Genomic DNA, 72,089 nt, shown 5'->3' with positions numbered 1-72,089 from the left:
CTTCACAATAGTCACAAATAATATAAAATACCTTGGTGTGACTCTAATTAAGGAAATGAAAGATCTGTATGAGAAGAACTTCAAGTCTCTGAAGAAAGAAATTGAAGATCTCAGAAGATGGAAAGATCTCCCATGCTCATGGATTGACAGCATTAATATAGTAAAAATGACTATCCTGCCGAAAGCAATCTACAGATTCAATGCAATCCCCATCAAAATTCCAACTCAATTCTTCACTGAGTTAAGAAGGAAAATTTACAAATTCACCTGGAAAAATAAAAAACCTAGGATAGCAAAAACTATTCTCAACGATAAAAGAACCTCTGGTGGAATAACAGTGCCTGACCTCAAGCTGTACTACAGAGCAATTGTGATAAAAACTGCATGGTATTGGTACAGTGACAGACAGGTAGATCAATGAAATTGAATTGAAAACCCAGAAATGAATCCACAAACCTATGGTCACTTGATCTTTGACAAGGGACCTAAAACCACCCAGTGGGGAAAAGACAGCATTTTCAACAAATGGTGCTGGCACAACTGGCAGTTATCATGTAGAAGATCGTGAATTGACACATTCTTATCTACTTGTACAAAGCTCAAGTCTAAGTGGATCGAAGACCTCCACATAAAACCAGAGACACTGAAATTAATAGAGGAGAAAGTAGAGAAAAGCCTAGAAGATATGGGCACGGGGGAAAAATTCCTAAACAAAAAAGCAATTGCTTGTGCTATAAGATCAAGAATTGACAAATGGGACCTCATAAAATTGCAAAGCTTCTGTAAGACAAAAGACACTATCAATAAGACAAAAAGGCCACCAACAGATTGGGAAAGGATTTTTACCAATCCTAAATCTGATAGGGGACTAATATCCAATATATACAAAAAGCTCAAGAAGCTGGACTCCAGAAATTCAAATAACCCCATTAAAAATGGGGTTCAGTAGAAATCCGGCCTGAGTAGGGCCACAAGCCTCTTCCGGTCAGACCAGCACCCAGGTAGCTAGGGCGCAGGGTCTGCTGACACTCCCCAGCTACCCACAACACCCGCCACAGGATCTTAAGACTTCTGGTGAGTGGAACACAGCTTCTGCTCCAATCCAATTGCGCGCGGGACCTGAGACTGCATTAGTTAGGGAAGCAGAAAACTGGCCTGAGTAGGGCCACAAGCCTCTTCGGATCTGACCAGCACCTGGGTAGCTAGAGCGCAGGGTCGGCTGACACCCGCCAGCTACCCACGACACCCGCCACAGGATTTTGAGACTTCTGGTGAGTGGAACACAGAGTCTGCTCCAATCTTTAAACAGTGACAACAATAACAACTAATCCCAGAGATTACCAGATGGTGAAAGGTAAACCTAAGAATCTTACTAACAGAAACCAAGACCACTCACCATCATCAGAACCCAGCACTCCAACTTCACCCAGTCCAGGGCACCCCAACACACCGGAAAAGCTAGACTCGATTCTAAAAGCATATCTCATGATGATGGTAGAGGACATCAAGAAGGACTTTAATAACACACTTAAAGAAATACAAAAGAACACACTGGTAAACAGGTAGAAGACATTAAAGAGGAAGCACAAAAATCCCTTAAAGAATTGCAGGAGAAAAATCAAGGACCAGATGGGTTTAGTGCAGAGTTCTATCAGACCTTCAAAGAAGATCTAATCCCAGTTCTTCACAAACTATTCCACAAAATAGAAACAGAAGGTACTCTACCCAACTCATTCTATGAAGCCACAATTACTCTGATACCTAAACCACAAAAAGACCCAACAAAGATAGAAAACTTCAGACCAATATCCCTTATGAATATTGATGCAAAAATCCTCAATAAAGTTCTTGCTAACCGAATCCAAGAACACATCAAAACAATCATCCATCCTGACCAAGTAGGTTTCATACCAGGGATGCAGGGATGGTTCAATATACGTAAATCCATCAACGTAATCCAGTATATAAACAAACTCAAAGACAAAAACCACATGGTCATCTCGTTAGATGCGGAAAAAGCATTTGACAAGATCCAACACCCATTCATGATAAAAGTCTTGGAAAGATCAGGAATTCAAGGCCCATACCTAAACATGATAAAAGCAATCTACAGCAAACCAGTAGCCAACATCAAAGTAAATGGTGAGAAGCTTGAAGCAATCCCTCTAAAATCAGGGACTAGACAAGGCTGTCCACTTTCTCCATACCTATTCAACATTGTACTTGAAGTCCTAGCCAGAGCAATTCGACAACAAAAGGAGATCAAAGGGATACAAATTGGAAAAGATGAAGTCAAAATATCACTTTTTGCAGATGATATGATAGTATATATAAGTGACCCTAAAAATTCCACCAGAGAACTCCTAAGCCTGATAAACAGCTTCGGTGAAGTAGCTGGATATAAAATTAACTCAAACAAATCAATGGCCTTTCTCTACACAAAGAATAAACAGGCTGAGAAAGAAATTAGGGAAACAACACCCTTCTCAATAGTCACAAATAATATAAAATATCTTGGCGTGACTCTAACTAAGGAAGTGAAATATCTGTATAATAAAAACTTCAAATCTCTGAAGAAAGAAATTCTAGAAGATCTCAGAAGATGGAAAGATCTCCCATGCTCATGGATTGGCAGGATCAACATTGTAAAAATGGCTATTTTGCCAAAAGCAATCTACAGATTCAATGCAATCCCCATCAAAATTCCAAATCAATTCTTCAACGAATTAGAAAGTGCAATCTGCAAATTCATCTGGAATAACAAAAAACCTAGGATAGCAAAAACTCTTCTCAAGGATAAAAGAACCTCTGGTGGAATCACCATGCCGGACCTAAAGCTCTACTACAGCGCAATTGTGATAAAAACTGCATGGTACTGGTATAGTGACAGACAAATAGACCAATGGAATAGAATTGAAGACCCAGAAATGAACCCACACACCTATGGTCACTTGATCTTCGACAAGGGAGCTAAAAACATCCAGTGGAAGAAAGACAGCATTTTCAACAAATGGTGCTGGCACAACTGGTTGTTATCATGTAGAAGAATGCGAATCGATCCATTCCTATCTCCTTGTACTAAGGTCAAGTCTAAGTGGATCAAGGAACTTCACATAAAACCAGAGACACTGAAACTTATAGAGGAGAAAGTGGGGAAAAGCCTTGAAGATATGGGCACAGGGGAAAAATTCCTGAATAGAACAGTAATGGCTTGTGCTGTAAGATCGAGAATTGACAAGTGGGACCTCATGAAACTACAAAGCTTCTGCAAGGCTAAAGACACCATCAATAAGACAAAAAAACCACCAACAGATTGGGAAAGGATCTTCACCTATCCTAAATCAGATAAGGGACTAATATCCAATATATATAAAGAACTCAAGAAGGTGGACTCCAGAAAGTCAAATAACCCCATTAAAAAATGGGGCTCAGAACTGAACAAAGAATTCTCACCTGAGGAATACCGAATGGCAGAGAAGCACCTGAAAAAATGTTCAACATCCTTAATCATCAGGGAAATGCAAATCAAAACAACCCTGAGATTCCACCTCACACCAGTCAGAATGGCTAAGATCAAAAATTCAGGTGACAGCAGATGCTGGCGAGGATGTGGAGAAAGTGGAACACTCCTCCATTGTTGGTGGGATTGCAAGCTTGTACAACCACTCTGGAAATCAGTCTGGCGGTTCCTCAGAAAATTGGACATAGTACTACCAGAGGATCCAGCAATACCTCTCCTGGGCATATATCCAGAAGATGTCCCAACCGGTAAAAAGGACACATGCTCCACTATGTTCATAGCAGCCCTATTTATAATAGCCAGAAGCTGGAAAGAACCCAGATGTCCCTCAACAGAGGAATGGATACAGAAATTATGGTACATTTACACAATGGAGTACTACTCAGCTATTAAAAAGAATGAATTTATGAAATTCCTAGCCAAATGGATGGACCTGGAGGGCATCATCTTGAGTGAAGTAACACAATCACAAAAGAACTCACACAATATGTATTCATTGATAAGTGGATATTAGCCCAAAACTTAGGAAACCCAAGATATAAGATACAATTTGATAAACGCATGAAACTCAAGAAGAATGAAGACCAAAGTGTGGACACTGTGCACCTTCTTAGAATTGGGAACAAAACACCCAGGGAAGGAGTTACAGAGACAAAGTTTGTAGCTGTGATGAAAGGATGGACCATTTAGAGACTGCTGTATCCAGGGATCCGTCCCATAATCAGCTTCTAAACGCTGACACCATTGCATACACTAGCAAGATTTTGCTGAAAGGACCCAAATATAGCTGTCTCTTGTGAGACGATGCCGGGGCCTAGCAAACACAGGAGTGGATGTTCACAGTCAGCTATTGGATGTATCACAGGGCTCCCAATGGAGAAGCTAGAGAAAGTACCCAAGGAGCTAAAGGGATCTGCAACCCTATTGTTGGAACAACATGATGTACTAACCAGAACCCGGGAGCTCTTGTCTCTAGCTGCATATGTATCGAAAGATGGCCTAGTTGGCCATCAATGGAAAGAGAGGCCCATTGGACTTGCAAACTTTATATGCCCCAATATAGGGGAATGCCAGGGCCAAAAGAATGGGAATGGGTGGGTAGGGAAGTGGGGGGCGCTATGGGGGACTTTTGGGATAGTATTGGAAATGTAATTGAGGAAAATATGTAATAAAAATATTTTTAAAAAAAAAAGAATTGCAGGAGAACACTGCTAAACAGGTAGAAGACATTAAAGAGGAAGTACAAAAATCCCTGAAAGAATTGTGGGGGAACATTGCTAAACAGGTAGAAGACATTAAAGAGGAAGCACATAAATCCCTTAAAGAATTGCAGGAGAACACTGCTAAACAGGTAGAAGACATTAAAGAGGAAGCACAAAAATCCATTAAAGAATTGCAGGAAAACCAGACCAAACAGGTGATGGAATTGAATAAAACCATCCAAGACCTAAAAAGGGAAGTAGAAACAATGGAGAAAACCCAAATCGAGGCAACACTGGAGATAGAAACACTAGGAAAGAAATCTGGAACCATAGATACGAGCATCAGCAACAGAATACAACAGATGGAAGAGAGAATCTCAGGTGCAGAAGACTCCATAGAGAACATCTGCACGACAATCAAAGAAAATACAAAATCCAAAAAGATCCTAACTCAAAATATCCAGGAAATACAGGAAAAAATGAGAAGACCAAACCTACTGATAATAGGAGTAGATGAGAATGAAGATTTTCAACTCAAAGGACCAGCAAATATATTCAACAAAATTATAGAAGAAAACTTCCCAAACCTAAAGAAAGAGATGCCCATGAACATACAAGAAGCTTACAGAACTCCAAATAGACTGGACCAGAAAAGAAATTCCTTCCGACACATAATAATCAGAACAACAAATGCACTAAATAAAGATAGAATACTAAAAGCAGTAAGGGAAAAAGGTCAAGTAACATATAAAGGCAAACCTATCAGAATTACACCGGATTTTTCACCAGAGACTATGAAAGCCAGAAGGGCCTGGACAGATGTTATACAGAAACTAAGAGAACACAATTTCCAGCCCAGGCTACTATAACCAGGCAAACTCTCAATTAACATAGATGGAGAAACCAAAGTATTCCACGATAAAACCAAATTCACATATTATCTTTCCACGAATCCAGCACTTCAAAGGATAATAACAGAAAAAAACCAATACAAGGAAGGAAACTACATCCTAGAAAAAGCAAGAAGGTAATCCCTCAACAAACCTAAAAGAAGACAGCCACAAAAACAGAACACCAACTCTAACAACAAAAATAAAAGGAAGCAACAATTACTTCTCCCTAATATCTCTTAATATCAATGGACTCAACTTCCCAATAAAAAGACACAGACTAACAGGCTGGCTACAGAAACAGGACCCAACATTTTGCTGCTTACAGGAAACTCATCTCAGAGAAAAAGATAGACACTACCTCAGAATGAAAGGCTGGAAAACAATTTTCCAAGCAAATGGTAGGAAGAAACAAGCTGGAGTAGCCATTCTAATATCTGATAAGATTGACTTCCAACCCAAAGTCATCAAAAAAGACAAGGAAGGGCACTTCATTCTCATCAAAGGTAAAATCCTCCAAGAGGAACTATCAATTCTGAATATCTATGCGCCAAATACAAGGGCAGCCTCATTCATTAAAGATACGTTAGTAAATCTCAAAGCACACATTGCACCTCACACAATAATAGTGGGAGACTTCAACACACCACTTTCACCAATGGACAGATCATGGAAACAGAAACTAAACAGGGACACAGTGAAACTAACAGAGGTTATGAAACAAATGGATCTGACAGATATCTACAGAACATTTTATCCTAAAACGAAAGGATATACCTTCTTCTCAGCACCTCACGGTACCTTCTCCAAAATTGACCACATAATTGGTCACAAAACAAGCCTCAATATATACAAAAATATTGAAATTGTCCCATGCACCCTATCAGATCACCATGGACTAAGACTGATCTTCAATAACAAAATAAATAATAGAAAGCCAACACACACGTGGAAACTAAACAACACTCTTCTCAATGATACCTTGGTCAAGGAAGGAATAAAGAAAGAAATTAAGGACTTTCTGGAGTTTAATGAAAATGAAGCCACAACATACCCAAACTTATGGGACACACTGAAAGCATTTCTAAGAGGAAAACTCATAGCTCTGAGTGCCACCAAAAAGAAACTAGAGAGAGCACACATTAGCAGCTTGACAACACACCTAAAAGCTCTAAAACGAAAGGAAGCAAATTCACCCAAGAGGAGTAGACGGCAAGAAATAATCAAACTCAGGGGTGAAACCAACCAAGTGGAAACAAGAAGAACAATTCAAAGAATCAACCAATCGAGGAGCTGGTTCTTTGAGAAAATCAACAAGATAGATAAACCCTTAGCCAGACTCACTAGAGGGCATAGGGAAAGTACTCTAATTAACAAAATCAGAAATGAAAAGGGAGACATAACAACAGACCCTGAAGAAATCCAAAACACCATCAGATCATTCTACAATAGGCAATACTCAACAAAACCGGAGATCCTGAGTGAAATGGACAAGTTTCTAGACAGATACCAGGTACCAAAGTTAAATCAAGATCAGGTTAATGATCTAAACAGTCCCATATCCCCTAAAGAAATAGAAGCAGTCATTAATAGTCTCCCAACCAAAAAAAGCCCAGGACCAGATGGGTTTAGTGCAGAGTTCTATCAAACTTTCAAAGAAGAACTAATCCCAGTTCTTCACAAACTATTCCACAAAATAGAATCAGAAGGTACTTCCAATGGGTGGATGCCTCCGTGGGTTCGAACCCCACTCCCAGTACCAAATTCTGTATACGTCAGGGTTCTCTAGAGTCACAGAACTTATGGATAGTCTCTATATAGTAACAGAATTTATTGATGACTTACAGTCTGCAGCCCAATTCCCAACAATGGTTCAGTCGCAGCTGTGAATGGAAGTTCAAGGATCTAGCAGTTACTCAGTCTCACACAGCAAGCAGGCGAAGGAGCAAGAGCTAGACCCCCTTCTTCCAATGTCCTTATATTGTCTCCAGCAGAAGGGGTAGCCCAGATTAAAGGTGTGTTCCACCACACCTTTAATCCCAGATAAAAGGTGTAGCCCAGATTAAATCTTCTTAAACTCGGAGATTTAATCTTCTGGAATCCATAGCCACTATGGCTCAAGATCTCCATACCAAGATCCAGATAAGGATCTCCAAGCCTCCAGATAAGGGTCACTGGTGAGCCTTCCAATTCTGGATTGTAGTTCATTCCAAATAAGTCAAGTTGACAACCAGGAATAGCCACTACAGTACTCTACCGAACTCATTCTATGAAGCCACAATTACTCTGATACCTAAACCACATAAAGACCCAACAAAAATAGAGAACTTCAGACCAATTTCCCTTATGAATATTGATGCAAAAATCCTCAATAAAGTTCTCGCTAACCGAATTCAAGAACACATCAAAACAATCATCCATCCTGACCAAGTAGGATTCATCCCAGGGATGCAAGGATGGTTCAATATACGAAAATCCATCAATGTAATCCATTATATAAACAAACTCAAAGACAAAAACCACATGATCATCTTGTTAGATGCTGAAAAAGCATTTGACAAAATCCAACACCCATTCATGATAAAAGTCTTGGAAAGATCAGGAATTCAAGGCCCATACCTAACCATGATAAAAGCAATATACAGCAAACCAGTAGCCAACATCAAAGCTGGAAGAAATGCCACTAAAATCAGGGACTAGACAAGGCTGCCTACTCTCTCCCTACCTATTCAACATGGTACTTGAAGTCCTAGCCAGAGCAATTAGACAACAAAAGGAGATCAAGGGGATACAAATCGGAAAAGAAGAAGTCAAAATATCGCTTTTTGCAGATGATATGATAGTATACATAAGTGACCCTAAAAATTCCACCAGAGAACTCCTAAGCTTGATAAATAACTTCGGTGAAGTAGCTGGATATAAAATTAACTCAAGCAAGTCAATGGCCTTTCTGTACACAAAGGATAAACAAGCAGAGAAGGAAATTATGGAAAGAACACCCTTCTCCATAGTCACAAACAATATAAAACACCTTGGCATGACTCTAACTAAGGAAGTGAAAGATCTGTATGACAAGAACGTCAAGTTCCTGAAGAAAGAAATTAAAGAAGATCTCAGAAGATGGAAAGATCTCCCATGCTCATGGATTGGCAGGATCAACATTGTAAAACTGGCTATCTTGCTGAAAGCAATCTACAGATTTAATGCAATCCCCATCAAAATTCCAACTCAATTCTTCAATGAATTAGAAAGAGCAATCTGCAAATTCATCTGGAATAACAAAAAAACCTAGTATAGCAAAAACTCTTCTCAAGAATAAAAGAACCTCTGGTGGAATCACCATGCCTGACCTAAAGCTGTACTACAGAGCAATTGTGATAAAAACTGCATGGTACTGGTATAACGACAGACAAGTAGACCAATGGAACAGAATTGAAGACCCTGAGATCAACCCACATACCTATGGTCACTTGATCTTTGACAAGGGAGCAAAAACCATCCAGTGGAAAAAAGACAGCATTTTCAACAAATGGTGCTGGCACAACTGGTGGTTATCATGTAGAAGAATGCGAATTGATCCATTCCTATCTCCTTGTACCAAGGTCAAATCTAAGTGGATTAAGGAACTCCACATAAAACCAGAGACACTGAAACTTATAGAGGAGAAAGTAGGGAAAAGCCTGGAAGATAAGGGTACAGGGGAAAAATTCCTGAATAGAACAGCAAAGGCTTGCTCTGTAAGATCGAGAAACGATAAATGGGACCTCATAAAGTTGCAAAGCTTCTGCAAGGCAAAAGACACCATCAACAGGACAAAAAGACCACCAACAGATTGGGAAAGGATCTTTACCTATCCTAAATCAGATAGGGGACTAATATCCAATATATATAAGGAACTCAAGAAGGTGGACTCCAGAAAATCAAATAACCCCGTTAAAAAATGGGGCTCAGAGCTGAACAAAGAATTCTCACCTGAGGAATACCGAATGGCAGAGAAGCACCTGAAAAAATGTTTAACATCCTTAATCATCAGGGAAATGCAAATCAAAACAACCCTGAGATTCCACCTCACACCAGTCAGAATGGCTAAGATCAAAAATTCAGGTGACAGCAGATGCTGGCAAGGATGTGGAGAAAGAGGAACACTCCTTCATTGTTGGTGGGATTGCAAGCTGGTACAACCACTCTGGAAATCAGTTTGGCGGTTCCTCAGAAAATTGGACATAATACTACCAGAGGATCCAGCAATACCTCTCCTGGGCATATATCCTGAAGATGTTCCAACCGGTAAGATGGACACATGCTCCACTATGTTCATAGCAGTCTTATTTATAATAGCCAGAAGCTGGAAAGAACCCAGATGCCCCTCAACAGAGGAATGGATACAGAAAATGTGGTACATTTACACAATGGAGTACTACTCAGCTATTAAAAGGAATGAATTTATGAAATTCCTAGGCAAATGGATGGATCTGGAGGGCATCATTCTGAGTGAGGTAACATATTCACAAAGGAACTCACACAATATGTACTCACTGATAAGTGGATATTAGCCCAAAAACTTAGGATACCCAAGATATAAGATACAATTTGTTAAACGCATGAAACTCAAGAAGAACGAAGACCAAAGTGTGGACACTGGGCCCCTTCTTGGAATTGGGAACAAAACACCCATGGAAAGAGTTACAGAGATAAAGTTTTTAGCTGTGAAGAAAGGATGGACCATCTAAAGACTGCCATATCCAGGGATCCATCCCATAATCAGCTTCCAAACACTGACACCATTGCATACACTAGCAAGATTTTGCTGAAAGGACCCAGATATAGCTGTCTCTTGTGAGACAATGCCGGGGCCTAGCAAACACAGAAGTGGATACTCACAGTCAGCTATTGGATGTATCACAGGGCCCCCAATGGAGGAGCTAGAGAAGTACCCAAGGAGCTAAAGGGAACTGCAACCCCATAGATGGATCATTATTATGAACTAACCAGTACCCCAGAGCTCTTGTCTCTAGCTGCATTTGTATCAAAAGATGGCCTAGTAGGCCATCACTGGAAAGAGAGGCCCATTGGACTTGCCAACTTTATATGCCCCAGTACAGGGGAATGCCAGGGCCAAGGGGTGGGGGGTGGGTGGGTGGTGGACTGGGGGTGGAGTGTATTGGGGACTTTTTGAATAGCATTGGAAATGTAATTGAGGAAATTACCTAATTGAAAAAAAATGTTGTTCAGATCTAAACAAAGAATTCTCAACTGAGGAATACCGAAGGGCTGAGAAATACCTGAAAAATGTTCAAAATCCTTAACCATTGGAGAAATGCAAATGAAAACATCCCTGAGATTCCACCTCACACCACTCAGAATGGCTAAGATCAAAAATTCAGGTGACAGCAGATGCTGGCGAGGATGTGGAGAAGGAGGAACACTCCTCCACTGCTGGTGGAATTGCAGGCTTGTACAACCACTCTGGAATTCAGTCTGGAGGTTCCTCAGAAAATTGGACATAATATTATTGGATGATCCAGCAATACCTCTCCTGGGCATATACCCAGAAGAAGTTCCAACTGGTAATAAGAACACATGCTCCACTATGTTCATAGCAGCCTTATTTATAATAGCCAGAAGCTGGAAAGAACCCAGATGTCCCTCAACAGAGGAATGGATACAGAAAACGTGGTACATTTACACAATGGAGTACTACTCAGCTATTAAAAACAAAGTATTTATGAAATTTCTTGGACAAATGAATGCATCTGGAACATATCATCCTTAGTGAGGTAATCCAATCCCAAAAGAAGTCATTAGATATGCACTCACTGATAAGTTGATATTAGCCCAGAAACATAGTCAATTTGCAAAACACAAGAAAAATCAAGAAGAGGATAGACCAATGGATGAATACTTCATTTCTCCTTAGAATAGGGAACAAAATACCTATGAAAGGATTTATAGGGACAAATTTTGTAGCTAAGAAGAAATGTTGGACTATTCAGAGACTACCCCACCCAGGGATCCATCCCATATACAACCACCAAACCCAGACACTATTGCATTGCCAGCAAGATTTTGCTGAAGGGACCCTGGTATAGCTGTCTCATATGAGGCTATGCCAGTGCCTGGCAAATACAGAAGTGGATGCTCACAGTCATATATAAGATGGAACACAGGGCCCCCAATGGAGAAGATAGAGAAAGTAACCAAGGAGCTGAAGGTGTCTGCAACCATATAGGTGGAACAACAATATTAACTAATCAGTACCCCCCAGAGCTCATATCTCTAGCTGCATTTGTAGCAGAAGATTGACTAGTTGGCCATCACAGGGAAGAGAGGCCCCTTGGTACTGCAAACTTTATATGTCCCAGTACAGGGGAATGCCAGGGCCAAGAAGCGGGAGTGGGTGGGTAGGGGAGCAGGGTGGACGGAGGGTATAGGGAACTTTCGGGATAGCATTTGAAATGTATATAAAGAAAATATCTAATAATAAATAAATATGTATTTTCTTTAATTCACAGAAAGAAATAAAGGAAAACACAGTTAAACAGTTGAAGGAATTGAATAAAGGGATCCAAGACCTTAAAGTAGAAGCAGAAACAATAAAGAAAATACAAATGGAAGAAAGCCTGGATATGGAAAACTTAGAAAAGAGGTAAGGAATTACATATGTAAGTATTACCAACAGAATTCAAGAATAGAAAAAAGAATCTCAGGTATAGAAGATATAGTAGAAAAGATTGGAACAACTGTCAAAGAAAATTCAAAACATAAAAAAACCCAAAACCAAAGCATCCAGGAATTTCAGGACTCAAGGAAAAGATCAAATTTCAGAATAATTGGAATAGAAGAGGATGAAGATTTCCAGCTCAAAAGACCTGAAATTTTCTTCAATAAAATAAAAGAAAACTTCCCCAACCTAAAGAGATGGCAAAAAAATGTACAAGAAACCTATAGAACACCAAATAAATAGGATCAGAAAAGAAAAGCTTCTTGTCACACAATTATCAAAACACAAAATGCACAGAGCAAAGAAAGAATAGTAAAAGCTGCAAGGGAAAAGGGCCAAGTAACATACAAAAGTAGACCTATCAGAATTACACCAAACTTCTCAACAGAGACTCTGAAAGTGAGAAGAGCCTAGTCAGAGGTAATGCAGACTCTCAGAGAATACAAATGCCAGCCTAGCCTACTAAACCCAGAAAAACTCTCAATCAACATAGATAGAGAAAACAAAATATTACAGGACATAACCAAATTCAAACAGTATCTATCTACCAAGCCAGTTCTACAGATGATCCTGGAAGTAAAATGACAATACAAGGAAGAAACCTTCACCAAAGAAAGGACAAGATATTAAGCATCTCACAACAAAGTCAAAAGCAGAGAGCCACAAACACATAAAGCCACCTACAAAAACAAACATATCAGGAACCAATAGATACCTCTCTTTAATATCTCTCAATATTAATGGACTCAACACACCAATAAAAAGACATAAGCTAAGACAGACTAAATACAAAAACAAGATTCAGCATTTGCTGCATACAAAAAACACACTTCAATAACAAAGACAAGCACTATTTCGGAGTAAAAGGATGGAAAAAGGCCTTCCAGGCAAATGATTCCTGCAAACAGGCAGGAGTTGACATCTTAATATCCAATAAAATAGACTTCCAAACAAAAGTTATCAAGCATGATGAAGAAAGACACTACATATTCATCAAGCAGAAAATACACCAAGAGAAAGTCTCAATGCTGAATATCTATGCCACAAATACAAGAGCAACCAAATTTATAAAAGAAACTTTACTAAATCTCAAAACACACACTGAACTGCACACAATAACAGTGTGAGATTTAAACACCCCACTCTCAACAAAGGACAGGTCATTGAAACAGAAAACAAACAGAGACACAGTGAAACTAAGAGAGGTTATGAACCAACTGGATTTAACAGATATCTACAGAACATTTCATCCTAAAACAAAAGAATACACCTTCTTCTCAGCACCTCATGGTACGTTCTCCAAAATAGACCATATAACTTGTCACAAATCAACTCTCAACAGATACAAGAAGATTGAAATAATACCATGCATCCTATCAGATCACTGTGGTCTAAGGCTGATCTTCAATAACAGCAAAAACTACAGAAAGCCCACATACACGTGAAAACTGAACAATTCTCTACTCAATGACAACTTGATTAAGGAAGGGAGGGAGAGAGGGAGGGAGGGAGGGAGGGAGGGAGGGAGAGAGAGAGAGAGAGAGAGAGAGAAAGAAAAAGAAAGAAAGAAAGAAAGAAAGAAAGAAAGAAAGAAAGAAAGAAAGAAAGAAAGAAAGAAAGAAAGAAAGAAAGAAAGAAAGAAAGAAATTAAGTACTTCCTGGAATTTGATGTAAATATTGACACATCATACCCAAATTTATGGGAAACAACAAAAGCAGTTCTAAGAGGAAAATTTATAGCACTAAGTGCCCTGGTAAAGAAACTGGACAGATCGTACACTAGCAACTTAACAGCACACCTGAGAGTTCTAGAACAAAAAGAAGCAAAATCAACCAAAAGGAGTCGAAGGCAGGAAATAGTTAAACTCAGGGCTGAAATCAAACAAATAGAAATAAAGAAAACAATACAAAGAATTACCAAACCCAAAAGAAGAGTCTTTGAGAGAATCAACAAGATAGATAAACTCATAGCCAAACTAACTAAAAGGCCAAGAGGCAGTACCTAAATTAATACAATGAAAAGGGAAACATAACAACAGAAACAGAAAATTCAAAATACCATCAGATCTTACTATAAAAGTCTATACTCAACAAAACTGGAAAATTTAGGTGAAATGGATGGTTTTATTGAAAGATGCCACATACCAAAATAAAATCAAGAGCAGGTAACATATCTAAATAGGTCAATACCTCACAAGGAAATAGAAGAATTCATTAAAAATTTCTTAACCAAAAAAAGCCCAGGAACAGATGGATTTAGTGCAGAATTATACTAGGCCTTCAAAGAAGACCTGAAACAAATATTCAGGTTTTAGAAATTTGTCAGCTGTCATCCCGTGGTCTCTCTAATTTGGTAATGGGAGAAATAGGTCCAATATTGTACAATCCATGTACACTTTCTGCTTGTTTGTACATGACAGGGTCTTTCTGTGTGCCACATAATGGTCTGGAAATCATGTTTCTTCTATCTTTATTAGTATGATTGTTTATTTGATTTTTTTCACTGTACTATGGTTTTCAGAACAGCTTGCATACTTCAAAATTATTTATACAGCCAAAAGAAATGTAGAGAATTAATTTGGGAGGTGGCTTGTAAGAGAACAGCAAAGAGTGAGACTGAAGGTTTTGCTTGATATCTATAATTATTGTATCAATTTTGAAGAAGATGACTTTATAAGTTACTTTTATTCTGAGATGAATGCTTTTCAAAATCATTGTAGCCAATGATCTTAACCTCATCTAACGTCTGTGCCACCCTCCAAGCAGAACCATTGTTCATTGAAACAGTTGTTGAATGGCTTCATGGATAGACCACACACCATTTCTTCAATGAATGTAACCTGTTCCCTGTGGGCTGAGAGTGATGACAATCACTCAATTCAAATAGCTTTGACCATAGCAGGAAATCTGTATCCAAAAATCATGCCTAGATTCCTTGGTCCAGAATTGTCAACTCATAGCTTATCTACTATGGATGTAGAATCCTTTGGTGATGTGAGGGACATTCAAGTACAGCCTTATTACAATGAACTCCAATCTCCAAAAACTGTTCTTATTTTGTGTTTGTACCACAGTAAGAGCTAAGATTTTAAGGTCAACTAAAAACAAAACAAACGAACAAAAAGACTTTAGCAATTTATGTTCATTTTAAAAATATATATATTAAAAAACTGAAATGGCAAAGTCAAAGGGTATGTAAATACACTGCTATATAACCTGACCCTTTTAACCTATTAATATATTATAAAAGTGTAAAAAATAATACAACACCTCTTAATAATGTTAAAGTTATTGGAGAGATCAGGAATTCAAGGCTCATACCTAAACATAATAAAAGAATTTTCCTGCAAACCAACAGCCAATATCAAATTAAATGTAGATATACCTGAAGCAATTCCACTGAAATCGAGGACAAGACAACGATGCCCTCTCTCCCCATATCTATTCAATGTAGTAATCGAAGTGCTAGCTAGAACAAAAAGAGATCAAAGGGATACAAAGTGGTAAAAAATAAAGGTATCACTATTTGCATATGATATGATAGTATACATAAGGGACCCAAAATTTCTACCAAAGAACCTCTCCAGCTGATAAACAACTTCAGCAAAGTGGCCAGATGTAAAATTAACTCCAATAAATCAGTAGCCGTCCTTTATACAAAGGATAAACAGGCTGAGAAAGACATTAGGGAAACAACTCCCTTTACAATAGCCACAAATTATATAAAATATCTTGGGTAACTCTAACCAAACAAGTGAAATACCTGTATGACAATAACTTCAAGTGTCTCAAGAAAGAAATCATAGAAGATATCAGGAAATAGAGAGTTCTTTTATGCTCATAGATTGGAAGAATCAACATAGTAAAAATGGCCATCCTACCAAAGGTAATCTATAGATTCAATGCAATCCCCATCAAAATCCTAACACAATTCTTCAAATACATGGGGAAAGCAATTTTCAAATTCATCTGGAAAGATAAAAAAAAAAATAGCAAAAAACAATTCTTAACAATGAAAGAACAGCTTGGGGAATCACCATTCCTGACCTCAAGCTCTACTACAGAACAATAGTAATCAAAACTCCAGGATACTGGTACAGAGACAAATAGGTTGATCAATGGAATACAATTGAAGACACAGAAATAAAACCGCACACTTATGGTCACTTGATCTTTGACAAAGACACCAAAATATGCAATGGAAAAAAGAAAGCATCTTCAATAAATGGTGCTGATCTTACTGGCAGTCTGTATGTAGAAGAATGAAAATAGACCCATATTTGTCACCTTGCACAAAGCTCAAGTCCAAGCGGATCAAGGACCTCAACATAAAATCAGATACACTGAATCTAATAGAAGAGAAAGTGGGAAAGAGCCTTGAACTCATTGGCACAGGTGAAATTTTCTAAACAGAACCCCACTGGCTCACACTTTAAGATCAAGAATTGATGAATGGGAACTCAGGAAACAGAAAAGCTTCTGTAAGCCAAAGGACATAATCAATAACACAAATTGGCAACCTACAGATTGAGAAGAAATCTTCAATAACCCACAAAATATATTTTAAAACTCAAGAAGCTAACCACCAAAACAAACAAACAAACAAACAAACACCCAACCAAAAAAAGGGGTATAGAACTAAACTGAGAATTCACAGCAAAGGTATATCAAATAACTGAGAAGCACCTAAAGAAATGTTCGAAGTCCTTAGTGATCGGAAAAATTCACATCAAAACAACCCTGAGATTCCACCTTACACCAATCAGAATGACTAAGATCAAAACCTCAGGTAACAGCACATGTTGGAAAGGATGTGTAGAAAAAGGAACTCCTCCATAGCTGGTGGAATTGCAAGCTGCTACAACCACTTGGAATCAGTTTGGAGATTCCTCAGAAAATTGAAAATAGATCTACCTGAAGATCCAGCTACACTACTTTTGGAAATATACCCAAAAAGATGCCCCACCATGCCATAAGGGAACATGTTCCACTACATTCACAGTGTCCTTATTTGTGACAGCCAAAAACTGGAAACAACCCAGATGTCCCATAACAGAAGAATGGATACAGAAAATATGGTTCCTTTATACCATGGAATACTACTCAACTACTGAGAACGAAGACATCCTGAGTTTTTCAGGCAGATGGATGGAACTAGAAAATATCATCCTGAGTGAGGTAACTCAGACCCAAAAGGACATCCATGGTGTGTACTCACTAGTAAGTTGATATTAGCCAAAAAAAAAATGGGGGGTTCAGGAAACAGGCCACAGAACTCAAAAAGGTCAACAAACAAAGGGCCCAAGTGAGGATGCCTCAGCCCTACTTGGGAGGAAGCAATCACAATCACAAGGGGGGATGAAGGGAGGGACCTGGGAGTTAAAGTGAATGGGGAGCAAGAAGGAAGAGGGGGACATGGTCTGGTATTGGGTGGAGGAGGAGTGAAGCCCTGAGGGCCAACAAAAAGAATGGAAACGGGCAATCTTGGGATGTAGGAGGTTGGAGTGACCCTCTAGAATATACCAGAGACACTCAGGACTCAAAGGGAGGGACCTTAGATGAAATGCCCTAGAGTGTGGAGAGGGAACTTATAGAGCCCACCTCCAGCAGAAAGACAGGGCATCAAGTGAGTGAATGGGACCTATCATGACTGCCCTCTGAAAGACCCAACAAGCAGCTGAATGAGTTAGATGCAGATATTTGCAACCAACCAATGGACAGAAGCTGCTGACCCCTATGGATGAATTATGGAAAAGCTGGAAGAAGCTGAGAGTTGGGTAACCCTGTAGGAGAACCAGCAGTCTCAATTAACCTGGATCCCTGAGATCTCTCAAACACTGGACCACCAACCAGGCAGCATACATCTGCTGATATTAGTCCTCCAACACATATACAGCATAGGACTGCAGGGTCTGTGTTCAGTCAGAGAATATGCACCTAACCCTCAAGAAGCTGGAGGCCCCAGGGAGTTTAGAGATCTGGTGGGGTGGAGGGAGGGAAGATAGGGACATCCTTGTGTAGACAGAGGCAGGGGAGAGGTATGGGATGTGGAACAGTCAGAGGCAAGACCTGGAGAGGGATACAATCTGGAATGTAATTAATTAGGTAATTAATTAATGATTAAATTTTTTAAAAGAATAAAAACCTCAAAGTTGAAAAAAGGCCATATCCCCGATGAACATACATTTTTTAAATCTTTAATGAAATATTTGCAAACAAAATATAGACATATGTCAAAAAGATTATCCACTATGACCAAATTGGTTTTATCTCTGAAATTACAGGGATGGTACAACATATACAAATGAGTAAAAGTAATAGAGAACACAGGTGTATTTAAGAAAAACATCACATGACTATCTCAATAGATACAGAAAAGGCCTTTGACAAAATCCAATGCCAACATCATTATGATAAAAATCCTAGAGAATGTAAGGCTAGCAGAAATATATTTCAGCATAATAAAAGCTACCCACAAATTACATTACTCTAAATGGAGGAAAGCTTAAAGCAATCTCACTGAAGTTAGGAACAACAGAGAAAGATCCACTATTTCCCTTCCGTTTCAATATTGTGCTCAAAGCACTAGGTGGGGCAATAGAGCAAGAGAAAAAAAGAGAGACAGGGAAAGAAATCAAAACATCTCTATTTGCAGATGATATGTATACATTAAAAATCCCAAAAAGTCTACCAGAAAACTTCAAGAAATGATAAACAAATTCAACAGTGTGGCAGGATACAGAATCAACTTGAACAAATCAATAGCTTTTCTATATACCAAGATCAAACATACAGAAACAGATTGTAGACTCGCTCCTATCCACCATTGCCTCAGTGAATATGAAATATCTACAGAGCTCTTGACTCTAGCTGCATATGTATCAAATGATGGCCTAGTCGGCCATCACTGGAAAGAGAGGCCCATTGGACACGCAAACTTGATATGCCCCAGTACAGGGGAACGCCAGGGCCAAAAAAATGGGAATGGGTGGGTAAGGAATTGGGGGAGAGGGTATGGGGGACTTTTGGGATAGCATTGGAAATGTAATTGAGGAAAATATGTAATAAAAAAAAGAAAAGAACTCAGAAGAAAAAAATAAAAATAAAAAAAAGCTAATTGGCACTAATATGGATTTCAGTTTAACATTTTAACAATATTGATTTTTCATCACTTTCTTAATTTTACAATTAATTTCCTTAGAATAAATCCTTTATATTTCTTTCTTTAAAAAAAAAAAGAAATATCTAAAAAAAAAACCCAACCTCTACAATGAAATTGTTAAGCCTTTGAAGAGAGAGGTGGAGACAGCCAATTAAAATGCATTCCATACCCATATATTCATAGAAAAATAACATGAAAATGAACACTTACAAGAAGTTATCTATAAATTCAATGCAATCCCAATCAAAATCCCCATCTTTTTTTTTACAGAAATGGAAAAAATCTAAAATTCATAGGGAACCAAAAAAGATCTCGGATGGCCAAAACAATCCCAAACAACAAAAACCAAAAAAGTAAAAATGCTGGAGAAATTACTATTTCAGATCTCAAGATTTATTACAGAGTCGTAGTAATAAAAGCAATATGGCGCTTGTACAAAAACAGGCATGTAGACCAATAGAACAAGGTTAAAGACCAAAATATGAGCATGTCTAAATTCTGCTACTTAATGTTTAACAAATATGACAAAAGCTAGAAAAATAATACAGTTTCAACAAATGGGCTAGGAAAACTGGATGTCCACATTCAGAAGAATGACATCAGACCTGTATCTATTTCCTTGAAAAAAGCCTAACCCCAAATGTATCAAAGACTTAATATAAAAGCTGAAACCTAAAACACTGAAACTTCTGGAAGAAAACATAGGCAGCGTCCTATATGATTCAGATGTAGGAAAGGACTTTCTGAAGAGGACTTAAATTGCCCAAGAATTAAAACAACAATAGACAAATGAATTTATAAATATAAAAAGCTTATGTACGGGGTGAGCAAGCAGACTGCAAGACACAGCTTCTGGGACAGGCCCTGTTTTGTGCTGCAGACATCCGGGCACCTTCTCCGCCAGAGGAGAGGTGGCCTTCCGGGAGGGCTCTGACCTCCAGAGCAGGTGAGGGAGCCACCATGTCTCCCAGATCCCTCTGAGACCAGTATGTGCAGGTCAGCTCTCCGACTATGGAGGATGAACGAGCGGACTGCAGAAGCTACACAGCTTCTGGGACAGACAGAAGCTACACGGCTTCTGGAGCGGACCCCACTTCGGGCTCCAGACATCCAGGCACCTTCCCCTCCAGAGGAGAGGTGATCACCTGGGAGGGCTCTGACTGCTAGGACAGGTGAGGGAGTCATCTTGTCTCCCAGGTTCCTCTGAGACCAGTCTGTGCGGGTGAGCGTGCAGACTGCAGAGGCAACACATGATCTGGGAAAGGCCCTTTTTGGGGTCTTAATCTTCAGCCAGAAGGCAGGTCTGAACACCAGATCTCTGCGGACCTTCCCTGCAAAAGAAGAGCTTACCTGAAGAGAGTACTCTGACCACTGAGACTGAGGAGAGAGCTGAACTCCTAGGACTGCTGAGAGAGGCTAACAGAATCACAGGAAGAACAGGCTCTAGCCAGAGACAACTATAACAACTAACACCAGAGATTGCCAGATGGTGAAAGGTAAACATAAGAATCTTACCAACAGAAACCAAGATGGCTCACCATCATCAGAACCTAGCACTCCCACCTCAGCCAGTCTGGGATACCCCAACAAACCCGAAAAGCAAGATTTGGATTCAAAATCATATCTCATGATGCTGGTAGAACACCTTAAAAAGGGCATTAATAACTCACTTAAAGAAATACAGGAGAACACTGCTACACAGGTAGGAGTCCTTAAAGAATCAGAGGAAAACACTGCTACACAGGTAGAAGTCCCTAAAGAGGAAACACAAAAATCCCTTAAAGAAATACAGGAAAACAAAACCAAATAGGTGATGGAATTGAACAAAACCATCCAAGACCTAAAAAGGGAAGTAGAAACAATGCACAAAACCCAAAGGGACACAACTCTGGAGATAAAAACCCTAGGAAAGAAATCAGGAACCATAGATGCGAGCATCACCCAGAGAATACAAGAGATGGAAGAGAGAATCTCAGGTGCAGAAGATTCCATAGAGAACTTGGGCACAACAATCAAAGAAAATGCAAAATGCAAAAAGATCCTAACTCAAAAATTCCAGGAAATCCAGGACACAATGAGAAGACCAAACCTATGGATAATAGGAGTAGATGAGAATGAAATTTTCAACTTAAAGGGCCAGTAAATATCTTCAACAAAATTATAGAAGAAAACTTCCCAAACCTAAAGAAAGAGATGCCCATGAACATACAAGAAGACTACAGAACTCCAAATAGACTGGACCAAAAAAGAAATTCCTCCCAACACATAATAATCAGAACAACAAATGCACTAAATAAAGATAGAATATTAAAATCAGTAAGGGAGAAAGGTCAGGTAACATATAAAAGCAGGCCTATTATAATTATACCAGACTTATCAACAGAGACTATGAAAGTCAGAAGATCCTGGACATATGTTATATAGACGCTAAGAGAGCAAAATGCCAGCCCAGGCTACTATACCCAGCAAAACTCTCAATTCCCATAGATGGAGAAACCAAAGTATTCCATGACAAAACTAAATTCACACAATATCTTTACACAAATCCAGCCCTTCAAAGGATAGTAATGGGAAAACACCAACACAAGGACGGAAACTACACCTTAGAAAAAGAAAGAAAGTAATCCTTCAAGAAACAAAAAAGAAGAGAACCACAAGAACAGAATCCCAACTTTAACAACAAAAATAACAGGAAGCAAAAATTACTTTTTTTAATTTCCCTTAACATCAATGGACTCAATTCCCCAATAAAGAGACATAGACTGATAGACTGGCTACACAAACAGGACCCAAAATTTTGCTGCTTACAGTAAACCCACCTCAGGAAAAAAGAAAGACACTACCTCAGAGTGAAAGGTTGGAAAAAAAATTTCCAAGCAAATGGTCCGAAGAAACAAGCTGGAGAAGCCATTCTAATATCAAATAAAATTGACTTCCAACTCAAAGTTATCAAAAAAGACAAGCTGGGGCACTTCATACTCATCAAGTGTAAAATCAACCAAGATTAACTCTCAATTATGAATATCTATGCTCCAAATACAAGAGCAGCCACATTCATTAAAGAAACTTTAGTAAAGCTCAAAGTACACATTGCACCTCAAACAATAATATTGGGAGACTTTAACACCCCACTCTCAACAATGGACAGATTCTGGAAACAGAAACTAAACACAGACATATGGACACTAACAAAATTAATGAAACAAATGGATTTAATAGATATCTACATAACATTTTATCCTAAAACAAAAGGATATACCTACTTCTCAGTGCCACATGGTACCTCCTACAAAATTTACCATATAATTGGTCACAAAACAGGCCTCAACAGATAAAAAATATTGAAATTATCCCATTCAGGCTATCAAATCACCACTAACTAACGCTGATCTTCAATAACAGCATAAATAATAGAAGGCCAACATCCACATGGAAACTGAACAACACTGTATTCAATTATACCTTGGTCAAGGAAGAAATAAAGAAATTAAAGACTTTCTAGAGTTTAATGAAAATAAAGCCACAACATACACAAACTTATGAAAGACAATGAAGGCACTCCTAAGAGGAAAACTTATAACCCTGAGTGCCTCCAAAAAGAAACTAGAGAGAGCATACAAAAACAGCCTGACAGTACACATAGAAGCTCTAGAACTAAAGGAAGCAAATTCACCCCAGAGGAGTAGATGTCAGGAAATAATCAAACTCATGGCTGAAATCAATCATGTGGAAACAAAAAGAACTATTCGAAGAATCAACCACTCCAGGAGCTGGTTCTTTGAAAAAATCAACAAGATAGATAAACGCTTAGCCAGACTAACTAGAGGGCACAGGGACAGTATTATAATTAACACAATCAGAAATGAAAAGGAGACATAACAACAGAACCTGAGGAAATCCACAACATCATCAGATCCTACTACAAAAGGCTATACTCAACAAAACTGGAAAACCTGGATGAAGTGGACAACTTCCTAGAAAGATACCAGGTACCAAGTAAAATAAGGATCAGATTAATGATCTAAACAGTCCCATTTCCCTTAAAGAAATAGAAGCAGTCATCAATAGTCTCCCAACCAAAAAAAAAAGCCCAGGACAAGATGGGTTTAATGCAGAGTACTGTCAGACCTTCAAAGAAGACCTAATTCCAACTCTTCTCAAACTATTCCACAAAATAGAAACAGAAGGTACTCTACTCAATTCATTCTATGAATCCACAATTATTCTGATACCTAAACCACACAAAGATGCAACAAAGAAAGAGAACTTCAGACTAATTTCCCTTATGAATATCAATGCAAAAATATTCAATAAAGTTATTGCAAACCAAATCCAAGAACACATCAAAATGATCATCCATCATGAACAAGGAGGCTTCATCCCAGGGATGTAAGGATGGTTTAATATAAGGAAATCCATCAACATAATTCACTATATAAAAAAATTCACAGACAAAAACCTCATGATCATCTTGTTAGATGCTGAGAAAGCATTTGACAAAATCCAACACCCATTAATGATGAAAGTCTTCGAAAGATCAGAAATTCAAGGTCCAACCTAAACATAATAAAAGCAATCTGCAGCAAACCACAGGCCAACCTCAATCTAAATGGAGAGAAACTCAAAGCAACCCCACTAAAATCAGGGACTAGACAAGGCTGCCTACTTTCTCCCTACTTATTCAGTATAGTACCTGAAGTCCAAGCCAGAGCAATTGGACAACAAATGGAGATCAAGGGGATAAAAATTGGAAAGGAAGAAGTCAATATATCACTATTTGCAGATGATATGATAGTGTATATAAGTGACCCTAAAAATTCCACCTGAGCACTCCTAAACTTGATAAACAGCTTCACTGAAGTAGCTGGATATAAAATTAACCCAAACAAATCAATGGCCTTTCTCTACACAAAGGATAAATAGACTAAGAAAGAAATTAGGGAAACAACACCCTTCACAATAGTCACAAATAATATAAAATACCTTGGTGTGACTCTAACTAAGGAAGTGAAAGATCTGTATGATTAAGGACTTCACATCTCTGAAGAAAGAATTTGAAGAAGATCTCAGAAGATGGAAAGATCTCCCATGCTCATGGATTGGCAGGATTAATATAGTTAAAATGGCTATCCTGCCAAAAGCAATCTACAGATTCAATGCAATCCCCGTCAAAATTCCAACTCTATTCTTCACTGAGTTAGAAAGGGCAATTTGCAAATTCATCTAGAATAACAAAAAACCTAGGATAGCAAAAAATATTCTCAACAATAAAAGAACCTCTAGTGGAATCACCATGCTTGACATTAAGCTGTACTACAGAGCACTTGTGATAAAAACTGCATGGTACTGGTATGGCAACAGACAGATCAATGGAATAGAATTCAAGACCAGAAATGAATCCACACACCTATGGTCACTTGATCTTTGACAAGGGGGCTAAAACCATCCAGTGGAAAAAAGACAGCATTTTCAACAAATGGTGCTGGCACAACTGGCAGTTATCATGTAGAAGAATGCAAATTGATCCATTCTTATCTCCTTGTACAACACTCAAATCTAAGTGGATCAAAGAACTCCACATAAAACCAGAGACACAGAAATTTATAGAGGAGAAAGTGGGGGGAAGCCTGGAAGATTTGGGCACTGGGGAAAAATTGCTAAACAGAAAAGAAATGCCTTGTGATGTAAGATCAAGAATTGACAAATGGGACCTCATGAAACTGCAAACTTCTGTAAGGCAAAAGACACTATCAATAAGACAAAAAAGCCACCAAGAGATTGGGAAAGGATTTTTACCAATCCAAATTTGATAGGGGACTAATATCCAATATATACAAAGAACTCAAGAAGTTGGACTCCAGAAATTTAAATAACCCCATTAAAAAATGGGGCACAGAGCTAAACAAAGAATTCTCAACTGAGGAATACCAAAGGGCTGAGAAGCACTTTAAAAAATGTTCAACATCCTTCATCATCAGGGAAATGTAAATCAAAACAACCTTGAGATTCCACCTCATTCCAGTCAGAATGGCTAAGATGGAAAATTCAGGTGACAGCAGATGCTGGCGAGGATGTGGAGAAAGAGGAACACTCCTCCATTGCTGGTGGAATTGCAAGCTTGTACAACCACTCTGTAAATTTGTCTAGTGGTTCCTTAGAACATTGGACATAGTACTACCGGAAGATCTAGCAATACCTCTACTGGGCATATACCCAAAAGATGTTCGAACTGGTATAAGCACGCATGCTCCACTATGTTCACAGCAGCCCTACTTATAATAGCCGGAAGCTGGAAAGAACCCAGATGGCCCTCAACAGAGGAATGTATACAGAAAAATGTGGTACATTTACACAATGGAGTACTACTCAGCAATTAAAAACAATAAATTTATTAAATTCTTGGACAAATGGATGTATCTAGAGGATATCATCCTTAGAGAGGTAACCCAATCACAAAAGTTACTTGATATGCACTCACTGATAAGTGGATATTATCCCAGAAACTTAGAATACCGAAGATACAATTTGCAAAACACAAGAAAATCAAGAAGAGGGAAGACCAAAGTGTGGATACTTCATTCCTCCTTAGAATAAGGAACAAAACACCCATGGAAGGAGTTACAGAGACAAAGTTTGAAGCTAAGATGAAAGGATGGACCATCCAGAAACTACCCCACCGGGGAATCCATCTCATAATCAGCCACCAAACCCAGACACTATTGCATATGCCAGCAAGATTTTGCTGAAAGGGCCCTGATATAGCTGTGTCAGGTGAGGCTATGCCAGTGCTTGGCAAATACAGAACTGGTTGCTCACAGTCATCTATAGGATCGAACACAGGGCTCCCAATGGAGAAGCTAGAGAAAGTACCCAAGGAGTTGAAGGGGTCTGCAACCCTATAAGTGTAACAACAATATGAACTAATAAGTACCCCCAGAGCTTGTGTTTCTAGCTGCATATGTAGCAGAGGATTTCCTAGTTGGCCATCATTGGGAAGAAAAGCCCCTTGATCTTGCAAACTTTTTATGCCCCAGTACAGGGGAATTCCAGGGCCAAGAAGTGGGAGTGAGTGGGTAGGGGAGCAGGGTCGGGAAAGAGTATAGGGGACTTTCGGGATAGCATTTGAAATGTAAATTTAAAAATATCTAATAAAATAAAGAAAAAACGCTAATGTACAACTGAGGGGGAAATCAACTGGATGAAGATGGAGGGCAAAGACTGAAAAAGAATTTTAATAGAATTTAATACATTTGCCCAAGGATTAATATCTATGATATATAAAGAACACAAAGTATTTTACTGGCTAAAAACTGGCTAAGAAAATCGTTTTTATTCCTAGTAATTAAAACAATTTTGATATTTTATCTTATCTGTCAGAATGACAATATCAACAGAAGAACCATCACTAAGTGCTGTCCTGGATTTGGAGAAGAGCAAATCTCATTCACTATTGGTGGGATTCCATAGTGATGCAGTCACTCTGGAACTCAGTGTGGAGAACTCTCAGAAAACTAACAATCAATCTACCATGTAACCCAACTATTCCACTCCTTCACATGTGTCCAAAACATTCAACATCTTACTCCAAAGAAACTTGCTCAGCCATGTTCATTGCCACTCTATTTACAACACCTCTTCAAACAATGAATTCATAATGAAAATGTGTTACATAGACCCTATGGAATACTATTCAGCAGTAAAGAAAAATGAAAACATGAAGTTTGCATATAAATAGATGGAACTCTGAAAAATCATACCAAGTACAGTAACCCATACACAGAAAGGCTAATGTTACATGTTCTCTCTTACCTGAGGCTCCTAACTCCAAATCTTCAGATGTGAGAAAATAATATAGGAGAGGAACCACAGAAACCAGGAAAATAAAAGGGGACCATTGCTGGGGGTGTACTAAAGAAGCATAACCCCTAACTACACTCTAAATATCTGTCCTTATGCCCACAGATAAATGCATTCTTCACCCCTCATCAAGAAAACTTCCCTTTGCAACATAAACAATTAATCAAAGTGCTCAGCTTCAATTAATGTATCTATCTACAAACAACTCCTGTATCTAAGGCTCAGCGATCCTTGTAGAAGAGGCAAAACCAAGACTTATGGGCCAGAGGGTCAATAGTTTTCTGTGAAATTGTGTCTCCTAGAAATGTCTGAAGCTCTGCACATAAATTCTCACCAACCTGAGTGCCTCAATATGATCTGAACAAGAGCAACAGCAATAGACATGCAAATGTGAATGTGGGTGAAGGAAAGGCAAGAAACTTGCTCAGCCATGTTCATTGCCACTCTATTTACAACACCTCTTCAAACAATGAATTCATAATGAAAATGTGTTACATAGACCCTATGGAATACTATTCAGCAGTAAAGAAAACATACAAAGAACTTCAGACATCTAGGGAATGTTGAAAGTAAGTAGCACACACACACACACACACACACACACACTCCTAAATATATGTTCAGTCTGCTTAATGTTACTTGCATATATGTTTTCAGAGCTGACCATTTGGTGTTGGATAATTCATTGGCATTATCCTCCCTCAGAAGACTGTTTCTGCCACATACTTTCAGGTATCCAAACTACATCTAAACCAAACTCACATTAAAAAGCCATAGTGGTGACACTGAGTGACAAAAAGTGGGACTGGAAACAGAATAGCAAACAGGTAAAAAAAAAAATAGGATAGTCAATAATTAAATTTACAACAAAAAATATAAAAGATGCTTCCATTATAATTACAATATTAATATCTTGAATATTACAAAATTTTTATAGGTATGTGGTGGCAGCCAATCCAAGTGTAACAGAAATAAGGCTAGCTAGCCAGAAGAGAGGTTTTGGAGGTTTGGAAAGAGAGATATGTGTTACAAGAAACTCACTGTCTAAGACTGGAACCACAGCTTATTGATGGGGAACTCAGTTAGCATACAGACCTTGAGATGACCATAGCACTGAGCAAACTAGTTTTACTTTTAGGTAGTGCATCTGAGCGTACCATTTGCTTGGATAGTTTCTTAGCCTGGGAGGAAAGGGTATATCATCTCATAACCCTGGGCTTTCACTGATTGGATGCATTCTTTAGTCTTTGGGGGGACAGAGATGTTTTCATTTTCTTTGGTTTGGCTCTATCTCCTGAATGTGCTCAAGGCTTCTTTCTCAATCTCTAACCACCAATGAACGCTGAGGAGACTTCTAGTGCTGCTCGTTTGAATGTACCTGTTCCCTCTTCTCGCTTGGTTAAGCAGATTGCCTTTCATCTACTGCCCATCTGGATTTTATCATAAAAATGTCCTCAAGACATTCAAGGCCCCAAGAAACGGATGTTCTGGTCCTAACAGCATGTGCTACATCTCAGGCTGTACCTGAACAATGTCCTGAGGATCTAGGAAGAAATCTTATCCAAGCTGAACAAATTCGCTAGGGGGGTAACAGAAATAAGAAAGTCAACAAGATACAATATAAGTGGAAAAAGAGATTACAGTTGTTGGTCAGGAATTCAATCACATGAGTGCACCTGTTTTCCACAGACCTAGACCTTTAATAAAATGTCAAAAATAGAATATTTACAAAACCAGGTTTTTTTTAATTTCAAAAGAACTGCTGTAAAAAGTTGAAAAATAGTTTCTGTGCACCTTTCATGTGGCTTTCCCAACAGTGCTATCTTCAATCACCATGATGATTTTCTAAAGCAGAAAACAGATATACAAGGGTATTAACTGTAACTTGTGTTTTGTCAGTTTTGACATGTGCTTATTTTAGCATCTACTACTATGAAATTTTATGATTTGTATAATTTGTATAAAATCCTCCAAAAGCAAGGCAAATGCTATTCATCATTGCCAAGAAGGTCTGTGGTGTTACAGTCTGGCTTTCCACCCAACTCCAGAGCACTGGTGTGTGTGTCAGTCATACAGTTTTGCAGTTCTGAGAATGTTCCACAGGAAGAATCATACAATGCACAATCATTTCAAATTTTACCTTTCATTCTGTAAACTACCCTTATTGAATTTATCAGTTGTTCATTCTCTTTTACTACTGAATAGTCTTCCATTATATCATAATTCATTTACCTATTCACTATTTGAGAAAAATTAGTGTTCTTTCCAATTTAGAGCTGTTACAGGTAAAGTTTCTATGAGCATTTTTTGTAGAATTTTGCATAAGTTTGTTCTCTTCCTTCCTCTAGGATGAAAAGATTGCATGGAGTTAAAGAAGCTAGACACAAAAAGAATATTATTCTCTTCATATAAAATACTATATCTTGCCAGTCAAACCTCTTCAGTAATAGAGCAATAGTTACATGGGACATAGATATTCATCTGTAGTGTGTAGATCCACAGGGTTTGGTCTGAGGCCAAAGGACATCTTGGTACAGGGTCAATCCTAAGTCTGTGGTCAGCCTTGATCTGGGATCTGTGGACACTGAACTGATCCCAGTACTGACAGAGTTATCCTGATCCTAAAGATGGAAAGTTTAGACCTGGAGTTTGAGCTATAAGGCTTGCTTAATTCAAGGGTTTTGGGGGCCATATTCTCAGTCCACCTCCCTGTCCTGAGAAGAGTCATAGTCATCACCTCTTTCCTCTGCTCTATCCTTTCTCCTCTCCCCTTTCCTCTCTCTGATCTTCCTTCTCCAGTCTCTCCTCAACCCTTCTTTGCCTCCATCTCTGTCATATTGTATGTTTGTGAAGAAAGTGAGGCTGGTAATGTGAAATTGACCTCCATGCCCCTTGCAATGTACCCATCCTTATTTATTTCTGTGCTACACCTCACTACTTTAATGTCCTGCCTCAAATCCTTCCCTCCTTGGAAAATATGCTTTGTGTGGCTGTTCATGGAAGTTTGTGTGAATGATGAGCAGTAGTAGAGCCTGTTCTGTCATCTTGGTGATGTCCTTGGCATTTGTATTTTTAAACATTGTTCTAATGTTTTTATTTATGGTTTGAGAATTTCATACAATATATTTTGATCATATTCTTGCCCTTCCCCAAGTTTCTTCCAGATCCTTCCTGACCTCCCTACCAGTTTCATGGCTGTATAAACCCTTGATCCTTGAGGAGGGAGAATGTGGTATAGACATATTATTTATGGCAGAGCATTTCAAAGGCTCTTATTCTCTGCATTCTGTCCAATTGTGGGCTTTTTCTGTTAATATCTGAAATTTCTGTCTTCAATTGCTCCATATCATGTGAAATATCTGTATCCTTCCACACTCCTTGCAAATGAGCCTTAGTCTTTTCCCAGTCAATGATTACATTATAAGGTAATGGCATGACACAAATATATTGAAATGAAGTATGACATTTTGTAGCTAACATAACCATAATATTCACTATATCCTGTCCCAATCTATTGCTAACATAGCATCATAGAGAACTGTAGCTAACTTTCAAATATGTTTCTAAAAATGTCCAGAATCAGCCTTCCAAATGAAGACTGTTATTTCAGTATTGGATTTACTTCACCAGGTTACCTAATTTGTTTGTATATATCTGTTGAAAGCATTCCTTCATATTCATTTTTTAATTTCTTTCTTTTTAATTAGATATTTTATTACATTTCAAATGTTATCTCCTTTCCTAATTTCCCCTCCAAAAATCCCCTATCCCCTTCCCCCTCCCACAGATCCCCAAGACACCCACTCCCATTCCTGGTCCTGGCATTCCCCTATACTGGAGCACAGAGCCTTCACAAGACCAAGGGCATCTCCTCCCATGATGACCAACTATGCCATCCTCTGATACATATATAGCTAGAGCCACAAGTTTCACCGTGTGTTTTCTTTTATTGGTGGTATAGTTCCAAGGAGATCTGGGGGTACTGGTTAGTTCATATTGATGTTTCTTCTATGGGGCTTCAGTCCCCTTCAGCTTCCTGGGTATTTCTCTGGCTCCTTCACTGAGGACCTTGTGCTCTGTCCAATGGATGACTGTGAGCATCCACTTCTGTATTTGCCAGGCATTGGCAGAGCCTTGCAGGAGACAGCTATATCAGGCTCCTGTCAGCAGTCTTCTGTTGGCATCTGCCTAGTGTCTGGATTTGGTTGTTGTTTATAGGGTGGATCCCCAAGTGGGGCAGTCACTGGATGGTCAGTCCTTCAGGCTCTGATCCAAACTTTGTCTTTGTAACTCCTTCCATGGGTATTTTGTTCCCCATTCTAAGAATGAACGAAGTATCCACACTTTGGTCTTCCTTCTTCTTGAGTTTCATGTATTTTGTAAATTGTATCTTGGGTATTCTAAGTTTCTGGGCTAATATCTACTTATCAAATGAGGACTGTTATTTACAATATTGGATTTACTTTACCAGGTTACCTAATTTGTTTGTATATTATCTGTTGAAAGTATTCCTTTATATTCTTTTTCTGCTTTTGCAAGGTCAGAAACAATATACTTTCTTTCATTCTCACAATAATAAAATGTATATTTCTCTCCCTCTCTCCATCTTCATGAGCTGCCTTAAAAAGTCTTTGAACATTTGACTTATTCAAAGAACCAATGTTTGCTTTCATTGGCTTCTCAAGTTTGTTCATTTGTTTTTAATGATGGGTGCATATATGGGGGGGATGAAAATTTTGTGCATTTAAAGACCAGAACAGTTGGGAGGATGTGAGCCTCCCAACCACGTCTCTGAGAACAGAACTCAGGTACTCTGTATGAACAGTGTGTGCATTTAACCAGTCAGTCATTCCTTCTGCTCCCAATTGTTTTCCTATTTAATGTTGTGTTTATTAAAACATGGTCTCAGTCCAAATCTCTAGTCTTATTTTGGTTTTTGAGGGAAGGTGCTGGGTTTCAGTTGTTTTTTGGTTTTTTGGTTTTTTTTTTTTTTTTTTTTTTTTACTTCATAAGGCAGAACACCGGTTATTTGTGTGATATATTTCTTCTTTGATCAAAAACCTAAAGCTAAAGACAAAAAGACTCTAGAAAGATTCTAATAAAGAATGTTAATATGAACACTGAAAGTATGAAAAGGAAACAAATAGAAATTCACAAGATGGCAGGCTGTGCAGAGGTGTCTAGGTGTGGCCTCTCCTTTCTGTTGAATTTACCATGGAAAACAGTGGAGGAGTCCCTTGTTTCTCCTTAGCTAATTTAGAAATTGTTCTCATGTGGCAGCCAAGTTTACTGATATTCTCTATTGAAAATCCAAATAATTTCATTTAATCTCTGTTATCATAAGGACAATAAACAGATTATTGGTGATTTTTCATCTTTGAAATGCAGACCTACCTCCTTAGCCACCTCACTGTCATTAGTATCTTCCCTAATCCTCAGTGCAAGGGGAGCACACTATGGGTGTGTGGAGATGATGGCAATTCTGGGGTTCTGGCATAAAAGCAGTGGCTAGTCTCATGACAGAAGAAAATGCATGTGAATGTTCTTCAAAGACACTTGTGTGCCCTTTCTTGGATCAGTACTTATTGTTTAGATATTCCCTGTAGCCAATATCTTTCAAGGATGTAAAGACCTAGTTTCTTTGAGTTCTTGTCACTCATTGCTGTGTTCTTCACTTTTCTGAGGCAATGAGATAGGCTGTTCTTATCTGACCACTGATGCTTCATGTCCTGATGAAGAAGACGTTGTTCTTTCCACACTGGATCATTAGTAGGCGTCCTGTAGGCACTCGGTAGATTGCAGGAAGCTGAAGCTTTGCACTGGGACAACTGGGTTTTTTTCTCTTGTTTATTTGCCTTATGACTCATGCTGTCTGTCCACAGGAGATCTCATCCATCCAGCTCTGTCACTCACCACCAGCCTCACTGACCTACTCAACAGGTTCTCAATGTGAAAACATTCTCACCACCAATGAAACTATGTGTATATTCTGGAAATTGAATTCAGATCACCAGGCTTGGTGGCAAATGTCTTTACTCACCGACTTTTGTCATGGCCACTTACATTTTCTTAGATTCATCTACTACCCCTCTTTTGTTTGTTTTTGTTTTTCAGAATAATATTTTTACTGATTCTTTGGGAATTTGACATTATACCCTTTTATACTCACCAGTCATTCTATGTCTGCTCCCTCCCTGCTCTTGTGACCTCTCCACAAACAGGCAAACAAAATCAAAACAAAACAAGTCCAGTTTATATACATATACTCATATTCACTGGAGCATGGTCATTCACCACCAGCCTCACTGACCTACTCAACACGGTCTCAGTGTGAAAACATTCTCACCACCAATGAAACTAAGTTCTTATACCTTATGAAGAATAATTTTTATTGTGTGTCTCTGCATGTGCATGAAGTGTGTGTGTGTGTGTGTGTGTGTGTGTGCGCACACGCGCACACACACACACACATGTACACATAACTATGAGGTTCTATTGGATTCTGAGGGAAGAGCAACAATTGTCTTCAAATTCTTAGCCCAGTTGTGAGACCACTATGTTCCAGTGAAAGGGGCTGTACCAAGGCTTAAGGAAAAGCACCTGGGAGAGAGTTAGACTCTGGAAGAAAATGCATTGTAACAGGGCAAAATGCATTACCAACCAACAGTAACACGAATGGCCCTGGCCATTCAACAAAGCCAAACAAAAAGATATGAATGAGGGAAAGGAATTTGTAAGAAGGGTGGTAGGAGTAATAGTAGTCACAGGGTGGAAAGAGGGGATATGTATAGCCAAAGAACAAATTTAATAAAGGGTTTTTATTAAAGAGTTCTATTGTTTTGCTTATTTATTTTGATTTCTTTTTTGTATTTATTGGTTGATTGATTCTGTGGGAGGAAAGAAGAACATGTGTGCACTACTGCACACTTGTGTTAGGAAACAGCTCGCAGGAGTCAGTTCAATGTGTTCACCATGTGTATTCTGAGGATTAAATCAGGTCATTAAGTTTAATAGCAAGCACCTTACTAAGCCATCTCAGCAATCCCCTGAATCCATCTTTTACATATGTATGGGATGCTAAAACAGATGGGCACATTTGTTTCTTTCCACAGAGTAAGGATTTATTGGAAAACAATACGATTTAGATGTTATATCAGTTTCAATTCTTTTAGTTAAACAAGTACTCCTGATTTCACTTGGCTATTGTCCATCATGTTTTAGTCTATTATTAATCACTAACATTAACTATCAGATCATGCACTATGCATGATCTGTGTGTGTGTGTGTGTGTGTGTGTGTGTGTGTGTGTGTGTGTGCACATGCACATATGTGACTGTGTCTGACTCTCTGAGTTTGTTTCTGTGTCTGTGTCACAGAAAGGCTAAAAAAGGGTTAGAAGGTCTTCACTGATCAAAGAAGGTGCCCTGTAGACAGAAACAAAGAGCTGGTGCACACTCAAGGAAAAGTCTCTGTAAGTGACCAGATAAGGAATTATACTAGCCAGGCATAGAAGTACATGTATGTGTACAGAAGTGTTTAACACATGAACCCTAATTAATGACACTTTAATAGGGTAATAGGTGCTCCCAGGGAAACAGTCACCCTTCACCTTTTTTTTTTTTTTTTTTTTTTTTTTTTTTTTTTTTTGAGAAGCCAGCTAACCCTTTTGGCATATAATGATCTCCAAACTAGCATTGATCTGTACACTTAGTTCAGAATTCTATTCACTTTGCTACAGAATGTATTTTGCCCTATTACAATGCATTTCCTCCCAGTGTCTAACTCTCTCCCAGGTGCTTTTCCTTAAGCCTTGGTGCAGCCCCTCTCACTTGTGCTCTACAATGTCGATGGTGGGAGCTACAATTTCATTTCCCCTTGGTGAGAGAAAAAACAGAAGACAAAAGTGAGGAACTATACATAGCTCCTTGAATCTTCAGGTTATACACTCTACATAAGAGATACACTCAGACACCTCCCTACCACATCTTGCCTGGTGTCCAGGAAAGCTTATCTCTCTCCTAATGAAGCCTCAATATGAACCATCAAAAAAGGAAAAATGTTTTCCTTCTCAGCTTTCCTCTTCCACTTTAGTGTCTGCCTTCTTCCAAAATGACTGACAGAACCCCCACTACCTTCATCAGAATTCTTAATGAGTCTCAAAGGCTGATCTCTCTGTTCCTCTCCTGCATTTATTTTCTTTTTTATGAATTATATATTTTTAAGTTTATTACCATTAGTGTTTTTCTGTATGTATGTCTGTGCAAGGGACTTGAATCCCCTAGAGATGGAGATACAAATGGTTGTGAGCTGTCATATGGGTGCAGGGAATTGAACCTATGTCCTTTGGAAAAGCAGCTAGTGCTCTTAATTGCTGAGCCATTTCTCCAGCCCCTCTCACCTCCATTTCTAAGAAGCATGTATTTCGTAGGATTCTAAGCCTTCCTACATTCTAATTCTTTTTTATTTGCTTTATTGCTTCATGATGAGAAAATATACATAATTTCAAGTTATCTGAATTTGTTAATATTTAAAAACATATTTTGAGTAAATAGACTTACATTCCATTCTTCTTTCCTTTTTGTACCCCAGCTCCTCCCAGAAACCCCTCCCTCTCAAAACCTGCAATACCTTTTGGCTTTTATCATATTCTTTAAAATTTATAAAATATTGTAACAATAAAAATGAGTATTATAAAACTTGTTTGATATAAAACAATCAATTGAACAGTCTTATGTAGATGTTTGTCTATAGTAATACTGAAAATACATCCTTTTTTCTCAATATAAATTTCAAATAACTCCAAATATATTAACTGGATGATATTTTAAAATAATATATCACTATTAGTATTTTAATGAATGTAAATAAAGTGTTTGTATGTTTGTTTTATTTTTAGAAGAGCTTAAAATCTTCGCTCTTACTGTGGTACAAGCACAAAATAAGAACAGATTTTGGACATTGGAGTTCAATGTAATGAGGCTGTACTTGAATGTCCCTCATATCACCCAAGGAGTTTTACCTCCATGGTAGATAAGCTAAGAGCTGACAGTTCTGCTGCACCAAGGAATGAATTGTAGGCACAATTCTTGGGTACAGATTTCCTGTTACGGTCAAAGCTTTTTGAATTGAGTGATTCTCATCATTCTCAGCCCACAGGGAACAGGTTACATTCATTTAAGAAATGGTGTGTGTATTATGATGATCAATCCGTGAAGTCATTCATCAAATGTTTCGATGAACAATGGTTCTGCTTGGAGGGTGGCACAGACATTAGATGAGGGTAAGATTCTGACTCATTGGCTGTGATGATTTTGAAAAGCATTAATCTCAGAATCAGAGTAACTTATAAAGTTCTCTTCTCCAAAATTGATACAATAATTATAAATATCAAGCAAAGCCTTCAGTCTCACTCTTTGCTGTTCTCTTACAAGCCACCTCTCAAATTAATAGTCTACATTTCTTTTGGCTGTATAAATAATTTTTAAACATGCAAGCTGTTCTGAAAACCATAGTACAGTGAAAAAATCAAATAAACAATTCTACTGATAGAGAGGATGAGACAGAAGAAGCATGATTTCAAGACCATTTTGTGGCACACAGAAAGACCCTGTCATGTACAAAGAAGCAGAAAGTGTATATGCATTGTACAATTCCTGACCTATTTCTATCCTTACCAAATTAGAGAGACCACGGGGTTACAGCCAACAAATTTCTAATTCCTCATATTTTTGAATTTCAATTGATTAGGATATGTTGGTAATATTAATTCTCATATTAAGAGATATTAAGGAAAAGTGATTATTACTTCCTGTTAATTTTCTTGTTAGAGGTAGAATTATGTTTGTGTGAGTTTGTTGAAAGATTACTTTCTTGCTTCATCTAGGGTGTAGTTTCACACCTTTGTGTTGGTGTTTTTCATCTATTATCCTTTGTAGGGCTGGATTTGTGGAAAGATATTGTGTAAATTTGGTTTTTTCATGGAATATCTTGTTTTCTCTGTCTATGATGATTGGGAGTTTTGCTGGGTATACTAGTCTATGGGAATTGAGAGTTTTACTGGGTATACTAGTCTGGGCTGGCATTTGTGTTCTCTTAGCGTCTGTATGACATCTGCCCAGGATCTTCTAGCTTTCATACTCTCTGATGAGAAGTCTGGTATAAGTCTGATAGGTCTACTTTTATATGTTACTTGACCCTTTTCCCTTACTGCTTTTAAAATTCTTTGTTTAGTACATTTGGTGTTTTGATTACTATGTGACAGGAGGAATTTCTTTTCTGGTCCAATCTATTTTCAGCTCTGTAAGCTTCTTGTATGTTCAAGGCCATCTCTTTCTTTAGGTTAGGGAAGTTTTCTTCTATAATTTTGTTGAAGATATTTACTGGCCTTTTAAGTTGGGAATCTTCACTCTCTTCTATATCTATTATTCTTAAGTTTGGTCTTCTCATTGTGTACTGAATTTCCGGGATGTTTTGGGTTAGGAGCTTTTTGCTTTTCGAGTTTTCTTTCACTATTGTGTCAATGTTTTCTATTGTATCTTCTGCACCTGAAATTCTCTCTTCTATCTCTTGTATTCTGTTGGCGATGCTTGCATCTATGACTCCTGACCTCTTTCCTAAGTTTTCTAACTCCAGGGTTGTCTCCCTTTGTAATTTCTTTATTGTTTCTAGTTTCACTTTTAGATCTTGGATGGATTTGTTCCTTTCCTTTGCCTGTTTGTGTATTCCTGTAACTCTTTAAGGGATTTTTGTGTTTCCTCTTTAATGGCTTCTAGCTGTTTACCTGTGTTCTCCTGTATTTCTTTAAGGGAGTTATTTATGTTCTTCTTAATGTCCTCTATCATCATCATGAGAAGTAATTTTACATCTGAATTTTGCTTTCCTGGTGTGTTGGGGTATCCAGGACTTTATTTGGTGGAAGAATTAGGTTCTAATACTGCCAAGTAACCTTGGTTTCTGTTGCTTATGTTCTTATGCTTGCCTCCCACCATCTGGTTATCTATAGTGCTACCTTCCCTGAATATGTCTGTCTGGAGCCTGTCATTCCTGTAATCCTGGTTGTATCAGAACTCCTCTGAGTCAAGCTGTCTCTATGATTCTGTGATTCTATGATCCTGAAATCCTGGGTGTGTCCGAGATCCTGGGAAAAAAGCTGCCTTTGGGATCTAGAGATCCTGATGTTACCAAGCTCCTGGTATCCTGGGATCCTCTGTTCCTGGGTGTGTTAGAGCACCTGGGAGTGGAGCTGTCTCAGCGTGTTGTGGGGCTGGCTGCAGAGTTTGTGCCCAAGGTCTGCTCAGGGCACCAGACCATACAGACCAGAAAAAACCCGTGCCACTGCTCTGGTGGAGTTCCTGCATGCCTGAGTCCAGCTGGTCCCAGTTACTTCCAGTGTTAGGGAACAGATCTTGTGTCCTCCTCACCTGATTCTCTGATCCTGGGCATGTTAGACTGCCTGGGAGTGAAGCTGTCTCTGGGTGTTGTGGTGCTGCATTCTAATTCTTTTTTCCTATATATTCTCTCAGCTTTTACAAGTGTGTTGGTGTAGATCACTCTGGTCCCTGCTGATCCAATCCTGATCTATTCTGTGTACTTTCACAGAGAGAGATAATGACAGGATTACATACCTGGATATCAAAAATCCTGAGAGACATGCTGGAAGAAATCAAGCCCAGGACTTCCCTAGTGAGTCTCTCTCCCACCAAGTTACAAAGAAAACATTAGAGTCACTGGTTTTCCTAGGATCAGGGTATGCCTTTTAATGTCTTCTCAGTGTCCCACCCCTAACTCCTATTGAAGAAACTAGCCTTACCACTGTATAAATAGTGGGACTTCCTGTCCTAACCTGAACCTTTTTGCCTCCAAAATGTGCAAGTCCCACTTACTGAGATGCTTCATCTTTCTGTGCTGTTTGAAAGGTGAGTCATGACAATCACCAGTTGATGAGCTGTGTCCAGGATCCAGGAGTGTGTAAGAACTCTCATGATAAAGGCCAGCCTTGGCAGCCCAGCAGAAAAAGCAGCTTTTGTGTGTCATGCTTACCACCCACACACTATCAGGTCACTGGGACACTAACCAAAGCCCTCTTGCTCAACAGAGGAAGTAGATGGTTTGCCAACAGATTGACTGATTCCTAGAAGCTGTGAAGTGTGGGATGACAAATTATATTTCACAGAGAGTATGAATTTTACCTTTTTGTTTTTTCAACAGTTTTCTCTGGGTCATTTCCAGGTGATGCTAGCAAACGTAAGTAGAAACAGCTGTGTAGAAACAGAGGTGCAAAGGGATATGGAGAGGGGAGAATTGAGGCTGAGCAGAGTGAGGTGGCACTGGCAGCTAAAAGTAGCCCACAAATAGATGGAATTCCCACAATGAGCAGTCTCTTCTGGCAAGATTCAGCCACAGTGGTAGCTGTCTTTAGGGTTAACAAAGAATTAGAGCAGAAACCGATCATCCTGGAGGCAAGGACAAAGGACAAGAGAAGTGGAATGTGGGGTTCACAGAAACCAGATGGTCAAATCTAAGGTAGCAACCTCCTGGATTGCAGAGGTCTGTTCTCACTGTCAGATCCCAGCTGAGACCATCATGGAGGTTTAACTGAAGAAAGAAGATGAAATTAACGATCATGTGTATCTGTTCCCTTCCTACTGGTCTATGCTATATCTCTTAGGGGTGAAAAGAAGAATCTCAGAGGCTCTAAAGAAATGGAAAGGATAAAGGAAAAAAGTGGGACAAGACAGCATAAGCAGTTATAGGGAGATTTTTTTAAAAAGCCTCAAAAAACTCCAAGATGGAAGGCAAAATGAGCCCTGAAGAAAGAGAGGTGCAAAGGGAGGGTAAATCTTAGGCAGAACTGCAGACTTGTTCTCTTTCTCTCACCTGAACAGCTGGTAAAGTACTGGTTCATGAAAATAACAATGGTAAGTACAAAAAACACCCTAGCCTGACCATCTTGGCACTGATATGTTTCTCTTTTCCTTGTGCCTTTCCCTTTCTATCCCTGCCCATCTTCTAAGCTGAGGCCTCTGGGACCATAAATTCCTGCCAACCTTTTGGTTTTACTCATTCTAGTGCTTTGATGGGTATGGGGTGGGGGACACTCCCAGCTATAAGCAGGCTTCACTCAAAGTAGTGAATGGGCTTTTTCCCAGTAATATCCTCCTTTCTCATGTCTCTCTTTAAGTTGTGGAAATTGTGCAGTGTAGGATGTGCCACCTCAAGTTCCCTGGAGAAAATTGCACCAGAGGAAGAGGAATATGTACTGCAACAACAGAAGAGGCCTGTGTGGCTGGGAAAATCTTCAAAAGTGAGTAGTGGGATAAAGAAGCAAAGACAGGGAAGAGAAAGCAGGACATGTGGGCCTTGGGGGTGGGCTTCTGGTTGCTGTAGACAGCCTCACTCCAAAGTAGCTGGTAATACCCATGATGCACCATGGTAAAGAAAGAAATGGTGGTGGGTGCTAAAGCAGGAGTGATACTCAAGGCAACACTAAGAATCCTGGAGAGAACAGGGGTAGGAGTGGGGTCAAATGCAGAAAAGATGGAGATAATACTCACTCTCTGGAGACCAGCTGGTTGGTAATGAAAGCCAATCTCTGTGTATCTGCCCAAGGTTTTGCATGAATGGCTCCAGGCTATGAAAACAGAAGGGCCAGTATCAGGAATATGTACTGGTTACATCTACTTCTGAATAATATTACATGCCATTTCTCTAGTTTCCTACCTTTGTGATATCCAAGCATTGAGATTTTACAGTAGAAACTCTCACAGTGGCAATCCTTGATGCACTTAAGCCTCTCATGATGACCTTTCTACCTCCAGTAAAACCTTAAAACTGTTCCATTTCTTTTCTTTTGGGTAGCCTCCAACTTCCAATGGCTTCCAACCCTTCACATCTGAATAATGGTGTACAAACTCCACATGGTGATTTTTAGATGCTAATGTGGGTTAGGGAGAAGTGATTTACAGAATCCTCTTCTGGGCTTGCTGATCTGTTCCTCTTCTTCTGCAGGGGATGGTACCACATGGTTAAACTTCATGGGCTGCTTAAAGAACTGTGCTAATGTGAAAAGAATAAAATGGGGTCCCTATCTGGTGGACTTCAGATGCTGCCGGGGCCAAGACATGTGCAATGAAAAGTTTTAAATGCTTCTATCTATCTGTACTCCAACATGTGGGTGATGGGATGGCCTCTCCACAATGACCTCCTGAGGACAAGCCTGCAAAAAAAGGTCTGCAAATGCATGGCTCTGCCTTCTACATGACAGAGGGAAAGCACCCTTTTTCTAAAGTCCCTTCCTGTTTCAAAACCAATAAAAAGTGAATAAATAAAACTTTTTTACCAATATCAGCACATGCTTGGGTTGTTGGTAAACCTAGTAGAGCTAGGTTTAACATTGGATAACAAGGTACTAAGGATGAAAGAAATAATTAAAATTCAAAAAATGTCTCCTTCCTTTCCCTTCTTCTATTCTGTGGCAGAATTGTTTTACTACCATGTAGTAATTATACGTAATAATCAGATTTGCTTTAATGTTTTCACACATGTATATTATGTATTCTAATCATATTCATCTGCTCTCTTGTCTTCAACTCCAGTGATCACCTTCTCAACTACCCTCATCTCTACTTTCTTTTTTTTTTTAATATTTTTTATTACATATTTTCCTCAATTACATTTCCAATGCTATCCCAAAAGTCCCCCATAGCGCCCCCCACTTCCCTACCCACCCATTCCCATTCTTTTGGCCCTGGCATTCCCCTATATTGGGGCATATAAAGTTTGCAAGTCCAATGGACCTCTCTTTCCAGTGATGGCCGAATAGGCCATCTTTCGATACATATGCAGCTAGAGACAAGAGCTCCAGGGTAGTCATCTCTACTTTCATGTTGTGTGTGTGTGTGTGTGTGTGTGTGTAGCTTAATGAGTTTAATCAGAGTTGCTTAAAGGAGCCTCTAAAGGTTATTTACAGGTATGAAAAAATGTCTCTCCTTTCCCCATCAAACACTAATCTTATGAGTCCCCTGGGAAGGGTAGGGCCTCATGAGCCCCTCCCCAGATAAGCACAACTGCCATGAAATCAAGAATTCATTAATCAGATTATTCCCAGAAAACAGAACTTCCCAGAACTCCACCCCAACCATGAGCCCTTCCAGTCTTCCCATACTCTCTTCTGCGATGTTCCCTGAGCCTTGGAAGTGATGATACAGATATTCTACTCATGGCTTTCTTATGACAAGTTATGAGTCTCTGTAGCTACTACTCACCACTGCAAGAAGCTTTTCTGACAAAAGCAGGCAGCAGCACTGATTTAGAGAGACAAACACAGTTATTTAGAAGGCAAGCTGACAGGTCCATTTACAATGTCCATCATGTCCGTTTACCAGACCAGTGGTTATAGCTTTCTCACTAAAGTCTATAACCAGTGTAGCTAAAGATTTATTAATTCTTTATCTTGTTTTTCTCCCTGCTTCTTATTCCGCCTCAACTAAAGTATGTACCACTGACATCCTGAAAAGAGATGTGTATGTTGAAAAAAGGAAATGGGTAATTGGCTTTTCTTCATTTTGTTCATGGATGCTTCTGCAGGATGAGAAAGGGTTAGGGTGTGGAAAGAACCTGTACTAGAGATACAAAGAGATAAGGATCTTCTGCCATCTTTGGGGCTATGAACTAGAGATGTGGGATTGTGGGAGGACTCTGTGGGATTCTAGAGATTCCCAGGCACCAGTTTCCCTGGAGAACTCTTAGAGGATCCCAAGAAGGGAAGAGCTCTAAGAAGCTAAGACCACCAAGAATGAAGCGCAGCCCTATGGACCTTGAGAGCTGTAGGGTCAAGGAAACTCTCTGGAACTGGATAATAGATACTCTTGGCTAGGTTAAGCTCCCAACTCCTTCCATCTTTCATACATTCAGGCTTCCCATGTTGTGTGATTCTAGCATATTATAAAATGAACATGTCATAGGGATTGAGGCTGATTTCTAACACTGCTGTGGACAGACCCTGAAAAGGATGGTTAAATCCTATTATGAGAACAAAAGAAGTACATTTCTTCAATACCCCATAATTGTTCTCTCCCTTCTCTCTCTTCTCTCTCTCTCTCCCATTGCAAACTCTCCTTCAATCTGTTAAAGAAAAACATTTATTCAAATCACACCACATTCCAGGTAGTGCTAGATACTTAGATGTGACAGTCATGATCTCTGTTCTTGTGAGGTTTAGTCTAATATGATATTCAGACATAACAACATGAGCAAAATCTATCTGCATAAATACTTCATATACCCTTTCTCATTCCCTCTTCACTGAACCTAAGAAACTCACCACCAGTGATGTCTGGCTATAAGTCTCTGTATTTGTTCCCATCTGCTGCTGGAGGAAGTAAGAGATAATAATTTAACAACCAACTCAGCCACCTTACTGGTAATATACATATGTATGCATATATATATATATATATATATATATATATATATATACATATCACCCTTTTATATGTATTTGGACTCTCTTTAACAAGAAAAATAACTTTGTGGCTTTCTCTAATAAGGTTCATTTATCCTCCACATAAAGAATTTCTCACCATTTGCCAGGAGACAGTTCCAAATTTATCTTAATCTTGAAGTATTAACACAGATATTCCTTTCTGTGCTAATGGTAAATACTCTTGAATGCACTCAATTTCACTTGTCATTCAACAGCAATTCTTACATGAAGCAATAAAGAGATGGAGAAGAAACATTACCTCAGAAACAAAAGAAATGTACATAACTGTCCAGGGTTTGTTTGAATCAACAAGTGATCTCTATAACATGCATGCCTGTGTCTTGTTCACCTGCCTCCCTGAATAGAACCTTCTGGATCTTTTATCTCTCTTTAAGGGGGGATGTGAGACTTTCTATTTTGAGCATTCAAGTCCTCAGAAGCTTTGCTGTTTTCAGTTCCAACATTTCATGAGTTTTTTAAATAGTACTTCTAGATGCCAAGCTAAGCCATCCCTGCCTCACTGGGCTACAACAACCCACTTTCCCTATAACATGAAAATTTTCCCAGTCAGGAAAAAGACCTCCATTCTTGTTATTTCATGGACATAAGGATCCCATATTCATCAGATTCTACACTTCAAATCCTCGGAAACAGTTCTTGGCTAACAAATCAAAATTCTAGGAGCAAATGCTCTTAACCACTGGTTTTATTTTTTCAGAGAGCCACTTCTGTGGCTGGAGAGATGACTCAGTGAGCAATTGCTCTTAACCACTGGGAACCCAGATTTGGCTGCCAGTATTGATTCACACAAACAAAGAATGACACTTTCTAAATAGGTTTTTAACTTTTTTCAATGTGTTTATATTTGAAGGGTGTACATGTGTACACATGCCCAGTGTTGTGAGAACAACATTTTGGAAGTCAGTTCTTTCTTTTTTAACAATTTTTTTATTAGATATTATCTTCATTTACATTTCAGATGCTTTTCAGAAAGTACCCTATATACTCCCCCAACCCTGCTTCCCAACCCACACACTCCCGCTTCCTGGCCCTGGCATTACCTTGTATTAGGGCATATAAAGTTTGCAAGACCAAGGGGCCTCTCTTCCCAATGATGACTAACTAGGCCATCTGCTGCTATATATGCAGTTAGAGACATGAGCTCTGGGGGTACTGGTTAGTTCATATTGTTGTTCCTCCTATAGGGTTGCAGACCCCTTCAGCTCCTTGGGTACTTTCTCTAGCTCCTTCTTTAGGGGCCCTGTGTCCCATCCAATAGATGACTGTGAGGATACACTTCTGTATTTGCCAGGCACTGGAAGAGCCTCACAAGAGACAGCTCCTGTCAGCAAAATCTTGCTGGCATATGCAATAGTGTCTGCATTTGGTGGCTGATTATGGGATGGATCCCCGAGTGGGGCAGTCTCTGGATGGTCCATCCTTCTGTCTCAGCTCCAAATTTTGTCTCTGTAACTCTTTCCATAGGTATTTTGTTCCCCGTTCTAAGAAGGAACAAAGTATCCACATTTTAGTCTTCCTTCTTCTTGATTTTCATGTGTTTTGCAAATTGTATCTTGGGAATTCTAAGTTTCTTGGCTAATATCCACTTATCAGTGAGTGCATATCAGGTGGGTTCTTTTGTGATTGGGTTACCTCACTCAGGATGATGTCCTCCAGATCCATCCATTTGCCTAAGAATTTAATAAGTTCATTGTTTTTAATAGCTGAGTAGTACTCCATTGTGTAAATGTATCACATTTTCTGTATCCATTCCTCTGTTGAGGAACATCTAGGTTCTTTCCAGCTTCTGGCTATTATAATTAAGGCTGCTATGAACATAGTGGAGTATGTGTTCTTATTACCAGTTGGAACATCTTCTGGGTATATGCCCAAGAGAGGTATTGCTGGATTCTCTGGTAGTACTATGTCTAATTTTCTGAAAAACCACCAAACTGATTTCCAGAGTGGTTGTACCAGCTTGCAATCACACCAGCAATGAAGGAGTGTTCCTCTTTCTCCACATCCTCATCAGCATCTGCTGTCACCTGAATTTTGGATCTTAGCCATTCTGACTGAAGTGAGGTGGAATCTCAGGGTTGTTTTGATTTGCATTTCCCTGATGATATTAAGGATATTGAACATTTTTTCAGGTGTTTCTCAGCCATCCGGTATTCCTCAGTTGAGAATTCTTTGTTTAGCTCTGTGCCCCATTTTTAATGGGATTATTTAAATTTCTGGAGTCCAGCTTCTTGAGTTCTTTGTATATAATGGATATTAGTCCCCTATCAGATTTAGGATTGGTAAAAATCCTTTCCCAATCTGTTGGTGGCCTTTTTGTTTTATTGACAGTGTCTTTTGCCTTACAGAAGCTTTGTGATTTTATGAGGTCCCATTTGTCGATCCTTGATCTTACAACACAAGCCATTGCTGTTACGTTCGGGAATTTTTCCCCTGTGCCCATATCTTTGAGTCTTTTTCCCCTGTGCCCATATTTTCCCGAGTTAGAAAGGGCAATTTGCAAATTCATCTGGAATAATAAAAACCTAGGATAGCAAAAACTATTCTCAACAATAAAAGAACCTCTGGGGGAATCACCATTCCTGACCTCAAGCTGTACTACGGAGCAATTGTGGGGAAAAAACCGCATAGTACTGTTATAGCGACAGTCAGGTATATCAATGGAATAGAATTGAAGACCCAGAAATGAACCCACATACCTATGGTCACTTGATCTTTGACAAGAGAGCTAAAACCATCCAGTGGAAAAAAGACAGCATTTTCAACAAATGGTGTTGGCTTTACTGGGGGTTATCATGTAGAAGGATGTGAATTGATCCATTCTTATCTCCTTAAACAAAGCTCAAGTCTAAGTGGATCAAGGAACTCCACATAAAACCAGAGACACTAAAACTTATAGAGGAGAAAGTGGATAAAAGCTTCCACCTTGTTTTTGAGGCAGCATCTCTTTCTGCCACTGCTGCACTGTGTACTTCAGGTTATCTGGCCTGGGCTTTTCTACTGGTTGTCCTGTCTGCCTCCCATCTTGCTGCATCAGCACTGGGATTACAAGTGTTTACCACTGCAGCTGGCTTTTACACAAGCTCTGGTAATCAAGCTCAAGTCATGAAGCTTGTATGTCAAGTATCTACATGCTTAGCATCTCCCCGGCCCTGTGAGTGCTTTTTTTGTTTGTTTGTTTGTTTTGCTTTTGGTTTGTTTTATTTATTTATTTGTTTATTTATTTATTTATTTGATATTAATATTTGTAATTAAGGTTTATTTATTTTTATTTTATTTTTTATTAGGTATTTTCTTCATTTATATCTCCAATGCTATCCCAAAAGTTGCCCATACCCTCCCCCCCACTCCCCTACCCACCCACTCCCACTTCTTGGCCTTGGCGTTCCCCTGTACTGAGGCATATAAAGTTTGCAAGACCTATGGGCCTCTTTTTCCAATGATGGCTGACTAGGCCATCTTCTGATACATCAGCCTCCAAACGCTAACACCATTGCATACACTAGCAAGATTTTGCTGAAAGGACCCTGATATAGCTGTGTCTTGTGAGGCTCTTCCAGTGCCTGGCAAACACAGAAGTGGATGCTCACAGTCAGCTATTGGATGGATCACAGGACCCCTAATGGAGGAGCTAGAGAAAGTACCCAAGGAGTTAAAGGGGTCGGCAACCCTATAGGTGGAACAACAATATGAACTAACCAGTATCCCCCCCAGAGCTCGTGTTTCTACCTGTGAGTGCTTTTAATGTACTTTTTTGTTGAAACTTGCTCAATGATAGGAGATGCGCATTTTATGCACCTATGGAATAGTTTTTTATTCTCCTTTTTCTCTGACACTTTTTAATTAACTCAGTGTTTGTGTGTGTGTGTTCTCTATTAGCTTCTAATAGCATGTCATTTGTAATTTTCTTATTAGTTATGCCTTATTGACATTTTTATTCTTTTAAGTTTTTTTTAAACTGGAGGAGTATTAATTACATCATTTCCTCTTCTCTTTCCTCCCTCCAAACATGCCTGTGTACACCCTCCTTGCTCTATTTCAAATTTATGACCTCTTTTCCTTTAATTATTGTTGTGTCCCTGTGTGTATATACATATATACAGGTATGTGTATATACATATATGTGTGTGTATCTATTCCTAAATACAACCTACTCAGTACACCTAATGTTACTTGTCTGTGTATGTTTTCAGAGCTAACCATGCCATGTTGGATAACCAGTTGTTGTGCTTTTTCCTGACGAAGACCATTTCTCCATCTCTCCTCACTCCTTAGTTGCTGTAGTTCTTTGTCTAGTGTTGAGGCTTCCTGACCTTTCTCCCTTCTAAATTAGCATGACTGCTGGTGCTGTTCATGTTCAGAATATATTTATGCAGTAATATTAGAAGAACTTCATGTATGTAGCTTCTGATATTTCAAGGAGACACAATCCCTCCACCCACCCATCCCCCCCCCAAAAAAAACTATTCCTCAAACTCATAAAATCTTTCTGCCTCTTCCATAATAATCCCTGTGCCTTAAGTGCATGGGTTGTATTGTAGATATATTTATTGGAGCTGCAATCCACAACTCTGCATGTTGTTTGGTTATGATTTTCTGTAATAGTCTTCATCTGCTACAAAAGGAAGTTCCTTAGGTGAGGAGTGAGAGCTACAGTTATCAGGTAGCTGTGGTCGTTATACAGTGTTTCAAATATTTGCCAAATATTTGCATTTGCATTCTGAATGCTGTCTATTCACTTAAAAAGCCTACTTCTTAATTAGTTGATATGGGTTTATTTACATATGTTTAATTTTTGCAATTTGTTTAATGTATACTAGTTATTAATCTCATATCTGCTTTGTAGTTGACAAATATATTTCCCATTTTGGGCTGCCCCATAAATATGCTGATTATTTCCTTTGCTATGTAAAATCTTCTTAATTTGTCATTTATTTTTATTTTATATTATTTTATTTATATAAAATTTTGTATGATTTATCACAATAGTACCATTTGACAGTTCTTGGAATCAATCCCTCTCCTTTTATAGTCCTCTTCAGAAATGTCTCATCTAGGCCTTTATCTTCAAGTGTTTTGCCTTGTGTTTTCTTTTTTTTTTATGTTCATAGCAGTCTTATTTATAATAGCCAGAAGCTAGAAAGAACCCTGATGTCCCTCAATAGAGGAATGGATACAGAAAATGTGGCACATCCACACAATGGAGTACTACTCAGCTATTAAAAACAATTAATTTATGAAATTCTTTTTTATTGTATTAATTTTATCTTTTTTCTTTTTTTAATTAGGTATTTATTTCATTTACATTTCCATTGCTATCCCAAAAGTCCCCCACACGCTCCCCCACCCACCCACTCAAAATTCTTGGCCCTGGCGTTCCCCTGTACTAAAGCATATAAAGTTTGCACAACCGATGGGCCTCTCTTTCCACTGATGGCCGACTTTTCCCCTGTGTCCATATCTTCAAGGCTTTTCCCTACTTTCTCCTCAATAAGTTTCAGTGTCTCTGGTTTTATGTGGAGTTCCTGAAGAAAACTAACTAATCCTTCCCAAGCAGCTATCAATTGACAATAGTCCCTCAAACTTTGTGGGACATCATGAGCCTTTGACTCATCCGGGCTGAAATTTTGGCTCATTTGGTCTTGTGCATACAGTCTCAGCCTATATGAATTCATATGTACAGCTGTGCTACCATGGCCAGAAAATACTGTTTCTCTACTGACATCTACTCTTTCTGTCTCTTACAGTCTTTCTTTCCCTTCTTCTGTGATGATCTCTCACCTTTAGGGGAAGAGGATGTGATAGAGATGTTCCATTTAGGCTGGGCATTCTGGTCTCTTCTTTACAATTGACCAATCATGGGTCTCTGTATTAGGTGACATCAACAAACAAGAAGCTTCTCTGACAAGGGTTGAGAGTTGTACAACTTACATGAATAAAGGTAGGAACTAAGGGACTCTTTATTACTATGTCCCCTTAGTAGAGTTTGTTGTATAATCCCTAACAGCATAAAACATTTCATTATTTATTGTTTTTATTTTAATTAATTTATTTACTTATTCATTTACTTGCCATTATCAGTCCCTTTCTTCTCCCATCCCCCCTCCTCCATCACATAGCTCCTCTCCATATTCTCCCTCCCCTTCTCAGTGTCTCTTGTTAGGTCCCCCTATCATTTCTGATTTTGTTTATTGTTTATTTGTCTCTCTGCTTTTCAGTTAGTTTGGCTAAGGGTCTGTATTTCATGTTGATTTTCTCAAAGAACTAGCTCTTGGTTTCATTTATTCTTTATATTGGTCTCTTTGTGTATAATTGGAGCCCAGAGTTTGACTACTTCCAGCCAATTATGCCTCTTGGTTGTGTTTGCTTGTTTTTTTTTTTTTCTAGAGCACTCAGTTATACTTTTAAACTGTTAGTATAAGATCTCTTTAATTTCTTTATAAAGTCACTTAGTGCTATAAACTTTCCTCTTAGCACTGCTTTCATTGTGTCCCATAAGTTTGGGTATGTTGTGCCTTCATTTTTGTTGAATTCTAGAAAGTCTTAAATTCCTTTATTTCTTCCCTGACACATTGATCATTGAGGATAGAGTTGTTCACTTTCCATGAGTATGTAGGCTTTCTGTTGTTTCTGGTTTTGCTGAAGTATACCTTTAATCCATGATTGTCTGATAGGATACAAGGAGTTATTTGAATTTTCTTATATCTGTTGAAGATTGCTTTGCTTTGCTTTGCTTTGCTTTGCTTTGCTTTGCTTTGCTTTGCTTTGCTTTGCTTTGCTTTGCTTTGCTTTGCTTTGCTTTGCTTTGCTTTGCTTTGCTTTGCTTTGATCAAGTATATGGTCAATTATGGAAAAGGTTCCATGAGGTGCTGAAAAGATATAATCTTTTGTTTTGGGGTAAAAGGTTCTGTAGATATCTGTTAAATCCATCTGATTCATAACCTCTGTTAGTTTCATTATTTCTCTGTTTAGTTTTTGTCTCTATAACCTGTCAATTGATGAGAGCAGTCTGTTGAAGTCTTCCACCATTAATGTGTGTGGTTCAATGTGTGGTTTAAGCTTTAGTAATTTTTTTCATAAATATGGGTGCTCTTACATTTGGGGCATACACGTTCAAATCTGAGATGTCATCTTGGTGGACTTTTTCTTTGAGAAGTATGAAGTGACATTCCCCATCTCTTTTGACTACTTTTAGTTGAAGGTCTATTTTTGGTAGATATTAGAATGGCTACTTCACCTTGTTTCTTGGGCCCATTTGCTTGGAAAATCATCTTTTAGACCTTTACTCTGAGATAATGTCTGTCTTTGTTACTTCAGTGTGTTTCTCAGGTGCAGCAGAATGATGGATCCTGTTTTCACATCCACTCTGTTAGCCTGTGTCTTTTTATTGGGGAATTGAGATCATTGATGTTGAGAGATATTAATAACCAATTATTGTTAGTTCATGTTATTTTGATGTTGGTGGTGGTACCGTGAGAGAGAGAGAGAGAGAGAGAGAGAGAGAGAGAGAGAGAGAGAGAGAGAGAGAGAGAGTGTTTGTTTCTCTTCTTTTGGATTTTCTGGTGTGCAATTATCTATTTCTTGTATTTTCTTGGATGTAGTTACTCTTCTTGTACTACAGCTTTTCTTCTATTATCCTCTGTAGGACTGGATTAATGGAAAGACATTGTTTGAATTTGGTTTTGTCATAGAATATCTTGTTTTCTCCCTCTATGGTGATTGAAAATGTTGCTGGATAAGATAGTCTTGGGTGATAACTGTGGTCTCTTAGAGAATATAAGACATCTGCCCAGGACCTTCTTTCTTCTAAAGTCTCTGTTGAGAAGTCTATTGTAATATTAAAAGTTCTGCCTTTATATGTTAATTGGCTTTCATTCCATGCAGCTTTTAATATTCTTTGTTCTATATATTTAGTGTTTTGATTATTATGTGGCCAGAAGATATTCTTTTTTGATGTTCTGTAAGTTTCTTGTACATTTATAGGCATCTCTTTCCTTAGATTAGGGAAATTTTCTTCTATGATTTTCTAAGATATTTTCTGGGCCTTTGAGTTGGAAGTCTTTTCCTTTTTAAATTCTTATTATTCTTAGGTTTGGTCTTTTCATAGTGTGTCAAGTTTCTTGAATGTTTTGTTTTAGAAACTTTTTAGCTTCAGCATTTTCTTTGACCAATGTATCAATTTCTTCTATCGTATTGTCTGCACTTGAGATTCTTCTATTTCTTGTATTCTGTTAGTGATGCTTGTATCTGTAGCTCCTGTTCCCTTTCCTAGGTTTTCTCTCTCCAAGATTGCCTTGGTTTATATTTTCTTTATTGTTTCTATTTCCATTTTCTGATCTTGAAATTTTTATTCATTTTTTTACCTGTTTGATTGTATTTTCTTGTGTTTCTTTATATTTATTTATTTCTTCTTTAAGGGTCTCTCCCTGCTAGAGTGCATTTTCTTGTATTTCTTTAAGTGATTTATTTCTTTCCTCTGTAAAGGCCTCTATCATCTTCATAAGATTAGACTTAAAGTCATTTTCTCGTGATTCAGATGTATTACGATATTCGGGGCTTGCTGTATGTAGTAAGATAGCTGCATTCTGGTGGTGCCATACTTCCCTGGCTTTTGTTGATTGTGTTCTTATACTGGCTTTTAGCCATCAGGTTGTCCCTATTGTTAGCAGGTCTGGTAGTACCTAATGACAGCAGGCCTCTGGGGCTTCAGGTAGAGCTGGTAATCCCTGATGTCAGCAGGCCTCTGGAATGGTAGAGCTGGTTGTCCTTGGTGTCCATGGGCTTCCAGAGGTGTAGACAGAGCTAGTAGGCCTTGATGTCTTCAGGCTGTTCCTTTACCCAGGTGGTAGCAGGACTCCAAGGATGCAGGTAGACCTGGTGATCTCTGATGGTTGTAGACCTGAGTTTGCCTGAGATGCAGCAGGCCTGCAGGAATACCAATGGGGCAGGGCAGAGCAGAGCTTGCTGCTGCAGGGTTTTTCAAGAGGGGTCAGTAGGCAGCGAATTAGAACAAGGGTCTCACCTGGTAGTCACTGATAGCTGCAGGTATCTGGTATTGTAGTTAGAGGTTTGGACTGTAAGATGGAATGGAGAGGGAACATGGCAGAGAGGATGACTGTTGGGCTTGGGATAGACACAGCAGGCAGGGGGTTGGGGATTTGGGATCTCTCCTGGTTATCCTTGCAGCTGTATGCCTCCATCCATAAAACATTTCTTGTTGGTCATGTATTAATCAATGGTTCTGAAGTTTTTGTTTATTTGCATTTCTAGTATTACAAATGACACTGAATATTGTTTTATATGCCATGACAATTTATATTCCCCCTGTACATTGCTTTTGTCATTTATTTAATTGCTCATTATTATTTTATTCTAATTTATATGAAAGTGCTTTGGTATATTGAGGAGAAAAATATTTATCAGATAATATTTTCCCATTACATTCATATTTTTCCAAGAGAGATAGTTTTAATATATTATTTACTTTCATATGTTGTAAAAATTTATCAACATTTCTAACTGATATCTTAGTTAGAAAAACTTCTTCCACCATTAGATTGTGTGGATGCTTAAAAGTGTTGATATCTGGGCTGGTGAGATGGCTCAGCGGTTAAGAGTATAGGCTGCTCTTCCAGAGGTCATGAGTTCAATTTCTAGCAACCACATGGTGGCTCCCGACTATCTACAGGTGGATATGATGTCCTCTTCAGGCAAGTGGATGTATATGCAGTGGAGTACTCATACATTAAATAAAGTTGTGTTTGTTTGTTTGTTTGTTTTTAAAGTGTTGATATCTAATAGTAAGGATAAAATTAGAATAGACTTTGGAACTAAACAGGTCCAGGATTAAACTCCAGCTCTACCATTAACTACTTGCAACAAATTGCATTTTCCAAAGATGGCTGCAACTATATCTTCCTTATCATAAGGCTTTCTAGAATTTTCCAACCTCTAGTGGGAGAAAGGAAGCAGTGTAATATAGTAGACATCACTTCCAAGGCTGGTGTCCAAAACCAAAATGAATATGCTCTCCAGCTTCATCCTCACTGGACATCAAGGAGAAGAGCCAAGTGTCAGTGTTTACTTAATGAATTTTGACACAAAGTTCTCATAAAAATGGTGTGATAACCACCCCTGTGCTATGGTTTCAATGTGAAATGACCCTCACAGACTTTGAATATTTGGACCCTGGCTGGTAATCTGGTTTTGAGAGGATGTAAAAACTCGAATGTAAGACCTATCCTGAGGAAATAGGCCACTCACAGAAGGCTTTAAGAGTTACTAACTCATTCCTGCTCAGGTATAGTCTGTGTTTCCTGACCTTCCAATATGTAAAAGGCTCAAAATGTAATGTCCTGTCCTCATGTACCCTACTATGCCTTCCCCACTATGAAACCTGAAACCAAAGTTCAAAATAAATCTTTCCCACCTTAAGTTGCATCACTTGGGGATTTATGTGGTCACAGATGTGACTAGAAAATGGAATTTGGATACTTGTTTATTTATTTCACCAGCCTGTTATCAGTTTACATAGCTATTGATTTGTCTATATTATAGAAACTGTGAAAATATGTGCAAAATTAGATAGCAACTCATATATATGCAATATATGTAAGATATTTAGAATTTAGCATGTGTTAAAAACTAAGAAAAATAGTCAAAACAAACTTTTAAAATCAAAATTTATTTGATATTTTACATTTGAAGTTTTAATATATGTGGAATTCATTTTAGGTTAATGTATAAAGTTGTGTGAATTATTTGTTGGCCACTTCCAGATTAACAGGTTGCTGGCCCAAATATAACTCTTAAAACCATATATGTAAAAATCCCTGTGTAACTATTGAAACACATGAAGGAAAAGCATCAGATGATTAAAGAATAAATGTTCTCATGTGAGGAAAATTTTTCAATCAGGTTTTACTTCTAGTTTGCCCAAATTTCAGAGTAGAATTGCCCATGGTCGGTAAAGAAAAGAAAATATCCTCAAGAATAGAACACTTTCACTCAGGTTGTGTAAAATCCTGGCAACAAAGAGTCTCCTCTTTCATGAGTAAAGCACCCAGACTCTGCATCCTCTGACTCAAAAAGACTAAAATGCAACTTCATTGGTTTTTCCAACCTGCTTGTCTATTTTGAAAAACCATCTCCATGCATTTTTTAGTTTGGTTTAGTTTGGTTTGGTTTGGTTTGGTTTGGTTTGGTTTGGTTTGGTTTGGTTTGGTTTGGTTTGGTTTGGGGGTTTTAGGTTTTGGGGTTTTTTTGTTTTGTGTTGTGTTGTGTTGTTGTGGTTGTTCTTGTTTTGTTTTGTTTTCTTTTGTTTTCCATCCCAGTTCTAAGAGTCCAAATTGGGAATTTCTCAAAAAGAAGTAAAAATGACATTCTCAGACACAAGACAAAGATGGAAGTTCTTTTAACTCTTCAAATAGAGAAGTAGTTTGGGTTCTCTGCTTCCTGGCGGTGGATACAGGCGATCAGCTGTCTCCGGTTCCTGCTATGGTGGGCGGTATCCCTGTGAATTTTGCCAAAATGACTGAACCATCACAGAAGAACAACTCCACTCAACAAGAGCCCACTAACCACATGTTTCCAGAGAAAAGCAGTCCGATTGGACAGAAGCAACTGCAACAGATAGAACGGCAGCTAAAGTGCTTAGCATTTCAAAACCCTGGACCTCAGGTGGCAGATTTTAACCCCGAGACAAGGCAGCAGAAAAAGAAAGCACGGATGTCAAAGATGAATGAATACTTTTCTGTGAAGTACAAGGTGATGAAGAAGTACGACAAAAGCGGCAGGCTGATCTGTAACGACGTGGACCTATGTGACTGCCTGGAGAAGAACTGCCTGGGATGCTTCTACCCGTGCCCCAAGTGCAACTCCAACAAGTGTGGGCCGGAGTGCCGCTGCAACCGCCGCTGGGTCTATGATGCCATCGTCACCGAGTCTGGCGAGGTCATCAACACCCTGCCATTTAGTGTTCCTGACTAGATGTTATGCATAGATTCATGGCTAGATTCACCTCTCTCCCTGTCCCTCTCCCTGTCCCTCTCCCTGTCCCTGTCCCTCTCCCTCTCCCTGTCCCTGTCCCTGTCCCTGTCCCTCTCCCTGTCCCTCTCCCTCTCCTCTCCCTCTCCTCCCTCTCCCCTTCCCCCTCCCCCTCCCCTCCTCCCCTCTCTCTCTGCCTGTGTGTGCTTTGTGTGTGAGGGTGTGCATTTGTTTGTTTTGAAACAGGGTCTTATTCTGTAGCTCAGGCTGGCCTTGAACTTATGGCAATTCTCTTGCCTTAGCTTCCCAAGTTGTATTAATTTAGGTATAGTACATCATGCCTGGCTTCTATTCCTTCTACATGCATGCATGCATACATACATACCAACAAACATTCATGAATGAATGTATGGCCCTATAGAGAATATATTTTATATATGTACACTTTTAAGTCAAGCTTCTTTCTCTTGGATAAGTGTTGGTGCAACAGATGGCTGTAGACTGGACAATCATTGTGTAGACCCTCTCAGCTTCCTCAGCTGGACCACAGGCTGCAAGAGTGGACACTCAGTCTTCCTCATTAGCAGCACCCTCAACTCTGTCCTGAAGCTACACCTCTGCCTTCTCAGGGTGTCTGGTTGAGAACACCATAATTTTAAGGTTTGCAGAACTCTGCATCTGAACACTGTTACCTAGAACATACAACCAAATGTATGTTTTTCTTGGAATGTCACATATTACTAAGAAAAGCCAACTTGTTCTTTGTACTGTATATCTTTAGTCTTATTTTTTATATTTTGATGTTCAACTTAAATTTGGTAATTACAATATTTTTATTACCAAACATTCATATTGTACTAAATTGTATATAGTTTACTAAATTGAGAAGCAAAGACTTGAATATGCTAAAAGTCTGTGATTAACCCATTACCTTACTGAATCAGTATTTCAGGGTTTGTTTTTTGTTTGTTCTTTAAGGAAGTTCGCCTTCAGTGATACCCAGAGTGGTTTGTATGTTTACTAGTTGGATATATGGATGGGCAGCTGACAGAAAGCATGATGTGACTGTCTCTGTTCTAACATACGGTAGCAGGTGTCTGGAAAGTTGAATTCTGCCTTCTATGTACTCATTTCTTTGTGCTCATGTGCGAGTGTGTGTGTATATTTTGTGAACTTACGTACATCAGTGCAGGTGCCTGCAGAGGCCAGCGATGTTGGGTTCTTCAGAGCTTGAGTTACTGGCTTTTATGAACCACTTGAAATCAGTGCTGGGAGTCACCAGACTTTTCAAGAGCCATATGTGCTTTAAATATCTGAACCATCCCTCTAACGCCAAACGTACTCATTTTCCCCATTTTTGAGTCAGAGTTTCTTTTATGTTCATTGTCTGGGGGGGGGCTCGCAAATCCTCAGTTACTAACTTAAGGTATGTACTGTGACTCAATTTACATTTGAAACAATTTCCCAGATGATGTCACAGGCCTGGGGGCCCTGTATAAAAAGCACTTCTTTAAGTTACACTAGATATGTAATGCAAGGAAGTATTTAAACAGTGGGACTTAGTGACTTGGTACTATTTTAAACCACCAAGAATTTTGTTTTAAATAAATGTGAAGTGTTGAAAGCTGGAAAAAAAAAGAGAAGTAGTTTGTTCATTGGAGAATCTTATGTGGCTTAATATAGTTGAGAATGCTCATAGGAATCCAGAACAGGAGTTGCAATAGGCTTCTGAACCAGAGAAACGTGGTTACCATCTGCCTGTCTTGCCCCAATATGGATGCTCCAGTGTCTGTGCTGTTCTGGTTTTGTTTATACCTTGGTACTTGATCATGTAATAACTGTATGTTTCCACTCTTAATAATGTTACCTTTCTATTCTGTCACATTTTCTGCTCTTCATAACTTTAACTACTGTGGCACACAGTATTACCCAAACATGTCACCATGTTAACCTTGTCTACTTGACAAAACCTACAGGGATATGACCTCAATTAAGAAGTTGCCTAGAGATATCTCTGATTCTGTCACCTGCCTTTGGGACCCTTTTCTCCTACTGCCTGTCTTGTCTTAGCCTCAATAAGAGAGGATGTGCAAAGTCTTACTACAACTTCATAAGTGGTTGATACATATTTTCTGAAGATAAATGGAGGAGGGAGGAGGAGTTAATGGAGAGGAAGGGGAAGGGGGAACTGGAAGGCCAGGAACTATAGTCAGGATATAAAGTAAATTAATAAAACCAAATAAATATAAATAAATAAAAACATAAAAGAAGTTGCCTAGATCAAATTGACTCGTGGACGTGTCTGTGGAGAACAATCTTGATTATTCTTATTGACATAAGAGGGTCCAGACCAATGTTGATAATACCATTTCAAGACAGTTGGTCCTGTATTGTATGAGAAAGCAAGCTAAGCATAAAACTGTGACGAGCATTGTCCCTCTATGAGTCCTGCCTCCAGGTTCCTACCTTGAGTTCCTGTCCTGGCTGCACTCCATGATGAACTGTTATCTAGAAGTATAAACTAGATAAACCCTTTCCTACCCTGAGTTGGTATTGGTCAAAGTGTTTTATCACAGCAACAGAAAGGAAACTAGTACATGATAGCTCATGCTATCTTTACATATTCTGTTACCTTTAACTACTATAGAAATCCAGTTTTTTTCTTCACTTTCATCAGAATATTGAGTAATCACTTTTGAACAAGGCCTGAACCCCTAATCCAATCACCTGATTGAACCACAGCCTCAATAATACAATCAGATCCAGACACATCACACTGTCTCTACATAAACAACAATTTCCATAAATTTCTAATTTTGTTGTTTAATATCTGTGCTTGACCAGATTTTTCTCACCTCTCATATTTCCCCCATGAGATTTGCCAAAAAAAAAAAGTCTCAGATCATTAGCAAATTGGGAAGCCGGGTTAACTCTCTCTTACCTCCAGAATCCATAAGTAATGTGCCAAGAATTCTCAGAGCTAGTCCAAACAAAATCTTAACTCAGAAGACTTGGTGCAGACCAACACAGTATATTTACAGATTTCCCTGTACAAAGTTAGGATGTCATTCTGAGCCAAAACCTTGTGGCTTGGTATATGAGATGATAAATTCTGGGCCTTCTCATGATGGGCAGTATTGTCCACAGATCAAAATGTCCTGCTAGATATGACAAAAAGAATTTGCAAAGATTTGCTTAGCAATGAGGCTGAGCTCCCAGCCAGTTTCTCATATGACTGCTTCTCTTTTCACTGACAAATGATTTTCCAATTTGTAGTAAGTTAGGAGGGGAGAGTAAATACAAACTTTGGGGGAAAGAGAGTTGGTAGTAAGTTGAAGAATGATACCAAATCCATAATAAATTCAGAACTAGAGTCCCATTGGGAGGTTGCAATAGTTACTGTGCTTACAACAAATGAGCTCTGTCCTCCTTTCAAAACTCAGGAAGTTGATGTCCTCACAGTTGGTCATACATGACAGCCTTGAATAATGATACATGCTCTGCCCTGAGGAAGTGAAAGGAAAACAACTTTGAAGACTTTATTTCCCACTTCCATGTTTCTGGTAATAACCTATCTTCAAGTTTCCATAGTTTACTGCACTTGTTGCTAACTCAAAGAAGAGATTTCAATACATAACTAGCAAGAGACATCAGCCCCTCTATCACTCAGTGTTATCTTAAGGAAAGGTCTATCTTTCCAGCCTTTACAAGACCACTCATCTGCATCAACTCCACTCTCCCACTCATCCTAAGCATGAAAGGACCTGCCATTTAGAAGAGAAGGTGTGGTTAGCTGCCCATCATTCCATTACCCACATTACCTTTTTTTGTGAGTATGTAAAAGTTCTCAGCAGCACAGGCCTGTCTATGATTCGGGATGCAGGATGTCATGATTCCATAGCATAACCCAAGATGATATTTATTACATTTATAACACAGTAGTCCACGATCTTCTAGATTTATAAAGAAGTACTTAGTGAATGTGGTCTGTAGAAAAATTATGCAATTAGAGCCCTCTCTGTAGGAAGTTACTATTGAACAATGGGTTGTAACCTTCCCAGAATAGAGTTCCTATAATAATCTTGAGAGAGAAATGTTTTCTTTGGGGTTTTGTTGCTGTTTTGTTTTGTTTCGTTTCTTTTGTTTGAGATTAGATCTCCCTATGCAGCCCTGGCTGAGCTTGAACTTAAAGAGATCCACCTGCCTTTGTCTCCCAAGTGCTGGGATTGTGAAGAGGATACTTATAGACACAAACCAAATGTGTACCATTTAAGGAGGTCCAAGTTCCAGTAGAACTTACCCATAGAATTGACATAATAAGCACCTTGTATAGACTGAATATTTTGCCATGGGTATTTATAATAAGTAAAATGAAACAAAGGTAATTACAACTCCTTACTAATAGCCATAGAATAAATAAGCCAGGAGAACACTGGACTCTCAGGATTCTGTAGTAAATGGAAGGGAGGTTTACTCTTGAATGTGTCACAAATGAACTGTTTACCAAAGACTTTATGCCAGCTATGGTCATACCTTCTTCAAGCTCATTAAGGACACCTGTGAAGAGAAGGAAAAGCAATCTCCTTTGTTACAATCTCATAGACTTCCACATCCCCAACAGCCAGTTTGGAAACCCTCCTTCGCCAGCATCTGGCCACTTCTTAAGTAGCCATCAGCTTTATCATTATCACCAGGACTTACCCCAATACTGGCAGAACAGACAGATCATCACCAGCACAAACATCCTGCAGCCCTTGTCTTCAGCAGCTTTCTGAGGAAGGTACTGGCTCTTTTCTCCCTTGAGAGGAGACGGTGACCTGTCCTTAGGCTGTTCACCTAAATTACATCATAAATTATCCGGGACTGACAGTACTTCTGGTTCCCATGATCAAGACATTGTGTTTGACTCCCTCAAGATAGACTCCCAAATCCTAACTCATCAAATTTGTTCCTGTTTCCAGGAGGCAGGCCTTGGTGAACTTGGAGTTCTTCTTTAGAGCTCCCTCTGTCCCACCTGCAAAGGAGAATGACAGTGAAGCTCATCCACTTTCCCTACTGATTTCCCCGCAGCTTCACACATTTTTCTCTATATGCCCTCACCATGATCTAAGCCATTGTTATCGTGACCAACCAATACCTTTATTTTTCTTTGGCTTCCTTGTTTCTACTTTTGCCCCTTCATGGTGAGTTCTCCAGGTATGAGCCAGAGAGTTGTTTACAAGTCACAGGTGTCACATTGTGAATTCAAATCCTCCAATGACTTCTCTGCATATTTAGAAAAGTATTCAACACTCTTTGAGCTGACAGAGAACTCTTCAGGGAAAATAAGTGCTAGCTGCCTCTCCAATGTCTTCTCCTGCCATATTCACGTTGATGCTGCCTGACCAAATACAACAGCATTCATAAACCTTAGCAGTCTATGGAAAATGACACTTCTGGTTTCCACTCTGTCTCACTACCTGACCTTGTATATCTGTTCTTCCTTGGCTTTTTCACAAGGACAAAGCAAACATTTTCTTTTATTTAGTCTGGCACAACCTATAGTGTGGAGCTTTGAACATAAAAAATATCTAATAAATATCTGTCAGTTGAATGAATGGTAGCCTTGCTACATCTACTTTTGCATTCATACCTCATTCACCACAGAACAATAAGGTCTACCAGATTTTTTTAATTTATAAGGTTATATAATTATACCATTTCTCCCTTCTATTCCCTCCCTCCAAACCTTCACATATACCTTTCCTTGCCATAATGCACAAGCAGGGCTTAGCACTCCTGAGACCATTCCTGAGATGACCCCAGGCACCACTAACAGGAGCCAGTAAGTGATAGAGAAATTGAATAGAAAAAGAAACAAGAGTATGGGCACAATGAAGAGAGGCAAAAATGAAAAGTTGAGGGTAGTAAGGAACAGTCTGATATGAGTAGCCAGTGATGCCACCTGGGACCATGGTGGGGTCCTGGCATTGCTGCCATCAGGGTCACTTCTAGGTTTGCAGCCTTGCAGTAGGAGGGATCTGTTACCATCAAAGACCAAGCAGATATCGCTAGTCTCAGCTGCCCCCCAGGGAAATGATGATGTCTGAGGGCTGTGCAGAACTGGTCGCACACCTCACTTGGGCATTGTAGGAGAGCTGGCCCTGGAAATATGAGAGCAAGAGGGCTGGCCCACCCCCTAGCCAGCTGCAGTACTCAGGATAGAGGGCCCCACACATTTGGGGGTTAGGGTGAGCCATCTCTGAGGGTATGAGCATGGGAGAGCTGCCCCTGCCACGTATGTCCTAACTGATAGACTGGATGAAGAAGAGATATCCTCCCACCACAACCCTGTGTGTGTGTGTGTGTGTGTGTGTGTGTGTGTGTGTGTGTGTGTGTGTGATGGCATTGGTGAAGGAGACATTCCCCCCTCTCTCTTTTGACCCAAGCTAATGAGAGCAAGGGAGCTGGCCCTGAGAGCTGGCCCTGGGATAATAAGGAGAGCTGAGTTGTCCCTGTCCCTCACCTGCTGAAGCTTGGGACACTTGGGACACACTCTTCACTTTGGAGAATGGGCCCTGCACACCACCTGGGCAGCACAGGAGAGCTGACCCTGATGTTGGGAGCATGGATAAGCAGCCCCAAGGATGTGAATGTGGGAGACCTGGGCCTGCAAATTGTCTGCTGTATAGAGAGTAAAGAGAAAATAGGTTTTGGGAGACTATTGAAAGTATTTCAGACACAAATTTCCATTTTAATTATAATGGAGTTATTTTATTAAGAGAAAAATATAGGAGAGAATTGCCAAGAGTTGGGAAAGGCTGGCATGTGGCAGCAGTGGGTAAGAGCTGTGCACATGTGCTCTTCCTGACACCTCTCTGTGCCCTTTTCTGGACCCTACACCAGATTTTCTGTTAGTAGAAGTGGGGCTCGTTGGCATTCTGCCAGGAAGATGAAATGGCCAGGAGACAAACAGCCAGTGGTGAGAGCATTGAGGATGGGGAGAAAGAGTATTCATTCTGTGCCTGCCTCCTTGTCTTAGGGTTATCTGCTTAACCCTGTGCATAAGTGTGTTCGACAGACAATTAATCATTGTCTCAGTATGATAAGTCCAGTGACTGAAAGGCCTAGTTGTATGACTGCATGGATTAGAGCAATCATCCATGAAGTTAAGGGTACACTTTGAAATAGTAACAACCACCTTTTGAGAACTAACAAATCCCCTTAAGCAATAAGTTCTTCTTAGATCATCTTAGATGAACTGTGCAATGATCAAGCCTGTCCAGTTAGACAGTTTAAGTGTGTTTTCTATTTAAAAATAAAACTCATGTCAGTACCACAAATATAGACCTGGTGACATCCAACTTTTCACCAGTTGCTTCTACCAACATAGCCACATCTGTTAAATTGATTCTCTCTGCTCTTTGACATCACATTAGTGAAATTTAAAAACATCCTAAAAATTACACCCACACACATATATACACATGTGCACACCACACCTATGCATGATCTCATTAATAGCTTTGGCATTTTTAGATTTCTATTGAAGCTTATCCTATTGGGGCTGTCAGAGCCAGGGATTTTGCACATAAACTTTAATTATACAACTTTTACTAAAAATAATATGGGCTAATTTAATAATTTCATGTATGTGGCCATTCATTTATAACCCAACTTACTACCATTCAACAGTATAAAAACATAAATACATGTAGATAATACATAGGGAGATTTTTTCCATTTTTTTCTTTTATCAAAAACAGATTCTTTTTACATATATCTTGATTATAGTCTCCCCTCTCTCTACTCCTTCCAGTTTCTCCCCACATCATCTCCCCTCCAGATACACTTCATTTCTGCCTTTCATTACAAAAGAACAGGCTTCTAAGAGCTAACAACCAAATACAACAAAATAAAATATAATAAGATAAAGCAAAAACAATCACATCGAAGAGGGACAAGTAGCACCAACAAGAGTCCTAACAGCAGGAACAAGAACCAAAGAGCCCTTGTTCACACACTCAGGGGTCTCATAAAATCCTAAGATAAAGGCTGTAATAGGTATGCAAGAGAACTTGGTAGAGACCTGGTGTCATGTATATCCTTGGACCAGGGAGTGGCACCATTTGGAGGTGTGGCCTTGTTGGAATAGGTGTGACCTGGTTGGAGTAGGTGTGTCACTATGGGTGTGGGCTTAAGACCCTCCTCACCCTAGTTGCCTGGAAGTCAGTCTTCCACTAGCAGCCTTTGGATAAAGACATAGAACTCTCAGCTGTGCCTGCTCCATGACAGCCTGGATGCTGCCATGCTCCCACCTTGATAATAATGGACTGAACCTCTGAACCTGTAAGATAGCCTCAATTAAATGTTGTTTTTTATAAGACTTGCCTTGGTCATAGTGTCTGTTCACAGCAGTAAAACCCTAACTAATACACCTGGGTAGGCCCTGTGCTTGCTGCTTCAGTCTTTGTGAGTTCATAGTCGCCTGTTAATTGATTCAGAGGGTCTTGTCTTCCATCCCTCTGCCTCTTACATTCTTTCTGCCTCCTCATTCATAGGGTTCTCTGAGGTATGAGGGGAGGGATTTAATGGAGACATCCCATTTAGACTGTACAGACAATTTCTGGCTGTGGGTATCTGACTTTGTTCCTATCTGCTGCCTGAAAATGCTTGTCTGTGACTGAATAAGGCATTGTTCTTACATAGAGATTTTAAACACAAAGATTTTTGCAGTTCTTATTTATCTATAGTTTGCTGGTCTTTTTGTTGGACTGTTGATCTGATTTTCTTCATATCATTAAGTAATGCTTATCCAACATCTGCACTTCCAAAGACAGGACTCATAATAGAAAGTAGAAATTTTTGATCTAAGACATCATGCCTAAGGTAATTATAGAACTCTCTAAACAGGCTGGGAAGTTAGCAATAGCTTTGTTCTTCAATTACATTCTTATCTTTAGTTTCAAATTAGCCAAGATAATATCTTGAAAAAAAACAGTGTCTTGGAAGAGGAGAACAAAAGTCACTTAATGACACAAGTGAAATTTAAAATCATCCAAAAATGACTATAGCCACACATATATACACACATGTGCATACCACAGTTATATGAGCTCTCACATGTCTGAAACCAGGCCTGCCAAAAATAGTAATTATATCACACAATAAAAAATAAAACTGAGGTTTAGCTGCAAATTTTATTACTCTGTTATTTTCAAGAATTCTAGAGCAAGGCTGAGTTCTGTCTGACACTGTCAAAGACACAATGATTACATGAAAACTATTACAATAAACACGTATGATAAAATTACTAAACAAGAACGTACTTTTAGTAGAAAAGATATAGAATATTCAAGTATCTGTATATTTGAGAGATAAGAAAAGCCTAGTGGCTCTTCCGGTCTGACCAGCACCAGAGTAGCTAGGGCGCAGGGTCGGATGACACCCGCCAGCTACCCACGATACCCGCCACAGGATCTTGGGACTTCTGGTGGGTGGAACACAGCGTCTGCTCCAATCCAATCGCGTGGGACCTGAGACTGCCTTAGTTAGGGAAGCAGAAAGCCGGCCTGAGTGGGGCCACAGGCCTCTTCCTGTCTGACCAGCACCGGGGTGGCTGGGGCGCGGGGTCAGCTGACACCCGCCAGCTACCCACGACACCCGCCAAAGGATCTTGAGACTTCTGGTGAGTGGAACACAGCTTCTGCTCCAGTCCAATCACGCAGGACCTGAGACTGCTTTGGTTGGGGAGGCAGAAAACCGGCCTGAGTAGAGCCACAAGCCTCTTCTGGTCTGACCAGCACCTGAGTAGCTAGGGCACAGGGTCGGCTGACACTCGCCAGCTACCCACAACACCCGCCACAGGATCATGGGACTTCTGGTGAGGGGAACACAGCTTCTGTCCAATCAAATTGCGTGCGGGACCTGAGACTGGATTGGTTAGGGAGGCGGAAAACTGGCCTGAGTAGAGCCACAAGCCTCTTCCGGTCTGACCAGCACCGGGATAGCTAGGGCGCGGGGTCAGCTGACACCCGCCAGCTACCCACGACATCCGCCACAGGATCTTGAGACTTCTGGTGAGTGGAACACAGCGTCTGCTCCAATCTTTAAACAGTGACAACAATAACAACTAACCCCAGAGATTACCAGATGGTGAAAGGTAAACGTAATAATCTTACTAACAGAAACCAAGACCACTCACCATCATCAGAACCCAGCACTCCCACTTCGCCCAGTTCAGGACACCCCAACACACCGGAGAAGCTAGACCCGGATCTAAAAGCATATCTCATGATGATGGTAGAGGACGTCAAGAAGGACTTTAATAACACACTTAAAGAAATACAGGAGAACACTGCTAAACAGGTAGAAGACATAAAAGAGGAAGAACAAAAATCCCTTAAAGAATTGCAGGAGAACACTGCTAAACAGGTAGAAGACATTAAAGAGGAAGCACAAAAATCCCTTAAAGAATTGCAGGAGAATTATGCTAAACAGGTAGAAGACATTAAAGAGGAAGCACAAAAATCCCTTAAAGAATTGCAGGAAAACCAGACCAAACAGGTGATGGAATTGAATAAAACCATCCAAGACCTAAAAAGGGAAGTATAGACAATGAAGAAAACCCAAATTGAGGCAACGCTGGAGATAGAAACCCTAGGAAAGAAATCTGGAACCATAGATACGAGCATCAGCAACAGAATACAAGAGATGGAAGAGAGAATCTCAGGTGCAGAAGACTCCATAGAGAACACCGGCACGACAATCAAAGAAAATACAAAATCCAAAAAGATCCTAACTCAAAACATCCAGGAAATCCAGGACAAAATGAGAAGACCAAACCTACGGATAATAGGAGTAGATGAGAATGAAGATTTTCAACTCAAAGGACCAGCAAATATCTTCAACAAAATTATAGAAGAAAACTTCCCAAAACTAAAGAAAGAGATGCCCATGAACATACAAGAAGCTTATAGAACTCCAAATAGACTGGATCAGAAAAGAAATTCCTTCCGACACATAATAATCAGAACAACAAATGCACTAAATAAAGATTGAATACTAAAAGCAGTAAGGGAAAAAGGTCAAGTAACATATAAAGGCAAGCCTATCAGAATTACGCCGGATTTTTCACCAGAGACTATGAAAGCCAGAAGGGCCTGGACAGATGTTATACAGAAACTAAGAGAACACAATTTCCAGACCAGGCTACTATACCCAGCCAAACTCTCAATTACCATAGATGGAGAAACCAAAGTATTCCACGACAAAACCAAATTCACACATTATCTTTCCACGAATCCAGCCCTTCAAAGGATAATAACAGAAAAAAACCAATACAAGGACGGAAACCACGTCCTAGAAAAAGCAAGAAGGTAATCCCTCAACAAACCTAAAAGAAGACAGTCACAAGAACAGAACACCAACTCTAACAACAAAAATAAAAGGAAGCAACAATTACTTCTCCCTAATATCTCTTAATATCAATGGACTCAACTCCCCAATAAAAAGACATAGACTAACAAACTGGCTACAGAAACAGGACCCAACATTTTGCTGCTTACAGGAAACTCATCTCAGAGAAAAAGATAGACACTACCTCAGAATGAAAGGCTGGAAAACAATTTTCCAAGCAAATGGTAGGAAGAAACAAGCTGGAGTAGCCATTATAATATCTGATAAGACTGACTTCCAACCCAAAGTCATCAAAAAAGACAAGGAAGGGCACTTCATTCTCATCAAAGGTAAAATCCTCCAAGAGGAACTATCAATTCTGAATATCTATGCTCCAAATACAAGGGCAGCCACATTCATTAAAGATACTTTAGTAAAGCTCAAACCACACATTGCACCTCACACAATAATAGTGGGAGACTTCAACACACCATTTTCTACACTGAAGCTGTTTATCAGGTTTAGGAGTTCTCTGGTTGTATTTTTGGGGTCACTTATATATACTATCATAACATCTGCAAAAAGTGATATTTTGACTTCTTCCTTTCCAATTTGTATCACCTTGATCTCCTTTTGCTGTCGAATTGTTCTGGCTAGAACATCAAGTACTATATTGAATAGGTAGGGAGAAAATGAGCAGCCTTGTCTAGTCCCTGAATTTAGTGCCATTCCTTTGAGTTACTCTCCATTTAGTTTGATGTTGGCTACTGTTTTGCTGTATATTGCTTTTATTATGCTTAGGTATGGGCCTTGAATTCCTGATCTTTCCAAGACTTTTATCATGAATGGGTGTTGGATTTTGTCAAATGCTTTCTCAGCATCTAAGGAGATGATCATGTGACTTTTGTGTTTGAGTTTGTTTATATAGTGGATTCTGTTGATGGATTTCAATATATTAAACCATCCCTGCATCCCTGGGATGAAGTCTACTTGATCATGATGGATGATCATTTTGATGTGTTCGTAGACTCAGTTAGCGAGAATTTTATTGGGTAATTTTGCATCGATATTCATAAGGGAAATTGGTCTGAAGTTCTCTTTCATTGTTCAGTCTTTATGTGTTTTAGGTATCAGAGTAATTGTGAATTCATAGAATGAACTGGGTAGATCACTTTCTGTTTCTATTTTGCGGAATAGTTTGAGGAGAATTGGAATTAGGTCTTCTTTGAAGGTCTGATAGAACTCTGCACTAAACTCATCTGGTCCTGGGTTTGTTGTTGTTGTTGTTTTGTTTTGTTTTGTTTTGTTTTTGGTTGGGAGATTATTAATGCCTGCTTCTATTTCTTTAGGGAATATGGGACTGTTTAGGTCATATGTCTGATCCTGATTTAACTTTGGTACCTGGTATCTGTCTAGAAATTTGTCCATTTCGTCCAGGTTTCCCAGTTTTGTTGAGTATATTCTTTTGTAGTAGGATCTGATGATGTCTTAGATTTCCTCTGGTTCTGTTATTATGTCTCCCTTTTCATTTCTGATTTTGTTAATTAGGATACTGTTCCTGTGCCCTCTAGTGAGTCTGGCTAAGGGTTTATCTATCTTGTTGACTTTCTCAAAGAACCAGCTTCTGGTTTGGTTGATTCTTTGTATAGTTCTTTTTCTTTCCATTTGGTTGATTTCAGCCCTAAGTTTGATTATTTCCTGCTGTCTACACCTCTTAGGTGAATTTGCTTTCTTTGTTCTAGAGCTTTTAGGTGTGCTGTCAAGCTGCTAGTGTATGCTCTCTCTAGTTTCTTTATGGAGGCACTCAGAGCTATGAGTTTTCCTCATAGGAATGCTTGCATTGTGTCCCATGAGTTTGGGTGTGTTGTGGCTTCATTTTTACTAAACTCTAAAGTCTTTAATTTATTTCTTTTTTTCTTCCTTGACTCAGGTATCATTGAGTAGAGTGTTCTTCAGCTTCCACGTGAATGTTGGCTACTATTTATGTTGTTTTTGAAGATCAGCCTTATTCCATGGTGATCTGATAGGATTCATGGGATAATTTCAAAATTTTTATATCTGTTGAGGCCTGTTTTGTGACCAATTAAATGGTCAATTTTCGAGAAGGTACCATGAGGTGCTGAGAAGAAGGTATATCCTTTTGTTTTAGGATAAAATATTCTGTAGATATCTGTTAAATCCATTTGTTTCATAACTTCTGATAGTTTCACTGTGTCTTTTTTTAGTTTCTGTTTCCATGATTTATCCATTGCTGAAAGTGCGGTGAAGAAGTCTCCTACTAATATTATGTGAGGTGCAATGTGTGCTTTGAGCTTTACTATAGTTTCTTTAATAAATGTGGATGCCCTTGCATTTGGAGCATAGATATTCAGAATTGAGAGTTCATCTTGGAAGATTTTTACCTCTGGTGAGCATGAAGTGCCCCTCCTTGTCTTTTTTGATGACTTTGGGCTGGAAGTCGATTTTATTCAATATTAGAATGGCTACTCCAGCTTGTTTCTTTGGACCATTTGCTTGGAAAAAAAATTTTCCAGCCTTTCATTCTGAGGTATTGTTTGTCTTTTTCCCTGAGGTGGGTTTCCTATAAGAAGCAAAAAGTTGGGTCCTACTTATGTAACCAGTCTGTTAGTCTATGTCTTTTTATTGGGAAATTGAGTCCATTTATATTAAGAGATATTAAGGAAAAGTAATTGTTGCTTGCTATTATTTTTGTTGTTAAAGTTGGGATTCTGTTCTTGCAGCTGTCTTCTTTTAGGTTTCTTAAAGGATTACTTTTTTGCTTTTTCTAAGGTGTAATTTACCTAGTGTTGGTATTTTCCCTTTATTATCCTTTAATGGGCTGGATTCATGGAAAGATATTGTGTAAATTTGGTTTTATCATGGAATACTTTGGTTTCTCCATCTATGGGAATTGAGAGTTTTACTGGGTATAGCAGCCTGGGCTGGCATTTGTGTTTTCTTGGGGTCTGCATAACATCTGTCCAAGATCTTCTGGCTTTCATAGTCTCTGATGAGAAGTCTGGAGTAATTCTAATAGGTCCGCCTTTATATGTTATTTGACCTTTTTCCCTTACTGCTTTTAATATTCTATCTTTATTTAGTGCATTTGTTGTTCTAATTATTATGTGTTGGGAAGAGTTTCTTTTCTTGTCCAGTCTATTTGGAGTTCTGTAGGCTTCTTGTATGTTCATGGGCATCTCTTTCTTTAGGTTAGGGAAGTTTTTTGTTTTGTTTTGTTTTGTTTTGTTTTGTTTGTTTGATTGATTGATTGATTGATTTTTTTAAAGATTTATTTATTGTATATAAGTACACTGTAGCTGTCTTAGGACTCACCAGAAAAGGGCATCAGATCTAATTACAGATAGTTGTAAGCCACCATGTGGTTGCTGGGAATCGAACTCAAGACCTCTGGAAGAGCAGCCAGTGCTCTTAACCACTGAGCAATCTCTCCAGCCAGGGAAGTTTTCTTCTATAATTTTGTTGAAGATATTTACTGGCCCTTTAAGTTGAAAATCTTCATCCTCTATACCTATTATCCTTAGGTTTGCTCTTCTTATTGTGTCCTGGATTTCCTGGATGTTTTGAGTTAGGATCTTTTTGCATTTTGCATTTTCGTTGTTTTTTCCATGTTCTCTATGGAATCTTCTGCACCTGAGATTCTCTCTTCCATCTTTTGTATTCTCTTGGTGATGCTCGCATCTATGGTTCCTGATTTCTTTCCTAATTTTACTCTAATTAACAAAATCAGAAATGAAAAGGGACATAACAACAGACCCTGTTGTTATGTCAAAACAACAACAAAAACAACAACAAAACACCATCAGATCATTCTACAATAGGCTATACTCAACAAAACTGGAGATCCTGGATGAAATGGACAAGTTTCTAGACAGATACCAGGAACCAAAGTTAAATCAAGATCAGGTTAATGATCTAAACAGTCCCATATCTCCTAAAGAAATAGAAGCAGTCATTAATAGTCTCCCAACCAAAAAAAGCCCAGCACCAGATGGGTTTAGTGCAGAGTTCTAGCAAACTTTCAAAGAAGAACTAATCCCAGTTCTTCACAAACTATTCCACAAAATAGAATCAGAAGGTACTCTACACAACTCATTCTATGAAGCCACAATTACTCTGATACCTAAACCACATAAAGACCCAACAAAAATAGAGAACTTCAGAACAATTTCCCTTATGAATATCAATGCAAAAATCCTCAATAAAGTTCTGGCTAACTGAATCCAAGAACACATCAAAACAATCATCCATCCTGACCAAGTAGGTTTCATCCCAGGGATGCAAGGATGGTTCAATATACGGAAATCCATCAACGTAATCCAGTATATAAACAAACTCAAAGACAAAAACCACATGATCATCTCGTTAGATGCGGAAAAAGCATTTGACAAGATCCAACACCCATTCATGATAAAACTCTTAGAAAGATCAGGAATTCAAGGCCCATACCTAAACATGATAAAAGCAATATACAGCAAACCAGTAGCCAACATCAAAGTAAATGGTAGAAGCTTGAAGCAGTCCCTCTAAAATCAGGGACTAGACAAGGCTGCCCACTTTCTCCATACCTATTCAACATTGTACTTAAAGTCCTAGCTAGAGCAATTCGACAACAAAAGGAGATCAAAGGGATACAAATTGGAAAAGATGAAGTCAAAATATCACTTTTTGCAGATGATATGATAGTATATATAAGTGACCCTAAAAATTCCACCAGAGAACTCCTAAACCTGATAGCTTCAGTGAAGTAGCTGGATATAAAATTAACTCAAACAAATCAATGGCCTTTCTCTACACAAAGAATAAACAGGCTGAGAAAGAAATTAGTGAAACAACACCCTTCTCAATAGTCACAAA

At 39.0% G+C, this 72,089-nt stretch overlaps 3 protein-coding genes across 4 annotated transcripts; 2 read left to right on the top strand and 1 right to left on the bottom strand.

Moving 5' to 3' along the window:
• Positions 1-39,215: 39,215 nt before the first annotated feature.
• On the top strand, positions 39,216-41,493 carry Pate1 (prostate and testis expressed 1). The gene is made up of 5 exons (XM_021173430.2): positions 39,216-39,267; positions 39,560-39,595; positions 40,237-40,269; positions 40,533-40,655; positions 41,360-41,493. Exons 1-5 carry the CDS (start codon positions 39,216-39,218, stop codon positions 41,491-41,493), a joined length of 378 nt encoding a protein of 125 aa, XP_021029089.1.
• A 13,880-nt stretch (positions 41,494-55,373) lies between these two features.
• On the top strand, positions 55,374-55,893 carry LOC110302542 (ARL14 effector protein-like). Its single transcript, XM_021173350.2, has one exon. The coding sequence runs from the start codon at positions 55,383-55,385 to the stop codon at positions 55,839-55,841; it is 459 nt and encodes a 152-aa protein (XP_021029009.2). The 5' UTR covers positions 55,374-55,382; the 3' UTR covers positions 55,842-55,893.
• A 3,313-nt stretch (positions 55,894-59,206) lies between these two features.
• Pate2 (prostate and testis expressed 2) lies at positions 59,207-60,582 on the bottom strand. Of its 2 annotated transcripts, none has more exons than XM_021171206.1 (4): positions 60,540-60,582; positions 60,372-60,395; positions 59,660-59,791; positions 59,207-59,343 (listed from the first exon to the last, which is right to left on the bottom strand). In XM_021171206.1, exons 1-4 carry the CDS (start codon positions 60,580-60,582, stop codon positions 59,207-59,209), a joined length of 336 nt encoding a protein of 111 aa, XP_021026865.1. The 2 variants fall into 2 exon arrangements, with proteins under 2 accessions (XP_021026865.1, XP_085684368.1); XM_085828242.1 differs by having other exon boundaries at positions 59,660-59,788; positions 60,540-60,570.
• Positions 60,583-72,089: the final 11,507 nt, after the last annotated feature.

This window comes from Mus caroli, unplaced genomic scaffold (genome assembly GCF_978045245.1).
Source record: "Mus caroli unplaced genomic scaffold, Mus_caroli_1 scaffold_11, whole genome shotgun sequence".
NCBI lineage: Eukaryota > Metazoa > Chordata > Mammalia > Rodentia > Muridae > Mus > Mus caroli.
The sequence above is the reverse complement of the archived record's forward strand: the minus strand, read 5'-3'. Positions and strand labels throughout refer to the sequence as shown.

Bases quoted from the DNA above. Each gene is read 5' to 3' on its own strand.
- Pate1 (XM_021173430.2), top strand. From the start codon at position 39,216: ATGTGCAAGTCCCACTTACTGAGATGCTTCATCTTTCTGTGCTGTTTG. The intron at 40,270-40,532 runs GTAAGTACAAAA...TCTCTCTTTAAG, and splicing joins GGTTCATGAAAATAACAATG to TTGTGGAAATTGTGCAGTGT. The intron at 40,656-41,359 runs GTGAGTAGTGGG...CTTCTTCTGCAG, and splicing joins GGCTGGGAAAATCTTCAAAA to GGGATGGTACCACATGGTTA.
- LOC110302542 (XM_021173350.2), top strand. From the start codon at position 55,383: ATGACTGAACCATCACAGAAGAACAACTCCACTCAACAAGAGCCCACT.
- Pate2 (XM_021171206.1), bottom strand. From the start codon at position 60,582: ATGTTTGTGCTGGTGATGATCTGTCTGTTCTGCCAGTATTGGG. The intron at 60,396-60,539 runs GTAAGTCCTGGT...TTCTCTTCACAG, and splicing joins TCTGTTCTGCCAGTATTGGG to GTGTCCTTAATGAGCTTGAA. The intron at 59,344-59,659 runs GTAATGTGGGTA...TCACTTCCTCAG, and splicing joins TTACATACTCACAAAAAAAG to GGCAGAGCATGTATCATTAT.